Source organism: Arachis ipaensis, chromosome B10 (genome assembly GCF_059453495.1).
Source record: "Arachis ipaensis isolate K30076 ecotype BB chromosome B10, ASM5945349v1, whole genome shotgun sequence".
Classification (NCBI taxonomy): Eukaryota; Viridiplantae; Streptophyta; class Magnoliopsida; order Fabales; family Fabaceae; genus Arachis; species Arachis ipaensis.
The window spans coordinates 136,161,625-136,233,713 of record NC_142435.1 but is presented as its reverse complement, the minus strand read 5'-3'; the positions used below and the strand labels follow the sequence as shown (position 1 = coordinate 136,233,713).

Genomic DNA, 72,089 nt, shown 5'->3' with positions numbered 1-72,089 from the left:
AACAAAAGTTTAGCGGATAGCCAAATTGTTAAACCAGAAACAAAACAACCGAGGCAATGAGGAGGAGCAGAAAAATCCTAGTAATGATAACGACTATACCTCGGAAGCTAAGCTCGCGGTGATAGACACCCAAAGCTCATCAGACGAGATGCATACATTTTGTGGCAATACTCTAACAAGTACAGGAAATATCTTTTTCTCAAAGGTGTATTATAGCTAAGTTCATACGTCGAAACACAGTTATGTGCTCTCTTTCATTAATAAAATGTCTTTACTTTTTTAATTTCAATTTTTTCTATTAATCTTCCTAATTGATCTATAAGCCATTCAGTACACGATCAAATCAAAACCGAACTATACTCCAATTTCTGAACACCCAAGATACCGACCTATCTATTATGTTCAATTATCCCTAATAACCGACTATAAAGATCGGATACTCAATCTCAAGTACAACTCACACAAGTGATACTTTGATGCAATCATTCAACTTCAAAATCAATCATCAATCCGAGAATAAACTCGGCTATCAAGCAATTCAAGAACAAAACTCGGCTTTCTATCAATCCAAACAAACCAACACCTATAAGTCGACGTCAACCCAACAAACCAGCAACCATAAGTCGGAATCGATGCAACAAACCAGCAACTATAACTCGGAATCAACCCAAACTAACCGACACCTAAAAGTCGGAATCACTTCAAACAAACTGATAATTATAAGTTTGAATCGGTCAAAGTAAACCGACACCTATAAGTCGGCGTCAGTCCAACAAACAATGACCTATAAGCTCGTTCAAAATTATATTCAAATAAGTAACACATTTCCCAATGACAAGCTTGTCCAATTTTATTTTCAAGATTATCAAGTTGATCTTGGGGGCTAATCCTCATATCTCCGAAATATAACACAACCGCATCTCTTCGATATCCTACCGAGTGAAAACTCAATTTTCATAAAAGCTCAACCTGCTTCTCTTAAAAATAAATAGGTCAAGCTTGCGGGCTGTGATCTAGTCATTATAACTCGGTGGCTTCAAGCTATAACTCGGATATTAGGTCAAGACGGCGATTTTCACAACTCACAAATTACCAACACATAACTCGGTCGTTATACTTCAAACTCGGTCGTTATACTTCAAACTCGGTCGTTATACTTCAAACTCGGCCGTTACGGTCTGGTCCGTTCCGTATTACTCGGTAACTGCCACCTGTTACTCAGAGAACAAGTCTTGATCCATTACCTATAACTCGGCCAATGAAACCTATACCTTAGCCCAAATCTGTCCATTGATCTATTAGTTATAACTCGGCCTGAATTTACCTCGATCCGTTAGCTATAGCTCGGCCTAATTATACTTATAATTCAGAATCCAAATGAGACAATAAAGGTGACTTATCTTCAATTAGAGAGAATCTCGGCTATAATAGAATCATCTGAATATATTCAGGAGCAGTTACCACAAAATCAGACTGACCTCCTTAACAGCTCCGTAATACTAGGCATGCTAAGTAACCGCCTATAACACAACATCTCTATAAATACAAAACCCTAACTACGTCTTAAGGTACGCTATTCACTCTGAATAACATATACCTCATCTTATATTTTTTCTTACTTGAGCGTTGGAGTCTCTTTGCAGGTCCCAACCTCCTCCGGTGTTCCTCGACGACTGAAGTATAGCTCGGCATCTAGGCTCTTAGGACAGAAAATTCCATACACACGGAAGAAGGAATTATACCTCGACACTAGAATGAGTTATACCTCAGCTCAGATTACTGGACAGGAACATTATTATTAACTAATATCATTAAATAAATAGAGTGATATTTATGTAAATTTCAGATTATATTAAAGGTAAAATCAATTAAAAAAGTTTAAGCATGCATAAATTCAAATACTAACTCATATCATGGATACACTTGATTTGGATTAGAAAGCGAAAAAAACATACAGAAAATCAACAATGACCCATAATTTTTATCAATTTATCAAATGAAAATTACAATCAGATTTTGCAAAAATTCAAAAAATTTTAACTAGCACAATCACATTTTCTTCAAATAGATGCATGTTAAGAGTTGAAAATTAATTCATTTTTTACTCCATCAAAGAAGAGCTCACGTATAGAGTTTTTTATATAAAGCTTTTAGTAAGAAATACACTCATATATAAAAATATATTTAAAAAAATAATTAAAAAATATTAGAGTTTGAAATCAATAATCCAACTTTATTCTTCAATAATATATACTTTTCTCTCCTCCTTCTATATTTTATATATATATATATATATGTTTTGTTTGTGTTATTATGGATTAATCTAGTGGGTAGTGCTACGATAATGAAAGGAATAATTTTTTTTATTTGTTGAAAAAATGTGGATAAACAGGCTGAATTAGTGTTAATAAGTAGTTTGTCAAAGAATGACAATCCTGACTAGAAGTAAAAACTGCAAGATGTGACAGATAAAAGAGCATTAATCAGATAAATATTATTTTGTGTTAATAATTATAATTAAATTTTTGAACTTTTTATTTCAGGCCAGTAATTTTTTTTGCAATTGGATTATTTTTACAAAATAAATGGATTGGAATACTTAGTCCCTGTTTATTAATAATAATAATAATAATAATAATAATAATAATAATAATAATAATAATAACTATGTGAAAAGAAGGGTCGAAAGAGTTAGGGTAAGCCAAATTATCTAAATTAAAAATTTTAAATTACTTGAATAAAATTGGATTAATTTAAAAAATAAAAATATATCAATAGAATTTAAATAGTATGAAAATATATCTAATTGGACTACGAGACACATAATTTGTTTAATTACTAAGTAAATTGCAAAAAAAAAAAAAAGTTGCAGTTACGAAACAAAAAAAAAAGTAAATCTCAGTCAATAATATCTTTTTATTTTTTTTAGAAATAAAATATTTTTTATTTTATAATAAAAATAAATCCTTGCACCAATATTTTTATCTTTTGACTGCATTTATTATTTTAACTGAAGGATTACCATGTGTTCATAAAGTAATCCTAAAGATCTATTTTGTGCTTAAACTTTATTCCAATAAACAATTTATATTTTAGATCAGATCTAAATACCTGTGTACGCTAGTAAAAATCTTTTTCTCCTTCGATGGTACGAAGGCACTATGCGTATCCACATCGAGACCAACCTTTGCTGTCAACTCTTTGACCAATGGATATCTGATCTAAATTGAGAAATCTCTTGCAACTCTTTGCACGCCATAAAATTCTTCTCCAAGAATTAGGCTCACATACGTTTATGTTTGTAGAGGTAAAAGAATAAAACTCTTGTTATTCTCTTATGTTCACGTTCTTCTACTCTTGGCATACATATATATAGTATGAGATTTGTTACTGATTTTAAATTTGATTCTCAATTCAAATTTAAATCATATCTTGTTATTTTAAACTTGAATCTTTCAAATTTATGAATCATATCATAACTCAATTTGAAACATAATCAGTTAGGATCTCATCCAAATTTAGAATTCAAGTTTAGAAATAGAATAACTAATTATTCTCAAATCTCATATAATATTCTCAATTATCATACTATTATTATATTCTTGGTGCTAGCAAAAAATATAATAATATTCCATTTGAATTAATATAATTATTTATTTAATCAAATCAAATTAATAATTAAATAATTCTACAGCAAAGATTAGAACACTCGTTAGTGTGTGACCCCATAGGTTCAATACTAAGCGGGTAGTAAATTAGTCATACTAAATTTACTAATCAAGGTTGGCGTCTAGCAACACTCCTCAACGACCCGATAGTATGAAGTAATATATTTTTACTAAGAACCTTAGAAGAACAAAGTATAATTCCTTCCATCTTTCCAGCTCTTAGTTAACCCTTAGAGTATGGTTTAATTGTCAAACTCTAACTTGTTACCATTATTATAATGAACTGTGAATGACCTAAGAAACTCATTTCTTCATTCATTCAATTCCCTTGGCCAAGGTTTTATTCATCTCAGTCATTATAATCATAGAGCTCAAACTCTTTACCGAGAGTTGACGGATTCCTTATTGACTAATCATTAATTCTACAAGTATTTAAATCATACCCAATATCCATTAAACTAGCACCCTAGGGTATTAGGTGTCCGGAATTAAAGTATAATAAATACATTGTTAATTACTATGACAGTCGCAGGTCAAAGGAAACTCTATTACTGTGTTCATCTTGAGAATATCCTATTGACAAATATACGGTAATTATAACCATTAGGAATTCTCAAAGTGAGTCAGTTCAATGGTCATATCTCTATATGCACCATCTATATATATAATTCAATAAATGAGATCTATTAATCTTCATCCAATGAAGACCATTATATATATATTGATCTTTCCGGATTATTAATGTCCTTTGTAATAATCCTATGACCAAGAACAATTTAGATTAAATTATAAAAGATTTATCTCTCAATATTGTGATCACTATCACAATGATAAATCTCTAAATTTAATCAAGGACGTTATTATATTAACATTTTAATATAATAACAATAACAAATTATTTGACACGTGATTGATTAGATTGTGGTCATACTACTTATTCCCAACAATCTCCCACTTGCACGAGAGCCAATCATGATGGATTGGATCTTGGGCATACTATTATCACAATAATCTCCCACTTGCACTAGAGCCAATCAATCATGTGTATAATTTTTCAATGCATATCTGTGTTTATCAAAACTCTTTTGACCTTTTGTAAAATACACCTAGTGTATAATAAATATCACGTTTTCTCAAAACATGAAATCTCCCACTACAATAGTGCATAATTTTATTTTAAGGACAATTCTTATTGAACATGATTATAAAAAATCTATATAACCATTAGATTTATCTTTATAGAATTGTATCATTATACAAATAGGCTACTTTTTCAAAAAGTTAGTTTGACGATCAAACATTTTATACTTTCAAGAGAAAATATATCCTATATTGAGTGGTATACAATTCTAATAAAAGTAATTGTACTCCCACTCTTTCTTTAAGATGAAATCCCTTTTTTAAAAAGAAATTTAACCTCTTATCACAGACATTTTGTCATAAGAAGAGTGATAAAAATAATCTCATTATTTCTTTAGGGTAAACAATAAATTTCATTTATTGGATCTAATATCAATTCTATTGGTGTACAATCTCTTAATACATAAGACATCTCCAAACACTAATATTCTTGAGTTTCAGTTTATGCCTTTTCCATATCTCATATGGGTAAAAATTTGATTTAGTAAGAAATTTGTTAATTTAGCCACATTTCTAAAATGTAGTCTAAATATTTAACAAATAGTGATATTCAACTAAATCAAATTTCATGTTTCTTAAACATGATGGAGTACATAGAGTACTAGTATTTATGTACGGAGAGAATCTCATTCTCTATTTAATAGAATATCAATTAGATATTAGAGATTTTACTTTAAAACTCTTATAATAAAAATACTCAATATTTTTATTATTGGTCAAACCAACTCTTAAGAGTAATTTTGATACGCATCCTCAATACTCATATTGAGATTTTCCAAAAAGACCACAAACCTTAATCATATTAGGGCCAATTATAAATTGTTTGTAACAAAATAAATCTCTAAAAATGCTTGCAAGAACAATTCTCGCTAAAACCATTTGCCTAATGGCATTCCAACTTCTAAAGTTGTTTAATTCGAAATATATTACCCAATACTCCCACTAGTTTAAATAAAATCTTTGATAGTCATACTATCTTACTTTGGGCACCATACATCTTCTCAAGATGTTCAGTAATAAATAGTGGGGAGGTGCCTTTGAAATTAGAACTTATAGTTGTCAAAACAACCCATGTAAAATAATATTATAAATACATCAAAAGTTCTAACCATTTCAAAGTCAATTTTATTGGAGAATATTATCATCTCAATGATAACCCTTTTAAAATACAATTCTCAAATTGTATTTAATATATTACTTTCAAGTATGCCACACAAAAGGTGGACATATTTAAAAATTTAAAATATGAAAGTAAATAAGAAATCTATATTGCTGACAATATTATTTAGAATCGTGAATAAGTACCTTGGTTGTCAAGTTGTTACTCATACCTATTCCAAATAAATATGATTAAATTATATCCCATATAATTATAATCCCAAATAATTATCTGGTTGTCAGACAATTATTTAACTGAATTATATTTTATACCCCTAGGTTGTCTAGTTTCAAGTATAAAATTAATTCTCCTTATACATCATCGTATGCATAAATAAATTCTATCTTTGAGTACAAGTCTCCTGGTTGTCAGGTTGTTCCTTGTAAACAAGAGATAAATTTTTTTTTTTTTGGCAAACTCCTAACTTTTAGGATTTATCTCAATTGTTAGAGAATTTCTACCAGTATTCATGGATTAAATTTTATACTCCTAGGTTGTCTAGGTAAATATAAAATTAAATCCCTAATACATCAAATGTATACACTGATTATTATCTTGAAATAAAACTCCTGGTTGTCAGGCCGCTCTTTATAATCAAGAACATTAGAAAAACTAATTTCTAAAATTATAGTGTTCAAAACACATAATCAAATCAAAATTTGATTTTTCATGTACTAACGTTTAGCCTTAAAAAATTATCAAATCAAATTTGACCTTTATATATACTATTATATATATAAGAAACAAATAAAAGATATTTTGCATCTTATTTCTTTTATTGTGATCAAAATCACAATAAAATTTAATAAATAAATAAAATCAAACAAAATATTTGATTATAAATATAACTTTTATATTAAAAAATAATAATTTAATCACAATTAAATAATTAAAATAAATTAACTATTAATTTATTAGAAAACCATCTTAATGGAAATAACTGCATCGCATGCTTAAAAAAATTTGAATTAATCCTATTAATTCACAAATTTAAGAAAATAGGAATAAAATTTAAACACAAAAAGCCAAAGCTCTGATGCCACTGAAGGATTACCATGTGTTCATAACACGCAGCGGAAAAAAATAAAGTAATCCTAAAGATCTATTTTGTGCTTAAACTTTATTCCAATAAACAATTTATATTTTAGATCAGATCTAAATACCTGTGTACGGTAGTAAAAATCTTTTTCTCCTTCGATGGTACGAAGGCACTATGCGTATCCACACCGAGACCAACCTTTGCTGTCAACTCTTTGACCAATGGATATCTGATCTAAATTGAGAAATCTCTTGCAACTCTTTGCACGCCATAAAATTCTTCTCCAAGAATTAGGCTCACATACGTTTATGTTTGTAGAGGTAAAAGAATAAAACTCTTGTTATTCTCTTATGTTCACGTTCTTCTACTCTTGGCATACATATATATAGTATGAGATTTGTTACTGATTTTAAATTTGATTCTCAATTCAAATTTAAATCATATCTTGTTATTTTAAACTTGAATCTTTCAAATTTATGAATCATATCATAACTCAATTTGAAACATAATCAGTTAGGATCTCATCCAAATTTAGAATTCAAGTTTAGAAATAGAATAACTAATTATTCTCAAATCTCATATAATATTCTCAATTATCATACTATTATTATATTCTTGGTGCTAGCAAAAAATATAATAATATTCCATTTGAATTAATATAATTATTTATTTAATCAAATCAAATTAATAATTAAATAATTCTACAGCAAAGATTAGAACACTCGTTAGTGTGTGACCCCATAGGTTCAATACTAAGCGGGTAGTAAATTAGTCATACTAAATTTACTAATCAAGGTTGGCGTCTAGCAACACTCCTCAACGACCCGATAGTATGAAGTAATATATTTTTACTAAGAACCTTAGAAGAACAAAGTATAATTCCTTCCATCTTTCCAGCTCTTAGTTAACCCTTAGAGTATGGTTTAATTGTCAAACTCTAACTTGTTACCATTATTATAATGAACTGTGAATGACCTAAGAAACTCATTTCTTCATTCATTCAATTCCCTTGGCCAAGGTTTTATTCATCTCAGTCATTATAATCATAGAGCTCAAACTCTTTACCGAGAGTTGACGGATTCCTTATTGACTAATCATTAATTCTACAAGTATTTAAATCATACCCAATATCCATTAAACTAGCACCCTAGGGTATTAGGTGTCCGGAATTAAAGTATAATAAATACATTGTTAATTACTATGACAGTCGCAGGTCAAAGGAAACTCTATTACTGTGTTCATCTTGAGAATATCCTATTGACAAATATACGGTAATTATAACCATTAGGAATTCTCAAAGTGAGTCAGTTCAATGGTCATATCTCTATATGCACCATCTATATATATAATTCAATAAATGAGATCTATTAATCTTCATCCAATGAAGACCATTATATATATATTGATCTTTCCGGATTATTAATGTCCTTTGTAATAATCCTATGACCAAGAACAATTTAGATTAAATTATAAAAGATTTATCTCTCAATATTGTGATCACTATCACAATGATAAATCTCTAAATTTAATCAAGGACGTTATTATATTAACATTTTCATATTACATATTATCTCTTCATCCTAAACACAAACAATACTACCAACATTTGAGTAATTACAATCGTATTTTGTCATTTTTATCATATAATTTTATATTCTTACAATATCACAAGCATTCCAATATTCACAACCCTAAATAAAATATAATTTGTCATTTATCATAAATAAAAAAAAAAACTCATTAGTTACTACTTTAGTCATTATTAGGCATGACAAAGCAGGTAGACTGCCCTACCACGTTTGGACACCAAGCAAAGTCAATTCCAAATGCTAGTCCGTTCAATTTTATGGCGGTTTGGCGGGCTAGCCCGCTTAACGTTTTTTAAAAAAATTAATTGAAATTAATGAAAATAGATAATTAAAAATCAAATAAAAAAATAGCCAAACTGCAATATAATTTTTTTATTTTTTCTTTTTAAAATTTTTTACTATGATAGAATTGTTCAAAATAATATCTGCAAATAAAATCATCTTTATTTTAAAAAATAAGTCACATAATTTAAACTATATATAAAAGTCTAAAATAAAATAACAAAAATTAATTAATAAAAAATTTGAAAAATATGTAATTGAAAATCCTAAACAATACGCATTTGACACCAGACACATCACCTACATCCAATCCCTTAAAAGAGTCTCAGCTGCTCTTCAAGAATACATCGACAGAAACGAACCTCGTGAGTTCTCGTTGGACACTATCATTACCCCTCCTTTTGTAGGTGGGAAGAAGACTAGCCCTGGCTTCGTTCCTATTTCATCAAAATCGTTCACATCGGCAGCAATTGAGTTTGGAATTGGACCAAATTCTACACTCAAAGTGAATTATTTAAAGCCTGGTGGTAATCCAGCAGTTTTGGTTGAGATAGGCCTCGATCTTCGGTAATAGTCCGGGTTGAAACATATTCTCCAATGCACTATCATTATGGGAATGATGAATTTTTTGGCATGCAACGGTCTAGTGCCATAATTCTCACTAAGACCATTGCTACATTTTTTTTACTCTTTCAACCAACTAAAAATACACAAATTCCTCTATTACCAAAAATATGGAACTTTCAGCCTAAAAAGTCCACAATCATAATGACTTTCATTAACACGTAATTTCTCATCTAATCTTTGATGTGATATTAGACACCTGCTGCAACTTTTGCGAAAGGAGCAGGGCTCTGCCAGATGCTGCCTGTGTGTGTGAAGGTAATATTGTCATACATCTCCCGTCCAGTTGGTCCATGCCATTTCATCACTTGCTGAAATGACTTTGCTTGGTGGTTTAGTATAGTAGGGCAGTCTATCTGCTTTGTCATACTTAATAATGACTAAGGTAATAATTAATGAGTTTTTTATTTATGATAAATGACAGATTATATTTTGTTTAGGGTTGTGAACATTAGAATGCTTGTGATATTGTAAGAATATAAAATTATATGATAAAAATGACAAAATACGATTGTAATTATTCAAATGTTGGTGGTATTGTTTGTGTTTAGGATGAAGAGATAATATGTAATACGAATAGTCTATTTTTAAATAGTAAATCTGTAATAAAAGATAAACTAATAAAATTAAAAAAATATTCCGTGATACTTTAAAAATATGTTTAGAGTTTAAAATGATTTTACCAGCCACCCGACCTATAGTAATTGACTAAGATCGCAAGAAAAAGATAATGTTGAAGAGGAAGTTGTGAAGAGTAAACCGTATAATTGTTCATTGTTAAAATAATAAATGTAGTTAAATAATAAAAACATTGGTGCAATAATTTATTTTTATTATAAAATAAAAATATTTTATTTCTAAAAAGAAAATAAAAAGATATTATTTACTAAGATTCACTTTTTTTTTATTTCGTAATTGCAACTTCTTTTCTACAGTTGGCTTAGTAATTAAATGAGTTGTGTGTCTTGTAGCTCATTAGATATATTTTCGTACTATTTGAATTCTATTAGTATATTTTTATTTTTTTGAATTAATCTAGTTTTATTCAAGTAATTTAAAATTTTTAATTTAAATAGTTTGAGTTATCCTAACTCTTTCAACACTTCTTTTTACATAATAATTATTATTATTATTATTATTATTATTATTATTATTATTAATAAACGGAGACTAAGTCCAAAGAGAGAAGAGTTACAATACTATTCCAATCCATCTATTTTGCAAAAATAATCCAGCTACAAAAAATATTACTGGACCCAAAATAAAAAATTCAAAAATTTAATCATAATTATTAACGCAAAATAATATTTATCTGATTAATTTTTCTTTATCTATCATATTTTGCAGCTTCTGCTTTTAGTTAAGGCTGCCATTTTTTGGAGAACCACTTAACACATGTTCACCAACCTACTTCTCCACGTTTCTTTAACAAATAAAAAAATTATTCATTTCATCACTGTAACAATATTCTAATCTTGTTAGCTATGACAATTTAGGTGTAACCTTTTACGTGAATTGGATAATTATAGATTAATATCATTTAATGATACTTATTTTGATTTATATATTTATAATCAATTTTAATATTTTTAAATATTTGATTATCATTTAAATTATTGTTAACTTACAATGCACTTTGAGAAAAAAATATTATACACGAAACTATTAATTATAAACACTATAAATTAAGCGAAAATTAGTGATGGGAGAAATGCTATTTGTATGGCTCTTACACAAGTTTTATGAAATAGAGTAAAGTATGGTTTTGGTCCCTTAACGTTTAGAAAGATTAATATTTTGGTCCATAACATTTTAATTGTCTTATTTTTGTCTCAAAACGTTTAAAATAATATCAATGTTATTTTCACGGTCAAATTTTTCACTAACAATTAACGAAATTGATGCCAATTTAACGATACTCTACTTATCATTTTTTTAGGAGAATAAAATTTGAGCTTGTTGAGAGAGTGAAGGTGGGAGAGGGGTTGAGCAAACGTAATTTTAACAAAAACATCATTAATAGTACATCAATTTTGTTAATTGTTAGTGATAGATTATTTGACGGTAGGATAACATACATTGATGCCATTTTAAATGTTTTAGGATAAAAATAGGACGATTAAAACGATAGAAAATAAAATAGGATTCACTCCAAATGTTAGGGACCAAAACAGTATTTTACCCTCACAAAATATAATCTTTTACTAACATAAAGAGTATATATCCAAACAGATCCCTAAAAAAATTTGCATCAAACGTTTTTGTCCTCAGTAAAATTTTATTAAATATAGGCCTTTAAACTTTATAAAAGTAAGATATATAAGTCTATATCTTAGTCAAATCCATTATTTTTACTTGGACAAATAAGTCATAAAAAATACAACAAAAAATGACTTATATATTTTATTTTTTAAAAGTTCTAATAATTTTTTTTTGAGAATAAAATGTCGAATTTAAAATTTTTTAAAAAACTATTTGTTACGTATATACTCCTCACATGAATTATAGCTAAGAGATTATGACAAATTTAAAAGAGTTTTTTGACCTTAAAAAAAGGCTAGAAATTAGATTAGAAAATTTAATCAATTTAAATTTATAACTAAAAAGTTGAATAACATAATCATAAATATTAAATTTTATAATATGGTGAAATCAATTATGCTAATATCCATTTTATTTTGTTCAAACTTTTAATTCTAAATTCTTGTCTTTAATTTAATTTCGTTAAATAAGTTAATTTAGTAATCGACAATTTTTTGTGAACACGATCTCTACTTATCACTTTATACGAAATTAATGCACCTGCTAAAAAAGTGTATGTCTGCGTCTAGCCCACATTAGGAATTAATTTACACTTATGTACCGCTATGCTATAGCGATTGCTGTGTTTTTATGCCTTAATGATTATATTAATTTCATCTTATGTTAAATTAAATTATAATAAATATCTTCACTTAAGTACAATCTAATAGGGTGTTCACGGGTCGGGTGAAATCGAATTTGTTTGGATTCAGATTTGATTTTAAATATATACCATATCTATTTTAGATTTTAATCCGGTCTTAAACTCAATAAAACCTAAATATTTTGAGTCACAACTATACCGTTTTTAAATCGGGTGAAAACTGGATCTTTAAAACTTTAACAATAATTTATAAAGAAACGTAACATATTTACAAAGAAATTTATTTATGATGCACTTATTTATAAAGAAGAAACTTGTTACCGAAAAGTCGATATCCATATTTGAACTTGAATTTGTCCATAAATTCTAATTTGAAACTTCTTTGATCTATTTTCTAATTTAACAAGTGTGATTCAAAATAAAACAATAAGCTTATAATTAATATAACATAATATTGAAATTAATTTAAAACATATATATCTTTTTTAGTTCCCTTAGGGTGCACATGTGTTGGGTGAAGTCGGGTTCAACTTGACCGCGGATCCGGCCCGAAATAATGACCGAGTCTATTTTTAAGACCCTTACCCGACCTTAGACCCGGTGAAATCACACAAAATTAGCCCCTAAAATGTTCGGGACTGGACCGGGTCTTCGAATCGGGTCAGGCCATGTGCACACCTACAATCTAAAATAGACGGTTTAACCATTCATTCACGGTTTAAATCAGTAATCAAATAATTCGGTTGTTATAAGTTGATGTCCAAAATATTTAAGGATACACTTTTTTTTTGTTGCCCACGTTATTTTTCAACCCGCCAGGCTAAAAACTAATTCGTTGCCGATCGGAACTCCATTTGAGGGTTTGCTAATAGAGATGAAAATGCATTCAGTTATGATGGCAAGTTGAAACTGATTGTATAATAAATTCTGTTAGAAATTAGTGTTGCTAAATCAGCGTATAATTATCTTAATTAGTTAATTACTTTAAATTAAATTAGGAATTAAGAATAAGTTAGTAATATAAATAGTAGGCAATATGTAACTTTAGTTAATATATAATATTTCCTTCTGCATCAATATACTGAAACTACTCTCTCTCTCTCTCTCTCTCTCTTCTCCAATTCTTCTCCCAAAATTCTGATCCAGAATTCAGTTTTATCATGGTGCGGTGAGCGTGGAAGATTGAGATTGAAGAAAGGGTGCCATTGATGCAATTGGAGCTGTGATTTAGTCGCAATGGCAAACGCCCATATTTCAGATCCTCAGATGAATCAAACTCCAGATTCAGAGTTTTCTCCAGCGGAGCTTCAAAGCTTAGCACGGATTTTGAGCAAACTCTCAAATCTGCAATTATCAAGCACAAAATCAAGCGCTATTTTCTTATCAGATCCGGCAAGTGTTTATTACTTGCATTCAGGTGAGAGTCTAGAAATCTCTATTGTTACTGTTATTTTGAACACTCAGAACTATAATTTCTTATCTAGAGCTATGAGGCTAGCTTTGAAATCAAAGAACAAACTAGGATTCATTGATAAAACTATACAAAAACTGAATAAGGATAATCCAACTTTTATAGTTTGGGATAAATGCAACACATATGTTGTAGTCTGAATTAATTTGTCATTGAGTACTGAAATTAATTGCATAGAGTGTAGCTTGGAATGAGATTGATGTAGATCTGTGGGTTGATTTAAAGCACAGGTATTCTCATGGGGATTTATTTAAGATTACTGAGCTAGAAGAAGAATTATACACAACGAAATAGGGAGATTTAACCATCACAGGATACAACACGAAGATGAAGGCAGTTTAGGAAGAAATTGAAGGCTTCAAGCAAGTTTCTAAATGCAAAGATTGCAATGAAAACTGTGATTGTGCTCTTGAAACAATGAGGAATTACATAAGAGAGAATTATGCGGTAAGGTTCTTGAGAGGCTTGAATGAGCAATATAGGACTGTGAGATCCCAGATAATGCTTATGAGACTTATTCCTGTTATCAATGAAGTGGTCTCTTTGCTTACTCAACAAGAGAGGCAGCTTCATGGTTCATATCAGGAGGTTAGTGGTGCGGATTTTGAGAATATTTACAACTGAATCGGCAAATACACCGGGTCGTCCAAGTAATACCTCAAGTGAATGAGGGTCGATCCCAGGAGAACTGATGGACTGAGCAATAATGGTCAACTGATTGGCTTAGTTAGGCAGATAGAAAAGTTGGTTTTGTGGGTTTCAAAAGCATTAAACAATAAATCAAGAATAAAGGAAGCAAATAATGCGTCTGGTGTAGAAATCAATGAGAGAAACAGTTAAGGTATCAGAGATGTTTACTTTTTCAGATTAAGTTTTCTTACCAACTATTTTAATCATGCAAGATTCATTTCATGGCAAACTGTAATTGACTAAACCCTAGTCTCTTAGTGATTTAGTCTCCTCTAATCTTCATCGCCAATCTCTTGGTCACTTGATTCCGATTAAAGGGTTAAGTTCAAATCTAGTTTACGACCACAAAAACCCTAATTACCCAAGGCTAAATGGATTATATGTCACATATCCAAATTAGTTCAAGTAATTAGCAATTTAGGGGGAATTTACTTTCAAGCTTTGTTCAGATGAGAGAACTCTCCAAAGGGTCACAAGAACGCATCTAGAATAAGGGTCATACTCTCGTTCCACCCAGATTCATGAAATTAAGAACGAAAGTAATCCTTGAAACTAAATCAATACATTAATTAAAATAGAAAAGCAATAGTCTTAATCCATAGAAATAAATAGAGCTCGTAACCTTAGCCAAGAAGGTTTAGTGGCTCATGACTTACAGAGGAAACAAGGGTTCTAAAAAATGCGGAAGAGCAGAAGTCCCCCCTAAAGGGTGAATCTTTTTCCTTTTATATCTAACCTAATTTGATCTAAAAATAAAATAAAATAATAAATCCTAAAACTAAAAGATATTGTTTGTAAATAAAAATTATAAAAAATAAAATAAAAGATAACTAATAAAAGCTAAATCCAACTAGAGATGCTCCAAGAGTGGGCTTTAATTCGGATTGCCTGGCGCTAAACGCTAGTTGGGCGTTTGGCACCCATAAGGGGTAGCAACGTTTCTGTTTTGTGCTGGTGGCTGGTGCTAAATGCCAGCTTGGCATTTAGCACCCAAGAGGGTTGCTTCAATTCTTCTCCTTTTTGCATAAAACTCTGCCAACTTGCTCTGAATTTCACCTGAAATTATAAAAATATTAAAACAACTCAAAGTAGCATCCAAAGAGGATTTTTGCACTAAAATAGTATAAAACTTAATAAATTCTAACTAAAATTGGCTGGAAAATAAGGAAAAAATAGGTACAAGATGCTTACGCATCAGTTAAAAGTTTTTCTGCAGTGGCCAATTTAGTGCACGATCTTAACAACCATGTCCCTAACGGAAGACGACTAGGGGGACGAGCAGGGAGAACTGGAAGAGGTGGTGGAAGGAGCTCCTCTAAAACATGTTCATATTGTCATAAGACAGGGCACCTTATGGATACTTATTACCACAAACATGGGTTCTCACCCCACTTCCAAAGACAAAAATTATCACGGAAAATGAATAATGCAACTGTGACAAATCACATAGCCACCGAGATTGAAGGAAATAGTGGTCGTACAGAGAAACAAGAGAAGGAGAGTGATGTTCAATTTTTGTGTAATTAGAATTTAAGAAACTCATTGCTTACCTTTCTTCAACAAGAGTGTACACAGCCTTGTCAAGGAGCAAATGTGAGAGAAACCTGCCACACCAATGCAGGTAAGAGAGGTATAATCTTAGAGACTTACACACTTTGCATGAGCTCTCATATTGCACATTTATTGTTAGTAAAAACTTTTTTTCAAACTCTTGAGTGCTAGACACAGGTACCACAGATCATGTGTCACATTAAATGTATTTGTTTTACTACTTTTAGGCATATTAGGCTAATTCTGGTCAAATTACAAGATGGGACACAAACAACAACACGAATAAGTAAAATTATGGTATTTTTAGACATACTTTATCTCAATGATGTGCTGTATATACCAAGTTTCAACTTTAATTTACTTTTCATATCTAAAATTACAAAAAGCTTGCATTGTCAATGTATTTTTACTGACTAATACTGTGAAATACAGAGCCAGAATTCTTTAAAGATGATTGGCAGCTAGAGCAAAAAGAGGGCTGTACATGATGCATTTACCATCTCAATTAGGCATTCTAATATTAGAGAGAGCAGATACGAAGCATTTAAAGCATCCATTACATACAGCAAATTAAAAAAAATTGCAACAAAAATATAGCACTTAGCTTGAATACTAGGATAGCAAATACAATTACACAAAATCAATGTTTTTTAATTTTTTCAAATAATGATTTATGGCATTATAGGCTAGGCCATGTACCACAAAGCAAATTAGAAATAATAAAATAAATTTATCTTTTATACAGTGCAGTAAAACTGAATATGATATACCTTGTGATTCTTGTCACTTTGCAAAGCAAAAGCGTTTGCCATTTCTCTTAGTGAATCAAGAAGCCAAAATAGTTTTGATCTTTTGCATATGAATATTTAGGGTCTTATAGCATCAGTTTCTTTAAAAAATTTTAAATATTTTTTAACAATTGTAGATGATAAAACAAGATTTGTTTGGATTTATTTCATGAAGTTAAAGTCAGAGGCAAGAACTTTGATACAAATTTTTTAACCTATGTTAAAACTCAATTTCAAACCCAAGTTAAGATCATTCGTTCGGATAATTGTCCTGAGTTTAAAATCACTTCTTTTTACAATTCACATGGCATAATTCATCAAACTTTTTGTGTTGAAACGCTCCAACAAAATGGTATTGTTGAGAGAAATTATCAACACATACTAAATTTTGCAAGGGCATTGTTTTTTCAATTTGGTTTATCAAAGTGTTTTTAGAATTATACCATTGGTCAAGTTGTACAATTAATAAATAGATTACCAAGTCCAATTTTGAAAAATCAAACCCCCTTTGCAGTTTTATTTAACAAGAATGCTGACATAAATCATCTTAAAATCTTTGGTTGTCTGGCTTATGCATCCACTATTTCACAAGGAAGAAAAAATTTGACTTAAGGGCACAAAAAAGTGTATTTTTTGGTTATCAAACCAGCACTAAAGGGTATGTTTTATTTGATCTTCACACTAGGAAAACATATTTGTCTAAAAATGTAGAATTTTATGAGTATTATTTTTCATATAAATCCACTCAGACATTTCCTAAAAAAAGTCAATTTGATTTTGCTCCCATGCATAACGTTACTTATCATTTTGATGACATTGATCCTTTTGTTGATAATTCATTGAATTTGCAACATATACATCATGAGCCCACAAATGCATCTCATAGTACACCAGTTTCACATACACCAACTTCTCATTCTCATGCATCTTAACCTAGTATATCCTATCATATTCAGGGTCCTAGAAAATTCACCCGTATTCAAAAGCTACTTAATTACCTACAAGACTATTATTACATGTTGGTTAACACATGTTGCTCTCATGTCCAATCATGTTCAAGAAAATATGGACTACCTCAAATGGTGGATTATGGGCGGCTATCCTCCATTCATAGAGCTTTTTTCCTTGCTATAACTACTACAGTTGAGCCGAAGACTTATGAATAAGCTGTTGTGCATGAGTGTTGGAGAAATGCAATTAGTGTGGAGTTACTCGCTCTTGAGAAGAACAAAACTTGAACAATTACTTTTTTGCCTCCAAGAAAGCGTGCCATTGGTTACAAGTAGGTCTTCAAGGTTAAATTCAATCCTGATGGGAGCGTTGAAAGGCATAAAGCTCGGCTTGTGGCTCGAGGTTTTAATCAGCAAGCTGGCTATGATTACTTTGATACATTTAGTCTGGTTGTAAAACTCACTATATTGAGACTTTTACTCACTTTGGCAGTAGCAAAAGGGTGAGAATTATACCAGCTGGATGTGAATACCACTTTTTTGCATGGTGAGTTACAAGAAGAAGTATACATGCTTCCTCCACAAGGCCTTGTTGTCCCCAATAGTGCGGTTTGTTAGCTTGACAAGTCCTTGTATGGTTTCAAACAGGCTAGTCGGTAGTGAAATTTGCGTCTCAGTGATTTTTTCAGTAACATGGCTTCATCAAATCAAGCCATGATCATTCCTTCTTCACCAAACACACTAATAATGGCCTGGCTGTAATTCTTGAATATGTGGATGATTTAGTTTTATCTGGAGACAATATGGTTGAAATTGAGGCTATCAAAAAAGTATTGGATGCTGAGTTTAGCACCAAAGATTTGGAAAAGCTAAATTTTTTCTTGGTATGGAAGTGGCACATAGTTCCTGAGGCATTACCTTATATCAATGTAAGTACACACTTGACTTACTTGAGGAGTATGGGATGTTAGAGGCAAAACTAGCCAGCGTTTCTATGCTTTATGATGGTAAAATTTCTAAAAAGAATGGCACGAGACTTGAGGACCTAACATGTTTTTGGAGGTTACTATATTTGACTAATACATGGCCAGATATTGCATTTGTTGTGGAAAAGCTTAGTTAATTTCTTGATTGTGCTATTGATGAACACTACAAGGCTGTTCTACATATCCTTCGTTATATCAAGCAAGCTCCTGCGAAAGGGTAGTTTTTCTCATGCCAAAATGTTCTTCACCTCTCTGGTTTTGTTGACTCGGATTGGGTAACCTATGCTGATTCTAGGAAATCAGTGACAGGTTATTATTTTTTCTTGGGATCTTCTCTCGTTTCTTGGAAGAGTAAGAAGCAGACGTCTGTGGCTTGTTCTTCTTTGGAAGCAGAGTATCGAGTCATGGCTCAAGCAATAAAAGAGGGTCAATGGTTATTGTATTTGCTGCATGATTACCAACTTCCTCATCCGCAACCTATTAATCTCTATTGTGATAATCAATTAGTCATGTACATTGCTGCCAATCCAGTGTTTCATGAGCGCACCAAACATATTGAAGTGGATTGTCACATTGTAAGAGAAAAGACGCAAGCTGACATATTAAAGTTGCTGCCCATTAACTCAGTTAATCAAACAGCTAATCTTTTCACCAAAGCTTTGGCACCCGGTCCATTTCAAGCACTCATTTTCAAGTTGGGCATGCTAGATTTGCATACCCCACTTTAGGGAGGATCTGAACAGATTTTAAATGTAGCTATGGTCAGCTCTAGTTTAAGAGAGGATGGTGAAGATGATAGTGTTTTCAACTTTGGACATATTTCGAGTGCTTCCAACTTAAGGGAGGATGATGGAGATGAAAATTTGGACAGGTTTCAAGTGCTTCCAACTTGAGGGAGAATGATGGAGATGAAAATGCATTTAGTTATGATGGCAAGTTAAAACTGATTGTATAACAAATTATGTTAGAAATTAGTGTTGCTAAGTCAGCGTATAATTATCTTAATTAGTTAATTGCTTTAAATTAAATTAGGAATTAGGGATAAGTTAGTAATTCTTTTCTTCTCCAATTCTTCTCCCAAAATCTCGATCCAGAATTCGATTTTATCATTTGCTGCTAGTTAATGGATTGCTGCATACACAAGACGGGATGCCAGAATTCAAACTCTCGACACTTTTAAACAGACTAACAAACTAACTATTAGACCAACTCAGCTTAAATCTTTAATGATACACTTAATAAGTAGTGTTACACTAATAATAATACAAAACTTTATTCTACTGAATAGAGTTATTGACATGCATCAAATAAAGACGTGTTGCTAAGAATTTTCGTCAACTAAAAGATTGGTGAAAAGCACGAAACATTGAAGAAGTGAAAGTTGAAAGTTGAAACATTCAACACACCGATTTGAGGTTGTGCGAGTGCCAGTGACAAAGTATAAAAATCTCTCCCACAAATGTTATAGTCACATACTCAAACCGTATTAATATTATCGTGGTCCCATGGGCCCCATAGAGCAGTAGGCCTAGTACAATGGACAGTAATCGCAAGAAAATTCCACCACAGATAACAGATTAATGAGTATTAAGTTTAACATTTTGAAATTTTCTTTTCTCCATGTGATTTTTTTGTTTTAATTTCTTCTTCTGCTAAACATGTATCTAAGAATAATGGATTGCATGCATGAACACAAGGAATTTCTCATTCATACTAAAAGAAGTTAACGTGCAAGTCTATCCTTTCGTCATGTTGCGATTATTTGCGACAAAAAAATGAGTCTGAATAATTTAAATTATTAGGATAAAATATTATTTTTGTTTTTAATATTTATGATTTTTTTTAAAATGTTTTTAACATTAAAGATATTTTTTAAAAAAAATTGCAAACATTAAAGACAAAAATATACTTTACTCTTTAAGTAATTAAGTCAGTCATCTACTTAAATAAGTGTTGGAGATTTAAACATAGTAAAATAATAGACTCTAGCTAACACCATATCGCAATAGAAGAATAAAGAAATTAAAAAACAATCAATAACTAATATAAATTTTAGATATGTAATATATATTGAAATTTTAAATGTATAAATTTATGTTTTACTTTATTATTATCTAAATTTTATTGTCCTTTAAAACCGGTCTTCATACTGGATTAGTGAATTATTAGTCTCCTCTCCTCCAACATACGGCAGTTGTATATTGTATTATATCTATTTTCTCCGTAGTAATTGCTTGCATTATATATGCATGCATGAACATATATATATATATAAGGATATTCATCTTGATGAGATCATTTTTAAATTTTAAACGTAAACCACCAGAAGAAGATAAAGTCCAAGTCTTTCCTTCCCTTTCATTATGCTGCTATGAAAAGTATATGGGTTGTTCAATGAACCATTTGACAAACTTTATATTAAAAATAAAAAATTGATAATCATAGAGAGGTAACATTCAAAAGGCTGGCTATGTATAAGGACAAAATACTACTTTTTCACATTAGTAGTTAGTACTTAGTAGCTAGTGAATAGTGATGGCGATTGCCGATTAGTCAACCATAGACATAGCTGGATGAAACATGTTTAATATTAATAGTAAAGAAAATAAATACACATTTTCTTCTGAAGTTGCCTTTCTATTATTAATGAGCGGTTGCGTGTTTGTCTAACTCAATTGACAGGGGACATTAAGTTTTATATTAACTAACTCAGTCTCGTTAAAGAATCAACTAAGATATAAGCGAATTTGAATAATTTTTTATTTTTAAATAATAGAATGATAAATAATTAAGATTAACACCACCAAATTAGGATTAGCAAAATATAATTATTTCATCAACTTGAAATTTCATCTTATCCTCTCTCATTATGTTACTGCTTTACTGGTACCTCATCTTCCGTCGAATTGCCATTGTACCCTTCGCCGCAACTCTTCTACGCATCGTGCCATCGAACAAAAAATCTCAAATTTAAGAAAATGAAACATCTCATCTTTAACAATAAAAACATTCTAAGTTTTACAAAAAAACATTTAAAGTATAACAAAAAAATTTCAAATAAAAAAACATCTCAAGTTTAAGAAAAAACATCTAAAATTTAACAAAGAAACATTTCAATTTTAACAATAAAAATATTCGAAGTGTTTATTTAGGATATATGTGGAATAGGTTTCTTAGATATTCTGTTAGATATAGTTGGATTTGTTGGTCTTCTTGTGTAGTTACAGCTTTATTTGAGCCTTTGAGGTTGTTTTTTGGATGATTGATATTCTTGATGTTGAGTTAAGAATATAATTAATTTGATGATGATAACAAACATTAATTTATTGGGTTAAATACTTAATTGGATTTGATTGTTTCATTTAGTGATACAAGTTCAAATAGTAGTTTTGATGTAGCCCAAACAAAACTAAGTGCTCTCAAAGTTGAATGTAAATTGAATCCACAACCTAGCTCATGCAAATTGAAACAAAGAAAAGTTTCCTTCCTAAAGCGGATGGAGGGAGGGAGGGAGAGAGAGAGTGCTAGCTTTATCTTCAAGTTCACATACACTAGAAAAAAAAGAAAGAGAAAGTTAATAAAAAAAGCAAATGTTCAATCAAACTAACCAAAAGCATGTTAAACTAACTCAGATGTTAAAGGTAATTAGTTTCCTTTTGCATGCAAATTGATTTTTTCACTTCTTCTCCAACTCTTTGCACCACCATTTCGGTCAACAAGAGGAAAGATGTGGCTAAACTTTATCTGCTGTAAATCAATGGCTTACAATATTATTTGGAGTTAAAGCACAATTTCAAGGGTTTGTATTTGAGATTATCACTAAGAAAACTCATCTTTGTTGCTCTGCCTTCCTCAGTTAAGCCAAGAACTAGATTTCAAATCCCTAATTTTGGGGTTGATTAAAGAAAAAGAAGGGATGATTTTTGAAAGCCCAAGGTCCAAGAAGTTTACTTGGGAGGAACCCTAACTGTGGCTCTGTCTAAGGTACAAAAAGGAAAATTAAATCTCATCAGAACTCAAGGAGAAAGAACCAGAATCTGAATTTGTTTGAGAGCTTTTCTGAGAGAGTTCAACGTTTTGGACAATGTTTCTATATCAAAGCAACATTCCGTCAAGATGAAGAGTTTCATTAGAGAAAACTGAATCCGATTCAACTTATAGCATAAAGGCTGTGAATAATCATATCCTTCATGTTTTACTGTTTTGTATTTTAGTTTCAATGTATATCTTTCTTAGTTTTCTTTGAGAGGTAAAAGGCAAGAAAGAGAGACATTGAGAAAAAGCCATAGAGTGAAAAAGGCTGAAAGAAACACTTGAGAGAAAAGTCAAGAGTGATTTCAGATTTTTTTTTGTTGAATTTTCTGTCTTGTGTCATGTACATGAGAGGTATCCCTTGCTAAGTTAGGTAAGCATTTAGTGTGGTGAGTCTAGGTATTTGCATAGCCAAATCAAGTTTATGTTGAAGCTTGTGTGCCCAGATATGATTACGTTGAATCCTGGGGAATTGGTGTATGTAATATTTGAATTGATAGTGAAAATTCTACCAACGTTGTGGTGGAGACTGGATGTAAGTTGCATTGCATAAGGCAACTGAACCAGGATATATGGTTGTGTCACCTTCTTCCTCTCTTCTTTAGTTATGTTTTTCTGATTTTTATGAGACAAAATGAAATTGTCTCCTGCATAATCCGCTGCGCAGACTAGATAGAAGCCAAGTTTAAATTTTGGTTTTAAGACTCCCTTATTAAAGTTAAAGAAGGTCATAGATTCAACTCTCCCTTCTCTAAGCCTTCTGAAACCTTCACTTGATAGCAATGCCGAAAGGGAATATCAATTGTGTATAAGCTATTTCAAAAATTTTTCTCTCCATTTGAGTCGAGCTTGTAACACAACTAATCGAAAAAAAATTCCAAGTGTAAAAAAAAAATTCCAAGTTTTACAAAAGAAACATCCCAAATATAAGAAAAAAATTTCACAGTTAGTTTAATAAAAAAAATATCTAAATTTTAACAAAAGAAACCTCCCACATTATCTGCTCAGGATATCTATTTGCAATCGACAGCAAAAAAATTCTTTAGAGGATCCGATTGCGTCACAAAACACACCGCACGTCGCGCTGCGTGTCACGGTGATGATGTTTGCCTGCGGGAAAAATAGTGACGCATGTGAAGAAGCGCCTATATCGGTGACTTAGGGTGGACGGGACTCATAGGTGAAGCTCGACATAGAATAACCAACTGCATTGTAGAAGACGTTGAATCCAGATTGCATGTCACGATGAAGAGTATCACCAGCGTTGCATAGATAATAGCTGCAGTAGAGGATACGACGGGGTTGACACCGTTTGCGGGAGAGGTGCGAAGGTATGAGTGGAGCGGGAGAGAAAGACGGTAGCGTAAACGACATGAGTGGAAGTGTGAGGAAATGTGGAGTGTGCGATTATTTTTTTATTTTCATAGTGAATAATGATGAGAAATTAAATTAGGATTAAGTTTGAGTAATATAGATATTTTTTTTGGTGTTATTAAACTTTTTTGTTATAATTCACATTATAATTAGTAAAGTTAACTAATACCCTAATTAGTTTTTTAGACTTTTTCTAATTAACATTACTGATGATATGATGTAATGATCCTTTATTAAGTTAAAATTATACATTGTCGTGAAAAGCATGTTTAATTTTAAACTTTGGCTATTATCAAAATCACGTCAGGCTAAAGTAAACGGAAAATATTATATTCTTATGAAACCAAAAAACACAGAGTTTATTAGAGTTTAATAGATATATACTAATAAGAGTTAGAATATCAATAAAATAATAAGAATACTCAAAAAGATACACCCATATCTAATTAATCTCTTTAGTTGTGATATGTGAATATTTTTCACACACAGTTTAAGAGTTAGAATGCAAATAAAATAATAAGAATATAAATACTCAAGAACATACGTCATATTTAATTAATCTCTTTAGACGTGATATGTGAATATTTTTCTCTCTCACACACACATATCAAACATTTAGTTGATAAGAATTTTATACTATTATCTTATTTTATGTTATCATATTCAAAATTTCAATACTTAATAATGTATTACTACAATATTTTTTACTTTAAACTACAATTTTTTTATGTCACATTTAAAACCCGTAAGGCTATGATGACTATATGATTTTTCATCTATAATTACAGTTTTAAATTATAACTTTAAAAAATAATTTTTGTCACAAAATTCTAAAAAGAACGTGATAATAGATGTCAAAAGTCACCGTTTTAAATAATGATCTTTTTTAATAAAATTATTTTAGGTTTTCGATCATCGTTTTTTTTATGTCACATTTAAAAACTACAAAACTTAAAAATGGATATAATAATAGTTTAATAACATAAAAAAATCTATAATTACGATTCTAAATTGTGACTTAAAATAGTTTAAAGTTACAATTTTAAAATGTAACTAAAGATCTTTAATTTATAGTCATAATTTATCGACAACAAGCCATCGAAAAATATCGACGAAAAATCTGGTCGTCGATTTTTGACGTCGATAATTACATTGTTTCTTGTAGTGTTTATAGTCAAAATCATCATGACCTAAAAAGTTCAAAAGTCATGATTTTATAAAGAAAAATTAAATAAAGACTAACCCCCAAAAATAAAATCCCCTCATTTCTAACACTTCACTCTCATTCTACCCTAAAAGGTTAAAAATCAATTCCAGCAACAATCCAAGATGCTCTCAAAATCAATTTCAGGAGCATTTAACAATAAAAAATGCTCTAATAATATATATAATGACATCAAAAATTCAAAGACGATCACTCAATTATTTTATGGACTAATTCATCTTAAATATTCAACCTGTTTTATAAAAATAAAGGTCGACTATTGATAGAAATCCATTAAAAAAAATTCTACCAAAGTCGTCATGTAATAATATCACACATGCATGTTCATCCAAAGTGAGTAACAAGGTGAGCCACATTAATTTTATTTAATGTCAATGGTATAAGAAAACTAAAATTTTGTAAATGGTATTCCCAATTGCTAAAACCAAGTCAACAAAAAAAATCTTCATCAAACACTCTTATCCCTTTTTAGTTTCTATGCTGAAGATGAAAAATAATGCAAAGACTTTGGTGAACTTACAAAAAAATCTAATACATAATTCTCTATATCATTTACAGTTGTACTTTTTCCACTTCTCATCAATACTTGATCAATATTTCAAGTGAATTGCCGGTAAATATGAACAACTTTATGAGAAACTGAAATTTACACATTTTCAGAGAGTTTAATATAAAAATTTTAATACTATCACACTCGTTCTAAAATTAATAAATTAAGAATTTATTTGTACTCTAATATAAATCAATAAAAATTTTACACATTAACATTCTCATTTATATGGCCAATGACATAAGCAATACCATCTAATCTGTAGAGACAATTTGTAGCATTCATTACAAATTTTTTTCTTTTTGAATATCTGAATTTTCTCTAAGATAGTAAAAGACAAGTGTAAAACAATAAATCTTCATGACCAAATTAAAGTTGAATTATATACTAAATCGATGTGGGTAAAATTAATTTATATAGACTTGTCTCTCCTTCTAAATCGGTGGATAAAATCAATATATAATCGCCCCACCTACTAAATTAGTATGGGCAAAAACGATTTATCTATTTTTAAATCACGGTGACCCATGGTGTTTTACTCTGTTTGTTCTCAGTAAATCGTTGTAACTCAGGACGATTTACTCAAATTTTTTATTCCGTAAATCATTATGACTCCGAATGATTTATTATGTATAAGTACTAAATCATTTTTGTCCAGAACTATTTATACAAGACATTTATAAAAAAACGAGATCAATTTAGGATAAACGAATAATATCGGCTTCATTGTTTCATTTTAAATGTGTAATTTATCCTTATCATGATGAGGTCATTTTTAAATTTCAAATGTAAACCACTAGAAGAAGATACAGGCCAAGTCTTTCCTTCCCTTTTCATTATGCAGCTATGAAAAGTATGAAAAGTATGTGGTGTTCAATGAACCATTTGACAAACTTTATATTAAAAATAAAAAGTAACAAAATTGATATTTTTGTTCAATTATAGAGAGGTAACATTTAAAGGGTTGGCTTTGTATGAGGACAAAATACCACTTTTTTCACATGACTTATTAGTCGTGATGACAATTAGTCAACCAAAGACATAGTGATCAACGGCTGGATGAAACATCTTTAATAATTAATAGTAAAGAAAATAAATACACATTTTCTTCTGAAGTTGCCTTTCTATTATTAATGAGCGCTTATGTGTTTGCCTAACTCAATTGATAGTGAACATTAGTCTATTAAGTTAATAACTAGCATTACTCTTGATTTGATATAATTATAATAATCCTCTACAAGTTAAAATTATACATTGTCATGAAGCATGTTTAAACTTTGAGAAAGTATAGAGAGCCAATGGTCTAAGCGTACAATGTGTATAATGGAGATTTAGGAAGTATTAGAGATATGATCATTAGTGTTACATTGTCCTGTCAGATTACGCTTTTGGGATGAGTGGTTTCATGACACGGTATTAGAGTTCTAGATCCGAAAGGTCAAGAGTTCGATCCTTGGTGAATTCCAAAATTAGCTTAAGCATGAGATGTTTATTATCCTGGTATCCGGATGGTTATTCTGGATAGTATAGGTGATGTTCATTTTATTCATAGACCAAAGATTTAGCCCATTGTACACATTGTACGATTAGGCCATTGGTTCCCTAATATTACTCTTAAACTTTAAACTTTGGCTTTTATCAAAATCGGATAAAGTATACTTTTTGTCCCTGAAGTTTGGTAAAAGTTTTAAAAATACCCCTAAGTTTTATTTTATTTCAATTTTGTCTCAGAAGTTTTCAATTTGCATCAAATATATCCTCGACGGCTAAATTTTCAAAAAATTTAAGACCAATTTAACGATAATGCATGAAAATTATGCTTAATTTGTTTGTGTTGAGGGTTGTTCTTATGAAATTGTTGTTAAATTAGTCTTAAATTTTTTGAAAAATTAGCCGTCAGGGGTATATTTGATGCAAATCGAAAATTTTTGGGACAAAATTAAAACAAAATAAAATTTAAAGGTATTTTTAAAACTTTTATCAAACTTCAGGGACAAAAAATATACTTTACCCTATCAAAATCACATTAGGCTTAATTACACGGAAAAAATATTATACCAAAAGCATAAAAGATTTGTTATAGATTATAGAATTTAGCTCAAGAGTTAGAATACTAATAAAATAGAAATATAAATATTCAAGAATACACCTTATTTAATCTCTTTAAATATAATATGATAGATTTGATAGTAATTAAAACAATTAGATGATAATGTAAATTTTTTTTATAATATATATGGGTTAATTACCAAAAACATTTTTGAATTATTCAAACGCTGACAATAATGATCTCTACTTTTATTAATAACAAAAATAATCTTTTATAATTTAAAACCGTACACAAAATACCCATTCGTTATAAGAGGCATATTCCATTTATGAAAATGTCTGATGTGGCAAACGGAGATTCTCTCTCTCTTCCGTCACAGTCACTATTACCACTCGACATACACCACTTATTCAATTCCCTCAAGCCCACCACACCTGAACCATTACCTGCATCCTCACCCTTGCTACCATCACATGGTCGCCATCTTCTCATATTTACTGTAACACCATGAATCTCACCCCAATCTGAAACTCAAACTATAACATTTACCCATCTTGCCGCCAGCATATCTCATCGTCATCCCTCTAAAAATTCATCCAACTCTCAGAGTCCATTAACAACAACAACAACAATACCAATAATAATTCACTCTGATTTCAACAACAGATTTAAAAATAGAAACAAAATCAGAAGCGAATGGTGAAGAGCTAAGTCAACGACAGTGAGCGAAATAATGGAGAAGGCATAGGTTGTTGTTGTGAATGGAGGAAAGAGAATTGGGACGGAGCCAACTCCCACCCGTGAAGCTCGCCTTCCAGACCCGGCGACGCTTGCCTTCCAGATCCGGCAGTGCTCGCCTTTCAGTTCTGGTTGTGGCGCTCGCCTTCCAGCTCCAACCGTCAAGCTTCCCTTCAATTCCGATCGTACTCGCGTTATAGTTCTGGGTGTAGTTTTTGAATGTTGTGCTGTAGCTTCTGATGTTCTGAAGAGAAGTAGACAAAGCAGTGGCTATGGCATCAGGAGGAAAAGAAGAGCATAGAGATTTGGAAGATTCGGGGTTTAGGGTAATTAATTTTGGGGATGGAGATGGGGATACATTGTGAGGAAGAAGAAGAAATAAGGGAGAGAAAGAGCGTCACGTATGTTTTTCCGTTAACGGAATATATTTTTCTTGACGGATGGGTATTTTATGCACGTTCTTAAATTATTAAAAGTTATTTTTGTCGATAATAAAATAGAGGTCATTATTATCAGTGTTTGAATAATTCGAGGACATTTTTAGTGGTTATTCCTAATATATATTTTATATTGATCTGATCCTAATTATAAAAAATTTACATCATAAAAATTCTATACTATTATTTTGTTTTATCTTATCATATACACTAATTATAAAGTTTTAAGACTTAATACTACATAATAATGTCCAAAACTTAAAAATAGATTACTTAAATTTAGATATTCAACCCGTTTTTATAAAGACAAAAGCCAATAAAAACTCATTTATGTAAAATGTTTACAAAGTTGTCATGTAATAAGAACACAATATGTTCATCCAAATTGAGTAACAAGGTGAGGCCACATTAGTTTTATTTAATGTCAATGGTATAAGAAAACTAAAATATTGTAAATGGTATCCCCAATTGCTAAAACTAAGACAACAAAAAGAAAAAATGAAAAAAAAAATCTTCATCAAACACTCTTATCCCTTTTCAGTATCTGTGCTGATGATGAAAAATAATGCAAAGATTTTGGTGAACCTACAAAAAGGTCCAATACATAGTTCTCTATATCATCCACAGTGTGCTTTTTCCACTTCTCATCAATGGTTGATGAATATCTCCCAGTGAATTGCCGGTAAGCATGAACAACTTTCTGAGAAATTGAGATTTGTACATCTTCACGGAGTTCAGTATCTGGAATATACCACCCTGTTTGTGACCTATAGGTTTCACTAAAAGAAGCATTGAAATCTTTGCACTTTTTCTTTAGATTTTCCTTCGAAGAAGTGCAATTCAATTCAGCGTTTTCTTGTTTCAGAATAGAGAGTATTGGACCCCAAGTTACCCTCTCATAGCTTCTAGCATTATCTCGGAACTTGGCAACGTGCCGACGAAGCCATCGATCGCCGAACACTAAGCTTAGTTCCGAGGACTTAGCCTTTTGGACCATGTAGTGAATGTTATTCATCATGAATACATGTTGCAATGCCACATCTTTGTACAATTTGGACTTACTGATCAGGTTGGATTCAAGAGTGGCCGCCACCGACCAGAATTCGCCAGCCAAAGGATGGCTGTCATCGTCATCATTGCCTTCTGGGTCGGCCGGAGTCTCGTCCGCCAGGAGAAGGTTGAGTGCCTCGCCATATTCCGCCAGTGTCTTGATGAAATTCATTACATATTTGGTAAGATGGTGAACTCCGCCACCAGGGAATCGCGCCTTTGAAGGATCATTTGCAATAGCATTTTTAAATGCTAAAAATGTGAACTTTGAAGCTTCACCAAACTTGTTTAGAAGCTTGTGAAACTCATCTCTTACAAATGAACCAAATTCTTCAAAGAACAAAATGTCTACATAGACAGCGAGATTCTCCAAAACTTCATAGATGTCTAGAAAACAGAACAGTTTCTCCGGTGAACGGTTTCCCATTGCTACGGCCTCACCAAAATTCAAAAGTTTCAACACGAAACTCAAAGTTATCTCGGCGAAGCAGAACTGATAAACAGAGTCGTTGAAGTCTCCAAGAATTTGCTTACACAACCGTTTCTCTGCGACGAGATACACCTGAAAGACTATCTTCACGGCGCGAATCCACTTCTTTATCTCGCGATTCAAGCAATTCCCTTCCATTTTCATGACGTTCTCGTTGCTGAATCTTTCTATTTCAAGAACCACGAAGAACTCGTCCAAGGCGTCGCGTCTCGAAGAAATGAAAGTCTGGCAAAACTCCTGATGGTACTTGGAACCGAACATGACATTTGCAATGCTCTTGAGATCTGGAATTAACGCAGGATTAACCAGATCAACTGAACCGGCCTCGTTCGCGAAAGATTCCGGTTCAAGGTATTGCTTGTGCTTAACGAGGATATGAACTAGTTCTTCCTCCAGTTTCGCCATGGCAACCTGCAAGATTCCGTTGGCTCTTCCGAGTAGTTCTTTATCGTGTTCATTCAAACTCTGCAAGTTGTGAACGGCTGCTTGAATCTCACTAACGGCTTCTAAATACTCGGAAGATTCCTTGGAACCGCAGTCCCATATCATCGAATTCTTCGCTTTCCAAGTCATTATTTTGCCTTCGGCAAATTTAATTTTCCTTTCTAGCTGCTTGATGCTCCTTTCAACTATGGACATGGCTGATAGGTGAATATCGAAATCCAAGAGAGTTTTTCTCAGATCATCGGAGACAGCCTTGCTTGCCGCCAACGCCTTTAAAATGTGCTGCGCTGCCGCCACCAGGTGTTGATCCTCAGATTTATGATCATCCATGATAATAATAATAATAATAATAATAGAAATAACAGTAACCAAAATCAGAAACTGTGGACAGTTTTACTACAACTTCATCACAAAAAAGAAGAAGAAGGAATTGATGACTTCTACGGAGGAACTTGGAGAGTAATGAAGAATTTAATTCTGACAGTGGACAGAACTATGAAGAAAACTTAGAAAAGTGTTTCAATTGTTTGACAGTTGACACCAACACGCAGAAACTAATGTAAATCAAAGAACAACTGTAAACTAGAACATGGTACCTTAAAATAATAATAATAAAAAAAGAATATGAGACAAGGATGTGGTGTAGTACAAGGAAAAACACAAACACTATCCACAAGTAGAAACCGTAGAAATTGATAAAGTGGCAGGTTTTTGTGGCTAAGAGGGACTCAAAACACAAAAAAAATTGGATTTCTTAAGAAACTTAAAATATTGGAATGGAGAGAGTTGAGGTGAAATTTCTTGTGGGGACAAAACTTAAAAGGAAGAAACTAATAATATAAGAGTTTATTTAATTTATGTCTTTAAAATTATAAAGTGAAAATTTTTTTATTAAAAATATAAAAAATTAAATTTTTTAAAATATTTGTTTTGTAATTATTAAAAAATAATATTTAAAAACTTTTACTAATAATTATTTTATTTTGTGTTCTAAAAATACATATTAGCAAAATTTCATAATATAAAATTAGAAGTTTTATTTTTTTTTTTTTCTCGCATGACATCCTAAATTTGTGACTTTTGACAATTGACTCATTGGGATGTAGACGTAGTTATATAAATAATTAAATATTATGAGTTTAAGGAGTCAAGAAATTTGATATGCAATGAACGGTTCGAAGAAATAACAAATAAGCATCAGTCAATAGGGCATGGGTTCCAAATTCCAAATAACTCTTGCTTTGACCAATACGTAACTAGTAATTACCAATCATGCTACGTCCGTAAAAATACAGCGTTTGAAGAATTTGATCGCATCTTGTTAGACAAAATATATTTTTTATAAAAAAATTATAAAAAGAAATAATTAATTATTTGGTAATGTTATTATATATAATATTTATATTTATTTTAAATTAAATTAGATCATTTGATAATTGGTTATTTATTTAAATTTTGAAATTAACATCAAGCAAGAAGTGCGAGAACAGTTACAAGAAATTCAAATTTTCTATAAGTGGTGTATAAATGGTAATTGTTAGCTAATATTAGGCTAGTCTATAAATAGAGCTTTAGGAAAATATTGTAATTAGTTAAGTTCTTCTTGAAAAACGCTTAGAAACCCAAAAAACGTTCTCAGCCCCTTGGCATCACAGAGTAAAATTGGGAATCTTAAGTAATTCCTCTGAACTCAAACACTTGTACTTTACTTTTTTCCCAGTTTTTATTAATAAAATTCCTCTACTTTTACGTCTTTTTCTCTTTTACGTTCATGTTTCTTCCTTCATCTTCCTTTTAATTTCCTGTTTATTTTAATTTCTGCATTTTACTTTGCCTCCATCACCTTGCATGTTTTTCTTTTCATCTTTAATTTTACTTTCGAAACTACAATTGAGACTTTGAGACATCCACAAAAGGAGTCGTTTCCGCTCCTTAAATTAAGATTGTGAAACAAAACTCGAAAATTGTTGATTTATTTGTTGTTAACAATGGAACAAAAATTTGAGTAAAACAAATTGGCACGCCCAGTGGAACATTGTCAATAGATTGTAGTTTGTCAAAAGAAAAATCAAGAGTTTTGAATTTGCATGTGGTTGCGCAGTGGTAAGTTCGTGCGTCTAGAGCCAAGGAAATCAGCGTCAGTTGACATGTCAAATACTTCTGCAGCATCTTCTTCTACTTTTAGTGATGAGATTAGAGGAAATGAATCCGAAAATTCTCCTGTGGTTTCAAACGCAGAGCCTACCTTAATGTCAGTGAGGCATGATGGCATTGGCCATGCCCATACAGGGTTAAATACAACTCACATAAATACCGTGGGGTGGCCGCCATATGGCTTGCTATCGGGGTATGTCCCCTCCATGGTGACACAAGGATTGCCTGTGCCTCTCTACTCAACTTTTCAAAATCCTATTTATCAAAATCCATATGGCATGTCAAATGTACCCGTTTCTGGGGCGTCAGGTTCACACGTATCACAACAAAATTTTTCACATTCTATTAATACAGGAAATAATAGTGCATCTAATTCTACTACATCCACTGTCACTAGGGTAGAAAATTCTAGACATGTATTTTCTGACATGTCAAGAGCAATGCCTGTTAATCAACCTAGTCAAACGGTGGGGTATTTAGCAAATATTAGGCAACAGATGGATGAAAGTCACCATGATCTAGTAAACATGTTAACTCATCAAATGGTGACAGTTTTAAATCCTCTTTTAGAAAACACAAACACTAGAATTGAACAATTAAATAGGCAAGTTAATAGGATTGCTACTGTGGTTAATTTAGAAGAAAATGATAACCAGGATTTAAGATTTGATAATGTCAATCAAAATGGTGGAGCAATTCCTAATTATGATGTCCATATACCTAGACATGGTCAAAATGCTGATGATATGTTAGAAAGACTTAGGCAAAACAACTTAGGGGGGCATTATAATCTAGCAAGAAATGTTGAACAAGTTTTAAACCGTTTGAGATTTAATGTTAGTTGCTTAAATAGGTCATATTTTGTGTCTGCTTTTCCTGAATGTGTCCAACAAGCAGAGCTCCCAAGGGGTTGGAAAATTTCAAAATCCCTTACAAAATTTTCTGGAGAAGAAAATGAGTCTACAGTAGAGCATGTTGCTTGATATACTGTTGAAATTGGGGAAGCAGTTTCTAATGAATATCTCAAGATGAGATACTTTCCTTCTTCTTTAACAAAAAATGCATTTAAATGGTTCTCCAACTTGAGACCAAATTCTATTCATTCTTGGGCGCAGTTAGAAAGAAATTTTCATGATCAGTTTTTTCGAGGTGAATTGAAAGTTAGTCTTACGGATTTATTCTCTGTCAAACGTGCAGAAGAAGAATCCATTGACACCTATTTGGCACGATTTAGAAACATGAGAAATAAATGTTTTACTCTGATTCTAGAATCTGAAGTTGTCAAAATGGCTACTAATGGGTTAGAATTTGGAGTTAGGGAGAAACTTGTCAATCAACATATTTTAGATCTTTCCCAATTAGCTGAAAGAGCAAGACAAATAGAACAAATTAAAAAAGAAAAAGAAAATTTCAAAAAAGGTTCTAAAAAGGTTGCATATGTGGATTATTTTTCCGATAGTAGTGATTCAGATGAGAAAGAGGTTTATATTGCTGATTTGCGTGGGGTCCTCCTTATGTATGCAAATCTTTGAAGCCTGTTAAAGGAAAAGAAAAAGTTTCTTCTTATTCTAAAGTTGAAAATAAGACTTATTCTTTTGATATTTCTAAGGCAGATCAAATATTTGATGTTTTATTAAAAGATAAACAGCTTATTTTACTAGAAGGAAAAAAGATGCTTTCAGCTGATGAAATAAAGAATAAGAAATTTTGTAAGTTTCATCAGGTATTTTCACACACCACTAATAATTGCGTCCGTTTCAGGGACTTGATACAAAAAGCAATTGAGGAGGGAAGATTGAAGTTTGAGGATAAAACTACTATGAAGGTGGACATTGAACCATTTGCTGCTGACTCAAATTATGTTGAGCCATTCAATTTGTCCATCAACATGGTAGAAGTTGATGCCACAATGGTTAGTGCTAAAGATGAAAATAAAGACCTGAGAGTCTTTAAGCAAGATAAGAAGCCAGTTTATCCTCGTCCTGGTGAGGATCTGTTAGATTTTTTGTTGAGAATTAAAGAATCTGACAGCACCATCGCCATGTGTTTAAAGTGCAATGCTGTTTTTGACAAGGAAAATGCAAAAGAGTTTGAAAAGTACAAAGTTGAAGAAAAAGAAAAGGCTGAGTTGAGAAAGAAGATTGCTGAAAAAGAAAATGAAACTAACGAGCTAAAGCGGAAGATAGCCGAGGAAAAACAAAAGTTGGGCGGTCAAACTCCTTTGAACAAGTGCGTCAACAACACTGGGGTACAACCCATCAACCAGAAGATGAAGACTGTGGTCATGATTGATGAAAAACTTGATAGATTTTCTCAAAAGACAAGAGTTCCTCCCACCAAAATTTCAAACAATAAATGGGTCCAGAATGTGAGAAATGTGCAGAATCAACCTACTGCTTTTGCAAGAGAAAAAAACAAATGGGTGAAGTCTAGACCTTTCAAGCCCAGGTACTATGAGTCTCAGTTATGGAACATGAATCATGCAAAAGACGTAGGTAGTATATATATTCCAAAAAAATGTGCCTATTCCCTCAAAGCCAATTTATTCTTGTTATAATCCTAACATGCAGCAGGTTCCTAATTATTCTCCTTGGCCAAATTGTCAAAATGTTTTAAAGTATTCTCCTTTTATAACTTTTGGGCAAAAAGAGAATATACCTGAGTATGTTCCTTTGGATCCATACAAGGGACATGGAGTAGATTTTCCTCCTTTGCCAACCATGGCCAAGTTTGCAGAAACAGACAATTCTTCTAATCACCCTAAATGCAATAAAAATGTCAAGAAGAATCTTGCTGGGAAGATGGTAATGGTTGAAAACAAGGGAGAAAAGGATGAAAATTTAATTACTGATAATTTTGACATTGGTTTTGATGACAGCTTAGAAACAATATTTGGTGTTAAGCAACCTATAGCTGTGGTGTCAATACTGCCTGAGGAGTATAGTCAAGTTCAGGAAGTAGAGTCATTAGAAGATGATTGTTATGATGTCTTCCCTGGAAGCGAATGCTTATTGCTAGATGACAATATGTGTGGTGGAGGATTATTTGAGAAGCCTACTGAAAATGATAAGGAACACTTGCGTCCACTGCATATCAAGGCTCATGTTGATGGAAGGATAGTCAATAAGATTTTGGTTGACGGGGGAGCTGCTGTTAATCTCATGCTTGAAAGAATGATGGGAAGGTTTGGAAAGACTGAAAAAGAGCTGATTAAAAGTAGTATTGGGGTAACAGATTTTAATGAAAGGACTTCTTCTGTTAGAGGTGTGGTTCTGCTATCAATTGAGATTGGTTCTGTCAATAGGCCAACTCTATTTGTTGTTGTCCCTTCTAAGGCTGGTTTTAACTTGCTTTTGGGACGTGATTGGATTCATGAAATGGGTTCCATTCCATCCACTCTACATCAAAAGTTGATTTTCTGGAACGAAGATGGAGGAGTGGAAGAAGTTCCTGCTGATAATAGTACATGTTACTATGATGAGATGCATGTGGAGTTCAGGATGTATAATTCTGGAGTCAAGCCATTGACAGTTGACACCAAGGCATTTAATCCTGAAAGTATTGAGATGTGTAAAATAGATATGAATGGTTTTATTTAAAAAAAAATGCATTAAGTTTAAAATCTTGGACAAAAATAATCTCTCATTGACATTTGGGTATGTACTTCATAAATACAAAAGCCTAATTGATTTAAAAATTCTGTTGAGTCTCTTAGCGCTTGGAGTCAAAACTATTAGAATGTTAGTGTGAAGATTTTATAGGATTAAAAATTTTATCAAATTTAATTGACACCTGGAGTTTAACATATGAAAGAAACGACTTCACGAAGTTAAGATTTTGTTACTTCTGAAGTTAGGAAAATTGTGTCAATTAAAACAATGAAAGTGTGTGTCAAAAAACTCTTAATTGAAATATTAAAGGTCAAAACAAAGGTCAATTGATACACATTTAATGTGCCGAAATTAGAATAGATATCATTTGACACACTTAAAAATTTCATACAAAAGAATAGACTCCATTGACAGTTCAACTATTAATGTAAAAGATTTTATAGATTTAGAAATTCTGTTAAGTCTATTACTAGTAGGCATTTAATCTGTCAAGCGGATGTGTCTAAAATGTCAATTGACTCTCAATACCAAAAATAAGAAAAATGTCAATAAACAACTAAGTTTTCTCACTTTCAATCATTGCATATTTTCAAGTGAGAAATCTTGGGGGCATTATGTTAGACAAAATATAATTTTTATAAGAAAATTATAAAAAAAAATAATTAGTTATTTGGTAATGTTCCTATATATAATATTTATATCTATTTTAAATTAAATTAGATCATTTGATAGTTAGTTATTTATTTAAATTTTGAAATTAACATCAAGCAAGAAGTGCAGGAACAGTTACAAGAAATTCAAATTTTCTGCAAGTGGTGTATAAATGATAACTGTTAGCTGATATTAGGCTAGTCTATAAATAGAGCTTTAGGAAAATATTGTAATCAGTTCAGTTCTTCTTGGAAAACGCTTAGAAACCCAAAAAACGCTCTCAGCCCCTTGGCATCACAGAGTAAAATTGAGAATCTTAAGTAATTCCTCTGAACTCAAACACTTGTACTTTGCTTTTTTCCAATTTTTATTAATAAAATTCCTTTATTTTTACGTCTTTTTCTCTTTTACGTTCATGTTTCTTCCTTCATCTTCCTGTTAATTTCCTATTTGTTTTAATTTCTGCATTTTACTTTGCCTCCGGCACCTTGCATGTTTTCTTTTCATCTTTAATTTTACTTTCGAAACTACAATTGAGACTTTGAGACATCCACAAAAGGAGTCGTTTCCGCTCCTTAAATTAAGATTGTGAAACAAAACTCAAAAATTGTTGATTTATTTGTTGTTAACAATGGAACAAAAATTTGAGTAAAACACATCCAAAGAAGAAAAAGGAAAACGACAAAACAACCAAGAGAAAGGAAGAGTACCCCCTTTCTTAGCATAAATTTTTCTCTATATTTTTTAAGATTTTAAATATTTATTCTTATGATATAATGTCTACGTATTAGTTAAAATTCATTATTCGACTTTTCGAGAAAATTATTTTTTAACCAACAATCACTTAATAAAGTAATAGATAAGTAAAAAATTAAGAACAAAATAAACCAAATAGCACCACTTACAACTGGAAGAAGATAATCTATATTTTTTCTTTAGTTTCATGGAATTGATATTTTGTAATCAAAATAATTATAATTTCAAATGTTATTCCAAATATAAACATTGGAATTATTTTATTGTATCTTTTGGAACAAAAACTGTAATTTGCACAAACACAATATAATTATATATCTCCAAAAGCTTCCACCCTTGTTTGGTAGCAGAAATTTGTCACTTATATACCAGAGATTAAAGCGCCTAAACTTGTGCAATGTCCTCACATTTTTTTTTATAGCTATTTCTTGTTACTCCTCCTCCTCCCTCCTTTTCTTTCTTTTGCACCTTTTCTTCAATTTCTTTTCTTCTTTGATTCCATGCATCTTTGGACTAAAGATTTGCATGCACTTTAATTCAGCAAGACCTACTTGAAGTGCTTAGGATCTTAGCCTCTTAGGCACATCTTGCTTTACCATGTAATTTCCCTTTTTTTTTCCAAGTACCTTTTTTAATTTTTCAGATGAATTTTCTAATATGCATGTTCTTTTTAATTACCTTTTTTTTTAAAAAAAAAATTATGTCATGTTACATAGTAGTTGTTGCCTTTCAAATTTCACATTTGTTTATTATCTACATCATGATATTGGAATAATTTGATTTCCTCATTCATTCCCTTTCTGCACAAAATGAATAATTGAGAATTTCATTATTATGTGACTCGTTGATATTTCAGTAACGTTTTATAAGGATATATAGACAAGAACCCAGAGATGCACATTTGAAAATTTGAGAACCACTTTTGTTTTAATTTTTATGTTTTTTATAAACAAACTAATAGTGTTATATTGAGTCTCTGTTGGCATCAAATTATAATTAACCACTCATAAAAAAATGAAGATTCATGATTTTATGGATGCAAGGCACCTATTTTAGTTAACAAACTTTATTTGAATATGATCAAATCAAATAATTTGTTTCCATTAAGATATGTGGCTCTTATTTGAGACTTTATGTATTTGCAGAATATTTGGTGAAATCAGAGTGATTTCTGGGATCTGAATCTGGATCACTAGATCTAATAACAATAATGCCTTTAGTGGTTAAGAAGATCATCGAATGTTAGCATGAATTTATCAACATTGGAACAATCTTCTGAGTCAAGAAATTCTTTTGTTGAAGTTCAAACAAGTATCAACATCAACAACAACGACAACAAAATCCCCGTTAATAGAAGTAATTTGGAAACAGATAGCGTGCGTTCCAAGTTACTTTTGGACCCAAGTAATGATCATGATGATGATGAGAATGACGAGAAAGATATTCAAATCGATTTGGCTTCAAATCACAAACAAATGATGGACATGAATTTGTCACAATTGGAACAATCTTTTACATCAAGAAATTCCTTTGTTGAAGTTCAAACAAATAACAACACCATCGACAACAAAATCCCCCTTAATAGAAGCAATTTGGGAACAGATAGCGTGCATTCCAAGTTATCTTCGGAACCAAATAATGACCATGATAATGATGATGAAGATATTCGAATGAATTCGGCGTCAAATCATAAACAAATATTAAGCATGAATTCATCACCATTAGAGCAATCTTCAACATCAAAAAATCCTTTTGTTGAAGTTCAAACGAGTAACGACAATAACGAGAGAAGCAATTTGGAAACAAATAGCTTGCATTCCAAGTTACCTTTGGAACCAAGTAATGGTCATGATATTCGAATGGATTCGGATTCAAATCACGGACAAATTTCCAGTAATCCAACCCCAAACAAAGGACTAGAAACACAAAATCCTCCGATACAAATTATGGAGAGATCAGGAGATTCTGCAACTGCGGCCGCAGAATCTTCTTATTCTTATTCTTATTCTTCTTCTTCTTTTTCTTCCCCTTCCAGCTACAGGGTTCCATCCAATGCCTTTACAAGCAACAAACCAAGCACGCAATGGAGCACGCTATCCAACGAATCGTTGTTCAGCATTCCGATGGGAAACATGAGCTTCACAAGGGACTTGTCTTTGTTCTCCAAATCTGGTGAGTTGGATAGTAGGTTTATTGGTGGTGGAGCTGGCGACATTATGGTTAATATGCCTAGTTCTAATAATCTAGCTCTAGCTCCTTTGCCGCCGTTGCCACAGTCGTCTCAGCCTCATCCTCAGCCTCAGTCTCAGCCTCAGTCTCAGCCGCAGGCTAGTAGATTCACTGACATGAGTTTAAGAGCGACGGAACAACAGAAAGGTTGGAGGGTTACTGAAGAGAAAGCTGCTGAGACAATGAGAGAGGTTATAATGGAAGAGAGTTTGAGGAATGAGAATTTCTCAGTTGTGGATGAGGTTCCATATCCTGTTACACATTGTGATTCTACTTACTCAAATAATGGAAGCACCAAATCTTTTGCATTTAAACCGTAAGTCTTTTTCATGATTCAATCTTATGTGAATTATTATTGTCGGTATTAGAAATTCACAATCATTAATGTTACTAATTGGATATCTTAACAAGAAAGTCTAGGACAGCAACTTTTGTATTTTGTGGTCAGCACTTAACTATTAAAAAAAATGAGTGATCTTTTATTATTGGATGTAATCTCACACCATTAAAAACACTATTGATGACCAATTGATGGTTACAAAACACAAAAGTTGCTGCCCCTAACACTCTTCTATTTTAATTATGTTACTAGTGAACTTATATAGCTGAAATTTCCAATTATAGAATTTGTTTTAATTTGGTGAGTTTTAAAAAAAAAAAACTATAAAAATAATTTAATGTTTGAATATATTATATAAAATTATTTTTTATTTATAAATTATGTTTGAATATACAAAAATTTATTTATTTATTTATTATGTTAAAATATTTTTTAAATAAAAAAATTTTAAAAAAAAAGATGAAAAGTATATTTTTTTTAAAAGGATTTTTTTCAGCGTTTTTTTTTATTTAAAGAATTTGTCAAATATTTTACATTTTTTTTTTAAATTTACTATTTAGTGACCTCCAAACACACACTAAACATATAATCTCATTGGGAAAATGAAGAAATGATTTTAGACTTTAGTTGAAGATAAGTTTATTGTTGAGCATGTAGTTGATGAACTGTTTTAATTTGTTATGTGAAGATCAACGGATAAAGCTAGAAGTCCTTCATTGAAGCATGGCGTGGAAGAGAAGCGAAATCAACAGCAGCAGTTATTAGAGCAGAAGAACATTGTTGCTAAAGAAACTCCACCAAAGTCAAACACAAATCCTTCAGAGAAGAAATGGCTATCATGCTTTGCATGCTGTAAATAGAATAACACAGTTTAGTTAGTTAGTTCACCATTTTGCTACTCATCTTTCTTCCTTTCTTAGGTTAGTAACTTTGTATCATACATATGTCTTATATTAGACGTATTTTGCTTTATTTTGTATATATATAATTTTTATTTTACTCGAGATTTTAATGTTGTACATTTTATTTTAAAAATTCAGAGATAAAATAAAGTTTTGATGACCAATGTGTAATATAAGTTTAATTTAGATTTAATTATTTTGTTGGTTCTATATTTTTTTTTAAATTTACAATTATTAGATTATTCTATGAAGGTGTTTGAAAATCTCCTGAAATTCAATTCCCGTATAAATTTACTTCTAGTATTTGAAACAAAAATAATTAAATTAATTTAGATGAAATTCAATTCAATTTTATTGTTTTTTTCTAAAATCAATTTCAATTTAAATAGATCTGATATGGAATTTTATTTTATTATATTTCACTTAAAATTTAAAATATCTAAAATATTTTTATAATTTAATTATTTTTTTTAACATTATTTCTCTTTTACTTTCTCTCAATGCCTCTCACCCTTCAACATACACCCTCTTTTCTCTTAGCACTTTCATTCTGGTCTCTTTTCTTCTATTCTCTTTTTTTTCAACTCACTTAATATAATATATACTTATTTTTCGATAATATTAAAAGATGTAAATTTTAATTGTTGGTTAAATTATTATTAATTTGCAAATTAAAAAACTGTTTACCTTTAATTATATATACTTTGTAAATTTAAATGTTAATTTTGTATGCATCCTTTTTTAAAAATTTTAGTTGAAGTTGAATATGTTTATTCAATTTCGTATATTGTAATAAAGAGTAAACTTAGTCTATTATCTAGTATAGTCTAGTATTAGCAGAAATTTTTCTTTACAACTATTGGTCAAATATGTAAACCTATTCTTCTTTAACCTGTTTGAGAGGAATAAAAAAAATTCAAATAAAGACAATATCTATTTTCTATTTTGCATACTTGTTGAATTTTTGGTGCAATTTAATTGTAGAGTTTGGTATGACAATATAACTTCCGGATATTCATGCCTAAATGATAATTTGAAGATAATCTGAGACTCTTTAAACTGGTAATCGTATTAAAGTATTTTTTTAATGATGTTTTTAATTTAATAGACTTACAAAATAACTAGAATTTGCATTTATAATTGGTTTTGCCATCTGTTTTTTCTTGAAGAGGTTAACTTAGTCAAAGCCAATTTTACTTTTTTTAAAAGGCATGAACAAATTTTAGTTGAAAAAAAAAATAGTTGAAAAATACAAAATTTTTAATTATTTCATATAATTTAGATTCAATTATTCTGCAGATCCCTATAGTTTTATCGAATTTTCAATTAAATCTTTATATTTTTTTTCTTTTCAATTGGGTCGCTATACATTAATTTTTTTTTTTTCAATTTAGTCCCTATTAACGTTAAACGTCAAAAAAATGTTAATGAATTGTGAAATTACTTATATACTTTTAGGGACCTAATTGAAAAGAAAAAAAAGTATAAGGACCTAATTAAAAATTCGATAAAATTATAAATATTCAATGAAAGATATTCCTATAATTCTTATTCAATGACTTTACGACATGAAAGATATTCTTATAATCCCTTTTATTTTGTCACCATCATTTTTTTGCTTATTTATATACAAATTGTACCAGATACCTTCTCTTTTTTTTTAAACTTTCAAAATACCTTATCTTAAAAACTAAAATTATTTACAAAATCTAATTTCTATATAGTTCCTAAAACAAGAGAACCAATTTGACTCACAAAAACCCAAAAGTAAGTATATTGAAGACATGAATTTTTTTCTATGTTTAAGCTAGAACAAGCAATACATATTTTCTCAAGTATTAACAAAAGAAGATATATAAGGCAAGAGTCCAAAATTTTCTCTACACATCCCTGAATTAAATCAGTATCAACGGTCACCAATTCGTTTATAATTACAAACAATCCCGACAAATTCAGGACGATAAAAAAAAGGAAAAAGGAAATCCAATTTCATAATCAACATCATCACATCAACAACAATCAACAATAAACAAAATTCATAATCAACAAAACCATTTCATACGTCAATTCATCAATTAACAAATTTCTGCGAGAATATCCAGGTTCATCTCAATTTTTGGCTTATCTTGCTCACTTTGATCTAGTTTTAAAGAACACCCATAAGGGGAACTCTTGATTTCTTTTTCCTTCTTTTTCTTTTTCGAATTTTTAACATCCCCGACATCTTTCTTTTTGTCCGACAGAGCCTCTTCCCTATTTTATTGAAACAAAAATTATGAATAAATTAAAAAAAAAAAACTTAAAAAACATTAAAGCAGAGAAAATAAGCATGCATACAAACTATAATTTAGAATTAGTGATATCACCTATGCGTCTGGCTATCTTAAAGAATATTGTTAGGTTCCAAAACTGTTTGAATAATACTATTGCCATCACCATCAACATCTGACTCTACCAAATGATACTTCTTCTTAAGCTATCCATGTTTGCTTTTCTTACCCTCTGGTTTGATATCATCAGAAGCATAAACAATGTACCTACCTATCATTTGTGAATATCAAAAGACATTGAAAAAAAATTGTAAACGTAATGAAAGACAAAAAGGTATTTTTTTACTTTGTTTATATTTAAAGTCTTTTGATTTAAGAGTACATCAAAACATGCTTCAAATTTCCTTAAAAGTATTCTACAGTTGCAATAATTAATATCTTTTCCAAAAAAAATTATACAAGATCACGTGGAGAAAAGTCAAATGAAACTAGAACACACACAAACAAGATAGGAGAGGGATGAACATTGAATGTGCCTTCATTGGAAATAGGAGATGGCGAGAAAACCTCCGGATTAGGATTATCATCAATAAAACGATCCTCTAAATTATCTTCGTCGCTGCAGTCTGACCTCTCATTCTCTATGTCAGCAATATCCACCCCCGAATAACTCTCTATCCACCCCGAATAATCTATATAGAATTAGTGACATCAATTCGCATACCGCAGAGGATTCTTAGCATCTTCGTCATTTTGAGAGGAATCACCTACAGCAACAGAAGGATTAGGTTGATGAATCATAGTGGTGACAGGGGTAGCATCTTCCCCAGAAACAACAATGGCATTACCAGCCACAACTGGGGTAGCAGCAGCAGGGCCGCAGCCTTGATTCTAGGAACCCTAGATTTTTCTTTGGATCCTTGAGTGCCATTGCTAAGGCTCAAATTTCGCCACTTATTATGAATTACCACAAAAGAACAAAAATTAAAAATCCTAAACCCTTGACTCAGTTTTTTCACACTCAAATTTCACCATTTATCCAAAAAAATAGAATACACGAAGGAAATTTAAAATCCTAAATTGAAATAAGACACAAAATTAAAAAGGTTAATTAGTGGAATTTTGCACCTTGAGGTCAATGTTGGAACGTTAAATGAGAAAGGGTGCAAATTGGGGATCTTTGAGAATGTTCTTCCATTTCTGCTTCTGATTATCCATTTTCAATTTTGTTCTTCTTTCTTTCTTGAATTCTTCAGCTCAATGAATTCAGTTTAAGAGAAATTGAAGAGTTTCCTCCAAAGCTGTGGAGGTAACCAAGACTTCGATAGTAACATCTGTGTTATGGAGTTGCCACTAACAGCACAGCATTGGACGACGGACACTCATGCCACCAAGGACGACGACACCAGCGAACAGAGGAGAAACGCCACTGACTTCAGAGATGGTTAGGGTTCTACAAAATGTTAAGGGTAGTTTTGGGATTTTGAAAAATTGGATGTGGGTTCAGTTTGTAATTTTAACGTAATTATAAGAATATTCGAATTTTTAACAGAATATTCTGTTATCTCAAACGATTTTGTCACGACAGGGACTAAATTGAAAAAAAAATTAACGTCTAAGGACCCAATTGAAAGGAAAAAAAGTATAGGGACCTAATTGAAAATTTGGTGAAACTATAGGGACCCGTAGAGTAATTAAACCTATAATTTAATGAATAAGTATATTTATTATTTAAATATGATGTTATGTTAATAAAGGATAAAATTGTCCACTACAAAATTTTAATTTATTTGGTAAATATTTCAAACACTAGAATTTAATTTAATTCTGTAATTTTACTAATTCATTTCAAATACTGAAATTTAATTCTATATCATTACAAGTTTTCAAACAGGTTGTATATTTTTTCCTTTCAATTAGATCTTTATACTATTTTTAATTTTATAATTAGGTTACTTCTATGTCAAAAACGTTAAAAGCAATATAATATTCTTCTCAAAAAATATATGGTAAAATATCTAATTAAATTTTTAATTGTAGATACCTTCAATTTACAAAGAAATATTCTATTAGTTCTAACATTTTTATACTAATAAGAACCTAATTACAAAATTAAAAAAAATAATATAGGAACCTAATTATAAATTTAATAAAATTATAGAGACCAACAAAATAATTTAACTTTTAATTTATCTATTAAGTTAGTTTATTTCATTCAGTGATGACTAAATGTGTTAGATGGTTGAACTCACTAAAAAGAGCATGCTGGGTTAGGATTTGGAACCAATGAATTTAAAAAATTTGCACAAGTTCATACTGCCAAACCTACAGGTTTTGGCGGGGTGAGATGAGCCGATTCGCTTGACCAAAGTTTTTTATACTGAATGAGAATTAATTTTTTGTTAGTATAGTCTAGTAATTTTTCAATCTTTTTATTTGTTTACATGAATCTGATTAATGACCTTAATTATAAAAAATATGACTAATTAAGCTTTTTAATCATAATGCTTTTTAATCCTTTATTTGCAGAAAACTACTAATTATGATTACTATGGAAGAGCGTGACTTGCTTGAATGCTGTGGAAGTATCAAGTTTGCTAAGAAGATAGCTTTTGTTTCTCCATTTTCCTCGTTGCAACACGCATTTGATGTGGCTTCCGATGTTTGGTGTAACAAGATTAATGTTCATTCTTGGCTGATAGCACTCAATGCTCATATCAATATCTGTGAAGAATTGCCCTTCTCATATGCATTCTACACTAGTGTCTCATCCTTTGCTATGGATTTTGGTATAGAGGTTTGCTATCTTCGATATTCTGTTTGCGCTTTAATTTATTATTGAATTTAACATCATGTTACCATTTAATAATTCTCTATAGTTAATTGGTTTAGTTGGAAACTTGTAGGAGATATATGCACTTAACGTGCAGTATCTGCAAATGTTTGGGTTTTCATATTTTCCTATTTTCATATTTTACAATGTTAGATTATTCTTTTCAGTTTTTATTTATTAATTTAATTTTACCCAAATAACATTATGTGACTAAATATATTTTATTTTTTTAGTTCATTATCCTGTAATCATTGCTCCTTTAATTTTCTCCAATTAGTCCATCATAAGAACTGAGTATTTTAGTTTTTTTATTAGGTAGACCCTCTACCAAATCGGATCCGTTTATTTAGCCAATTTATATGTTCTTTTAGTAGATATTTTTTAATTTCACTAATCTCTAGTGCATTTATAGACAAAGTCCAGTGATGGTTGATTTTATTTTCTAGAAGTTATACTTGTGCTGGTTGGGATCTTTTTTCATCTTTTTTTTAGTTTGTGTGTTTTAGTTTTTGTTTTCTTTAGTTTTGGTTCCTTCTCTGTTTTCTCTGCACCAAACCTAATTAAGTTTTTTTTTGTCTTCTCTTGGATATGTGTAATTAAATATATATTTTAAAATTATTGGATACTGTGATATAGTATTTTTGCTTGTAGTCTTTATACATTTTATACATGATTAAGAACAATTCATATTTGGGATAAAAATGTAACTGGTTGTGATCAATATTATTGGCATTGAATTAGTTCTTGTTGTTATACACTTTGCTCTAATAATATTCTTTTTATTTTGATTAATCATGCATGGGAAAACTAGCAATATATATGTTCACTTTGTTGGTAACCTCTTTTCGTGTAATGAAACCTTGAACTATATAATCTAATTTTTCGTTTTGTTAAAGTCGCACTTGTTTAATTAGTAAGTTCAGGATTCTAGAAACAATTTTGAACCAGCCCACCGTGTTTTTATTGTCCAATACTATGTTTAATTTGGTACCGATATTGTATGCAATATAGATTAAATTAGTATGCAATTTAGATTAATTAGTGATATATATGTGTGCAATTAATTTGATAGATATAAGTTTGTCATCTATGCCGTTTTCGTTCTTTTTAATTTTAGTTTAGTTTGACTTGACGTTCTTCCATGAATTCAGACAGCTCTACCGAAGAAATCATCACTCACAAAATGATAGCGATTCAAGTTTGGGCCTTAAAAAAAGTGAAAAAGTCATGATGGAATTGGATGTAGATGGACAAGATCGAGATAACGGCTCGAACCTGTTTGCGAGATTTCTTGGTCAAGTAGCTCATCGAATTAGATTTTGTCCTATCAATCAAAAGATGAGATAAGATGCTAGATAACACGAAAATATAGTGAAAATTTATTGAAGTTTATTTCACTTTGACGTATATTTTTATTGATTTGTTGTCATTTAATAATTGATTTCATATATGAATTATTTCAAGAAAAATTTTGAGTTGGATTATGCTGTGGCGTCAAATGGGCTCTGAGGACCTTAGGTGATAAATGGAAGGCTCATAAGTATAATTTACAAGGACAATGCTTCTATCCTAACAAAAGAAAGACAGAAATTTTGGCTGCGAATCCCTCAGACATATCACCTATTGAATGGACTGCTTTTGTGTAACATTATATGGACCCTAAAATAAAGGTAAATACTTGTTCTATACTTTTTTGTTTTTTATTGAATATTGACTATGGGTATCTGGTAACATTTATTTACTAATTTTTTGTTCTTTAAAATCATAGAAACATTGTTTGCAAAATGCCAGAAATCGTGAGAAGCTTATAGTTTCACATGCCGGTGGAAGTAAAAGCAATGCCAGAAGGAATTATATTATTTTCATAAAATTAGCATTTATAATTAAATTTGTGATTACCTTTAATATTCTATTTATTGTATTAGGAGAAAAAATTAAAAAGGCCTGTATGTCGAAACGAGGTTATTGTATCAACTTTGTTAAAGAAAGATGAGAGTTATGTAAGCGGAAAGGACAACGATTAACCGTGAGTGCCTGGGTTTTTTTATATGGCTGTATATTTTTTCAATGCATTAATTATATGAATACTTTACTCCAATGCGATGTACATTTGTTTGGAGGAAAAAATAGCAGAGCATTTGCCTGAAGATCAAGAGTGTGCTGCCACTGAAGATATTCATTCAAAAGTCTTGGCTCATCCAGATTGATTGAAAAAGTTTGTGGTCCTAAAAATGGTAAGCGAGTACGTGATTTTAGTAATGCTACATGTCCCAGTGATTTCGGCAAGTCAAAGTGCATCTTTGGAGTTACAAATTATGAAAGTTCCCGCCACAGCATGTCGTAGATTTATAGAGGCAACTTAAAAAAGCTAAAGATCAAGTGGCAACCCTCTACAAATTTCTACAACAGAAGTATCATGATGAAATACCTACCTTCTCTCATCGTGCCACATACTCAGTTGAATTGATGCACCTCAAGCCTTGTTATTTTACTCTTAATTTATATCTAATTTACACTGTTATTAGAGATAATTTTATTTTTTGTCGTATATAATTATAGGACTTAGTTTTTGTTATTTTTTTAACTATTTATATGAACAATACATATTCTTTATAGTTATTACTTAGTTTGCTAATTTTTTGTTTTAATATTTATTATTGTTGCTTTGATGGTATTTATTATTATAAAACATTTATATATATATATATATAGAGAGAGAGAAAGAAATATATGAAATACCAATTTAAAAAAAATAATTCAATTGGTAATTATGATAGGGAGTTTTTTATAATTAAAAAATAATTTTAGTCATGAATTTATATGTTATTAAATAGCCCATTAATATTGGCCATAAAAAAAGCATGAAAAAAATCCAGCCTGTCAAATATTTTTTGTACATGTTTTCATTTTGTCATGAAAAAAAATCATGACTAAATAACCCAACAATGTTTAGTCCAGAAAAATGTGGTAAAAAATCCTAACTTGTCAATATTAGTCATGAAAAAAAATTGTGGTAAAATTATACTTTTTTGTTATATTATTGTCATTTAGCCATGGTTTAGAGTGTGGGCAATGATGTAAAAATTGTGGCTATTCAAATGTCTCCACATGTCATAAAAGTGTGGTTAACAGGCCAAAAATTATGGCTAAATTAAAATGCGTCGCTCTTATTAGTCACGGATATCTATTCGTAGTAAATGTGTTATCACCACACTTTTTCTTGTCTTTAGCTACAGTTTTTTCCATGGCTAAAGCCTGTGTTTCTGATAGTAAACCCTACAAGATATAATATTTTACATGTTAAAAAGATTATTTTTTAAAAGCTATATTTCATACTAAAATTCGAAAACAAAATATAAAACACTTAGTTTATTATGCAAAAATGTTATAATCTTTGGTTTTGTATTTTGACGTAACATGACACATGAAGCAATCATTTTATGACACGTTTTATTAACTGGCTATGTTATCATGTCATGCTATACTTAACGTAATATATTATTATTTAACTGATGAAAGAATTTATTTAATTTATAATTATATCTTTTAAAATTTAATATGACTAAGAAAAACAATTTTCTGACCAATTTAAAAAATAAATTATTTTTCATGACCAACTTAAAAAATGAATTATTTTTTAAAAACGAATTTAATTTATTTACCAGAGTGGAATTGTTTTATAATAAATAGCTAGTGAATTATTGTTAGTAAAATGCTTAGCATGAAAAAGAATTACCTTCGATGAGAGTTTCGTAGAGTAATTAATCAACATATATTTGTGGTGATTAAAGATTTCTATATTATCAAATAAATAAGCAAATTCATTGTTATTTTGACTTTCCTCCAAATTCAAGGGGGACTTATTAATCCGGTATTTAGAGTTTGCTACTATTACTAAGGGAAATATGCATGATGAATGGGGGAAGGTAATTGTGCAACTTAAACAAGATAAAAAACTAATGAAGATATTAATCAAGAAATATTAGTATCGTTACTATTTAATAAAAAAATCTTCTTGATCTCACATGCCCTTAAAAAGAATTTTACTCAGATTAATTTATTCTTAATAATGCGGGTACAAATTGTTGTTACTTACTTTGACTTTCTATAAACCTTTTATACTAGGTTAACTTCTTGTGCGATATTTTTTTTAAAAAAGTTTTGTACTGTATTTTTTTTAGATTTAATTATTCGGTTAGTTTTTATAATTTCACAAAATTTTTAATTAGGTCTCTATACTTTTTTTTAATTGAATTCTTACATCACAATTTTTTTTAATTAGATCCCTACATTTTTTTTCTTTTATTTGGATTTCTGTACTAATTTTTTTTAGTTGGATTTTTATAAAATTAAACCAATTACTGCTAAGAGGGACCTAATTGAAAAAAACAATTTGGTTTAGAGACCCAATTAAAAGAAAAAAAGTATAGAGACCTAATTAAAAATTTTGTAAAATTATAAGGACTAACAGAATAATTAAACCTTTTTTTATTCATATATTAATATTGTTTATTAAAAATTGATTGATCTAATTTAATCAACTATGTGCATGCATCACACTTAAATAATTCATAGCTGAAACTTGCATTGCATTTTATTTGAGTTGAAGATAGTGTGTGTTCATTTTTCATCCCATTTCCTTACTACTTTATTAAGAAATAAAGAATTATAATTGTATCCATTCCTAACGCAAACTATTTTCATCTTTAGGGTGGACTTAAATTCGAGACAACTAAAAATAAAAACGAGTTTCTTTAAGAAATGTCCAATTTGATGTTGGAATATCTTTAACAAATAATAATAATAATAATAATAATAATATTCTTATTTTAAAATTTAACTCATTTTATCAATATTTATCGTTACTCATCATGATGAGAACATCAGCAGATGTCCATCGATTATTTTACTGTGATAATTTTAGAACCTATTTTACCGATCGTCGGGTTGTCGAAAATAATTATTATTAATACCGACGTCTATGGATGGATATAAAAATATTATTATGGAGCAAGTAATATATATAATATTAAAAAATTATACAAAAATTTATATAATGTCAGATGTATTACAAAAATATATCGATGAAAAATATATTTTAAAATACAAAAAATATGTGTGTATTTTTTACTAACGAAATGGTCGATTCCTCGTATCGATCGATAATGGAATTTGTGTCAAAATTTTCAGTAAATTTCTTTTCAATATAATTAAAAGACAATTAGCAAAAAATTCATCTTTCATTTTGTTTCTGAGTTATTCTTCACAATATTCACAGCTGAAAAAGATCTCTTAGTTGTAGCAGTTGAAATAGCAAAAATTAATACCAAATAAATCAAGGAGGACGATCACAAGAAGAAAAAGAATCCACTTTATGGGATTTAAAAATTTTATTTAATTAAAAAATATTAATAATAATATCTTTTTTAGATTTTTTAATATTGTTACTTACTTTTTAAATATTAGAAATAATTAATATTTAGGTTAAATTGAACTTTTATTTATACTAGACTAAATACTAAATAAATTTTTTAAAAATTAAATCATACTTAATAACGTATTACTATTAATTTTTTTTCTAAAAAATTGGGGGGTCGAGACCTCCACTCGCCCCTTATGTCCGCCCCGACGTCATTAACTTTTAATAAAATTAGTGCTGAAATATAATATTCCCTCCAAATTATTTGCCACTTTGATAATGTTTTTTTAATAATATTCGCGTTAAAAGAAGTACTTTTTAATAAGCAAAAATAGAAGGAAAAAATTGTATTTAGATATATTTACAAAAACACTTTTTATTAATAGAATAGAAAATAGTTAAGCTGTTTCAACATAACAAATATATAAGTACTTTTTTAATAAAATAAAATTACGTTCATTAGTTAAAAGACTATTTTACACAACATGGTATTTTTGAAGAATTAATAAAGAATTCAATTACATGTCATCTTCCAATAATCTTTTAATTAAAAATATTTTATTTTAATAATATTTTGTAATATATATGATACATTTGTACAGTGATTAGATATATATATATATATATTTGGCTTTCTATAAATATAGGAAATATATTTTTTTGTAAATTTTTTACTTCTTCAACTGTTTCTGCCAGAAGTTAGTCAGGATATATTTTTCAAAAATCGCTTATTTTTATCTTTATTTAAAAATATAAATAAATTATTTAAAAAATAAAATAAGTAGTTAATTTAGGGTACTACTTTCATTCTAGAAGCATAAAGAAACGAATCCCATCTTTTTTATATTGTGTAAAATTTACTAGTCAATTATCAATTATATTCTTAGGATAATTAATTATCATGTTAGCAAAAATTAAATGTGCTTTTATATTTTTTTGTATATAACATTTTGAGTCATTGACCCTAAATAAGTTTAGTTTAACACATTTATTCTTTAGATTTCTCTTGATTTTAAATTTTGTTAATATGTATGCATAAATATAAAGTGATAAAAGAAAAAAATATTTTTTAATAATAAAAAATAATAACAGTCATAAATTAATAATAATGTAGATTTGATCATATAATGGGTAAAATATTTTTTGATCAAATTGAAATTTAAATGTTAGTTAATCAAGAGAATAGTCAATTATTTAATTAATGTTAAGCATAATAAAATTATAAAATTTTCCTAACTAATTACTTTATGTTTTTTTTTTTTGCTTTTATTATTTTACTTAAATAGTTAGAGCTTTTTTTAGGGAGGGCAGTAAGAGGGTATGATGATTTGGTAATATTATAAGGTAAATCCAACTTGTGTTTTACGGATATAGGTTAAAGTTGTTATTAATAAAAAAATTTAATTTAATTTTAATAAATAAATATATTAAAATTTAAATTTTATATTTTTTTAATAAAATTTTTTTAAATGAAAATCTTAAAATATATATACCCTTATGCCACATATTAACTGAAATCATAATATAATGCACAACCTAAATTTATTGGTAACTAATTGTGATTAATTTGCAGTAGGAATTAAGATTACTTGATAACGTAATTTTAGTAGTAGAAAGCTTATTCATGATGATGTAATAAACAGTAATCTAGATTTAGTTGGGGTTAATCCTTGAATTCGCAGGTAAAACATTATTCATTTTTAAAATTATTTCTGAAGAAATTTGTTAATTATATTAGTCCCAGAAAAATAATAATAACATATCACGTTAAGTGTCGCATAGCACGATAATATGAATGGTTAACATGTCACAAATAATTTTTTATATTTTAACTTGACATGATATATCAATTAATCATTCTTTGATCCGTTGTATTAACTGGTTGTCATCATAGCACACAAAACACTTAATGTGATGCATTATTATCTAATCAACTATATCATCATGTTTGCAAATGTTTAAAGTAACATTATTATCTAATTGATAAAAGAATCAATTTGAGTTATATTTTTTAAAATTTCATATGACTAATAAATTTTTTTGATGACTAATTTAAAAATTAATTATTTTTGAAAGATGAATTTGAATATTAACTGAATTTATTTATAAGAGAAGAATGATGTTATAATATATACATGTTTGAACAAAAATAATGATTTGTGCATAGTTGGAACAACATGATTAGCACTTGGTGACAGAGAAACAAGTACACAAATTAAAATATTTGAAAAACAAAATTTAGAATATTAAATTTTTATATGAAAAAACAATTCTATCAGAATTTAACATGACAATAAACATAGCCATAACTATTAATATAATTTGCAACCATCGAATTTGTTTTCTTCAACTATTCAAATCTTGCACTTTAAACAAGTCTAGGAATACTTCTTTAAATCATATTACGTGTACATATTAAAATTAAGAGAAATAATTCCTGTAAATTTCAATTCACATAAAATAAGTTTATCATTTTTTAAAATAATCAAATATATTTTTTACTATTAAAATTGTAAATTTCTGTTAATCCAAACGTTACTAGACGTTAAAACATCTCGAATGTGAACAGCTAAATTTTAAATGGAAATTTGTTAAATTCTGGCCAGCATGTAACCAGCAAAGAAAAGTGAGCCATTGGATAAAATCTTACACCAATCTTACACCATTAAAACCATCATTGATGGCTATTTGATGGCTACAATTCATAAAAATTGCTGGTCCCCTAGCATTCCTCATTTTAAATTAGTAGTTTGATGCATGCTGATGTGGATACACAATGATTTCAATTTAAATTGTGTCTAAAATTTGGCTAAAACACTCAAATTGATTTATTGAGACTTATAAAATCCTAACCTCCAAATCTTCATTATCTTCGTCATATATTCTTCTTCGTCTCCATTCCTCTTCGTTGTTGTTCATAGTATCCTCTTTTCAACTTTTGAAAATTCGTTCTTTTGGTAAGGTACGATGGATAATGGTGATAAATGTCAAAGAAACTCAACAAAAACAACTCTAGAATCACATAGAGCCAGAATATCATTATTCAATCCTGTTTTAAGAACAACTCTCATTGTTTTGAGTTTATGTTTTTCTTATTATTCAATTCTATTTTTATCGCACAGAGTGACGAATACTATTAACAAATCAAAAGATATATATATTCAAATAAAAAAATCCCAAGTGGCAAATACTCAAATTCCTGTGAATTTTTTTTTCCAAAAAACTATATAGATAATACAAGATATCAAAAGGAGAAATCTTACATGGTCATTTTCAGTGTTGACAATGCTATATATGCAAGAACACAATTATATATACTTTGCGAATCTGAATGTTAATTTTGTATGCGTGCTTTTTTAAATTTTAGTTGAAGAATATATTTATTCAATTACTTGTACCGTCGCAAACAACAAACTTAGTCTATTATTTAGTGTAGTCTAATTTTATTAGAGAATTTTTTTTACAGCTATTGGTTAAATATGTGAACCTATTCTTCTTTAACCTGTTTGAGAAGAATAAAAATAAAAAAATTAAAATAAAAACGATATCTATTTTTCTATTTTGTATACTTGTTGATTTTTATAGGTCAATTTATATATAGAATCAATTGTAGAGTTTGGTATGACAATATAAATTCTGGATATTCATTGTCATGTGATAACTCGAAAATAATTTGAGACTCTTAAAATTGGTAATTATATTAAGAGTTAATATTCAAAATCGTCCTTAAAAGATACCTCGTTCTCCATATGAGTCCTCGAATGATAAATTTAATCAAAATCGTCCCCGAAAGATGTCGAGCATAACCACGTTAATCCTTCCGTCAAATCGTCCGCTGAGCTGGCTAACGTCGGGTGACGTGTACCGTTAAATGCCTGGGTGGCTGAGGTCTACGTGTACCATGAGGTTGCTGACAAGGCAAATTCGTTTAAAGAAATTAAATCAGTCCCTCAATTTGATGAACCCTAATCCTAAATGCGATGATAAATAAGTCGCATTCTGGAATTGTTGGCTGGCTGGGAGGATGAAGACGGGAAATGGATGTCGTAGTGGTGGGGTATCTCTTCGGTCACACGAGAGTAACGGTTCCAGTTCTTCGATGCGAATGAGGAGGAAGAGTCATGAGGAAGCATGTTTCTGCGGGTTGAAGGTTGTGATAAAAAAATCTGGGACAGCAGAGAACCCAGACAGATTATTCTATGCATGTTCAAGGTACCAGGTACGTTGTTTTGAAAGTGTTGAAGTTTTTCCATCTTCTTCTGTGTTATTGGGTGTGATTCATTGTATTCTTGTCTGATTTTTGAATTTGCAGAAAGGCAATCACTGTAATTACTTTAAGTGGGTTGATGGTGATGACTGTGAAGTAGTGGTTGAAGCAGGTGCTAAGGAAGATTCCAAAACTGAACTGCAGGTTGAAAGTGAGTATGCTGAATGGAGGGTGAAGGAGGCATGGAGAATGGGTAGCTTGGAAGCTGAAGTTAGATATTTGAAACTGTTAGTAATTTTCTTGTTTGTGATAGTTATGATTAATGTGAGCATTTGCTGTTTGATATGTACTTGTAAGTAGACAAAATCCTGTTGAAATGTAAGGGTGTAATGATTTGGTTTGATTGAATGAGAATAGACTTTTGATTAGTGCTGTTTAATAAGGTTAACTCCCAAGTCTCAATTACTGGCATTCTGGAATATTGCAAACAAATCAATATCACTGTTGCTATAAGATTAAGCCATAAACAGGATAAGTAATCAAAGTAAGTAGTCAAAGCATTGTAATAAGTACCACAATTCATAAGGTAATAGTCATATCACATTCAAGGCTAATAGTCATTTCACATTCATAAGGTAATAGTCATATCACATTCAAGGCTAATAGTCACATTGTCTGCAAGATAAGTACCACAATTTACAAGATAAGGCTAATAGTCACATCCAACCCTAAAAATGAAGGCTACACCAAAAGAGAAGGACTATCACAAGTATCAGATTACAATAACTACAAAATGTTACTTCATTTGTCCTATACAAAAAAACTAAATCAGCCCGAGAACATTGCTTTGTCATTAATGTGGTTTATCATTCCTCCTAGGGTGCTTGAAGCCTGGATTAGGCACAAAAGTCATAAAGTTGGCCAGCTTCTTAACAGTCGCAGAACTTGTCCCTTTGATGGTCTCAGCCGAGATTGCCACTGGTGCAGATGCAGTAGGTGTAGGGGAGGATCTGGCTCTTGCTTTCGCTTTAATCACCTGTAATTTAGGTGGTTTGGCTGGAACTTCGTCCTACATAAGCCAATACCAAAAGCAGTTGTTAGTTTATAAAAATCAATATATATTTATATATATGTATGTGTATTTTTTTATTATTTCATAAATTTTTCATGTATAATATAATTGTGCTAAATTAAATAGAAAGTGTCTTGTATAGAACCAATTACTTGCTTTTAGTTACTTTATCCAGCTAACACCCTTTATTGTTTCAGAAATGAAGACCAATCCTACCAAGTGAAAGCACACTCTCTTTTAGGATACTTTTCTAGTTTTCTAGTGTATATAGAAGCCAAAACATACGTGGGATGCTGCCATCTTCTACCTAAATCAATGGAAGTGGAGGCCGCATATAACAACTTTTCGGTGCAGTTGTTTGAAACTAAGATGGAAACAAAACAAAAATGTCAGTTAGCAGCAATTTAAGTGGATTATACAACAAAAAAGCTACTGGTACATAACATGTCAATATACAACAATAGAAAAGTGTTCACTATCCTATAAAAATATGATGTGAAACTCGATAGGAACATCCTTATACCATATCAATGCCATGCTTCCTATCATCAAGTCAGTGTCAAAAACTTTCTTCAAGACTTCAAAACTGTTTATCTAAAGAAGGTGAACTCAATATAGAACAGAGAAGAAAACAAAACTGATATAAATGAATTGAACCTATTCATTCTGATGTAAATGAGCTGCAATTCTGGCTTGTATAGGGATTACTAGTGTATATAGTAGTACATGCACATTTCTGTATTGGATTATTTTTAAGTAACAGAAAGCTAACTAAACTAACTTTACACTAACAGACTTCCACTACTTCTAACTGACTCATCTTCTCATTTCTTTCCCACAGTTCAAAATACAGTTTTCTCAATTCTTGTCACAGTTGTTGAAGCAGTTTATCTAAGAAACTTCTCTGATCTAATATTTCAATTTTGTAGGTTGATTAAAACAATCCAAAATTGTCCCAAGAGGTGAAAAATGTCAACATACATTGACAGTGAGTGCCAGAAGAGTTTCAATGAAGATTTAATCATTAACTCATCATAAGGGATAAACCTCACCTTGAAAGCTACATGAGACTTGGTAGTGTTTTTAATCGTGATTGCACTCCTAACTTGCTTGCCAGGTTCATTTTCAAAACAAATTAAAAATGAATCAAATTCATCCAAAAGAATTCACTGGAACTCAAATCATATTCTTGATCCTAAATTCCTAATAACGATAAAACAAGGGGAAAAACAGAATTAACAAATAAATAGATTAGTCTTTATATTTATAATCATAAAACTCTTAATACCTTAAGAGGATAAATGATACAAGCAAAGCACTTAACAGTTAAAACAGAAACACCAATTCAATGAGAGTAATTATTTATTCCTATAAAAGATCATCCAAAGCATCCTCCTAATCTTTTACACAACACTCACCCGGTACCTTGGATATGCACGGAATAGTCTATCTGGGTTCTCTGCTGTCCCAGATTTTCGCAACGCAGCCTTCAACCCACAGAAACATGATTCCTCATGGGTTTTCCTCCTGGTTCGCATTGAAGCGCTGGAACCGTTACTGCCGTTCGACGGAAACGAGACACCACCGCCACGGCCTCCATTTGCTGCCTCCTTCGTCGCCCCAAACCAGCCAATTTCAACACTTACCCAAGTATATGCCCCTCTGATTGTTGAACGCAACGTATTTAATGTGAAAATTAGGATTAGGTTTCAAACACTGAGGGACTGATTTGAACAGTTTTCCCATACTTACCTTGTCAGCAATAGCTAATGACACGTTGGCATCTTCCACGGAGGCAGCTAACGTAACACGTTATCAGAGGTTAGCCAGCTCATTAAAGGACTTGACGGAAGGACAAACGTGATTAACTTGGGTATCTTTCAAGGACTCTTTTGATTAACTTTATCTTTTGGGGACTAATATGGAGATCGAGGTATCTTTCGGGGACAAATTTGAATATTAACTCTTATATTAAAGTATTTTTCTAATGATGTTTTTAATTTAATGGACTTGTAAAACAACTAGAATTTGCATTTATAGTTGGTTTTGCTATCTGTTTTTTTGTTGAAGAGATTAACTTAATAAAAGTCAATTTTTGTTTTTTTTTTTAAAGATAGGAACAAATTTTAGTTGAAAAAAAATGTTAGTTGAAAAATACAATCTTTTTAGTTATTTCATATAATTTAATGAATAAGTATATTTATTATTTTAATATGATGTTATGTTAATAAAAGATAAATTAAAGTTGTCCGTTACAAAATTTTAATTTATTTGATAAACATTTTAAATACTAGAATTTAATTTAATTTTGTAGTTTTACTAATTCATTTCAAATATTGAAATTTAATTCTATATCATTACAAGTTTCTAAACACGTATATTTTTTTTTTCCTTTTAATTGAATCTTTATACTACTTTTAATTTTATAATTTGGTCATTTTTGTGTCAAAAGTGTTAAAAGCAACAGAATATTCCTCCAAAAAAATATGTGGCGAGATATCTAATTAGATTTTTAATTATAGATACGTTTAATTTATGCAAAAATATTTCGTTAGTTCTAGCATTTTTTATACTAGTGAGGACCTAATTATAAAACTAAAATTAGTGTAGGGACCCAATTAAAAGAAAAAATAATATAAAGACCTAATTATAAATTTGGTATAACTATAGAGACCAACAAAATAATTTAACGTTTAATTTATCTATTAGGTTAAGTTATTCTTTTCAGTGGTGACTAAACGGAGCAGACTGCTAAACTCACTACAAAAAGCATGCTGGGTAAGGATTTGGAACCTGATGAATTTAAAAAAATCTGCGCAAGTTCACACTGCCAAACCCATGGATTTTGGCAGGGCAGGACGAGCTAGTGCGTCTGACCAAAGTTTTTTATATATATAAAAGAGTAATTAGTGATACAAAAATTAATTATATAATTTCTAAACACATTTCTTTCATTTTTTTGTTATTAACTTTATTCTACACTTTCATATATGACTCAAATTATGTAACTTGTTTTTTAAATTTAAAATAATTTTATTGATGAATATTATTATAAATAATTCTTTTCAAATTGAAAATTTAAACAAAGATAATAAAACATTTGTATTATAATTTGACTATTTTTTATTTGTATTTATTTTTTTAATTATAAATTTTTCGTTAAATTAAAATAATTTAACAAAAGAATTTTAAATAAGTTAGGTGGGCTAGTCCATCGACCCACCAATTCACCATAAAATATGGCAGATTGACATTTTAAATTTGCTTTACTTTAAAAAGTGGGTCTTGACAGGATAAAGTAGACTATCCGCTATGTCGTCCCATATTTTCAATGATAACGTATAATTTATTACTACAAGAACACCTTACTTTTTTAAGAATCTAAATCTAATTTCATTTTATTTGTTATTTTAAATTTTTAATATGTTTACAATTCAATGTTTCTGAAAAGATTGACATTTTTATCGTAAAATATAACACCTTACTACACAGTGTCTTACGCTTAAGTCGTAGAATAGAGGTAGTGTGGTGTTACGGACCTCTAATAAGTTAAAATATACATATAATAGTGAAAGAGATAATATACTAGGAGTCTTGAAAAATGAGTAAAAAAAATTGCAAAATAAAAAGCGCAACGCTCAAGAAATAGGATTACTTGCGTGCTAAGAAACCTAAGAGGTAATGATAAAGATAAGCAAGAGAGTAAAAGAAAGCCAAGAAAATAACATAGCTAGCTCCTGACTCAGCCTGCGAAGCCAAGGCTGGCCAAAGAATATATATACATACATATACAGATATCCCAAAATACTCAAAGCTCAAAATAAGGTCATAGCTCTCCCTTAACCTCTATGAGGAACAAAATAAACAAGTTTCTTGGAGAGCAAGCTAAGTACATAGGTACATATATATACAATCATAAAACCCAAAATAACCCAGGGACTACTCCGCTTCAAGATCCAGACGCCTAGCGAGAAGCCTCTCGACCTGCATTTGAAAATAGCAACACAGTATAGGATGAGAACCGGAGGTTCTTAGCATGGTAAAGGTGCCACGCGTATAATAAATAAGGTCCTGGGAATGCCAGAGGCAATCCTAGAACTCCGTCATCCAGTTATCAAACTTAATTTCTAAACAGAAGGCATAAATAGGGGTAGGTAACCTAAATATCCCTGAATTTACTCTCTTTTTAAACCTAACATAACTCCAAACCATTTCACCCTTCCTCTGTCCCTCCGTCATTTTAAATTCAACAGAGACAAGCAACCAAATAAGTTCACGCACAAGTAAAAAGCAAATAGTGCAAGTAACAAGTATAACAGGTAGCAGGATGTATATATTCAGTTAGGCAAACTCAGGAAATGCATAGCAATCAAAACAAACAAATGCACATGATGCATGCCTGTCCTATGGCTGATGAGGCTCATCTGTCGGTTATCCAGCCAACCCGACAAGTTCGAAAACCTTAGACTGTCTCCCGTCGCGCATCCCCAAGAGTCTATGCATAGATTTTACATTCATTCATCATGTAATCACTCAATGAGGGCTATCCATACCCGGGAATTTATACGTGCCCGGTCACCCTTACGACGTAGGATCAGCAGAGTATCGAGATTCAACCTGGAATATGTGGTGGCAAGCCACGGTTCTTACCCAAGAAAACTCATATCTCAGATATCATCATTCATAAGCCATTTCATTTTCATAATCAATATATAAACATTTATCAAGCCATGGCATTAAACTTCATTTAACTTTCTCATTTCCTTTATATAATTCATCATTTTACCTCTTACTTCATCCCCAAGTTATCTTATTTTCCTAGCTTCAACTAGCTACAGGACTTAGCACTTTACCCTAAGTCTAAAAGGAAGGAAAATGGAGGTTTAGAAGTAAAAATCTGATTTAAAGTGCCAAAAATCTAGTTTTTGCAGCAAACAGGGGTCATGCGTGCGCGTGGGCCAAGCGCACGCGTGGAGCGAACAGCACGTCACGCGTACGCATGGCTACTCGCGCATCCGTCGTTAAAATACCACGCCACGCGTATGCGTGGGCCACGCGTATGCGTGGATTGACGTTTTCCAAAAATTGGCAGAATGCCCAGAAAGCTGCTACAACCAGTTTTTAGCACCTGTATAACACAGTTTTATACACCAAACTTCCATTGTCCATAAATTTCTCTACAAAATTCTGTTTTTCACAAAATTGATATCATTCAAAAGCTTATAAAACCATATTTCATTTGAAACAAACCACAATTCCATCCAAAAATTGAGGAGCAAGTTATGGACTTCCAAAGTTCACCAAAATTCACTTTTTACCAAATAATACCCAAACCTTATTTTCACCAAATTCACATTCCCTACCCATAAAACCTACATATTATTAACATATCAAGCCCATTTCATTAACAACCACTCCCAAATTTACCTTTAACTAATTCAACAAGCCTTAACCACCAATATATATCAACATATATCACATATATGAGCAACCCTTCATTAACATATATCAATTAAATTCCATTAACATATATCAACATCTTCATCAACCCTTCATTAATAATTTCAAGAACACATATTCAATACCAACAATTCATGCTCATAACTTTCAACACTAGCTCAATTTCAAGAACACATATTCAATAACTGCACCAACTTGTGATCATAAACTCCAATACAAGTTCAACCATAAATTTATCTAACATCTTCACCCAACTAATCATTTAATGCATTTAACCAATTAAACTTAACCTATGGTTCTCTAGCCTAAGTTTTCACAACACCTTAAATGTTAAACGTGCAAAACCTAAACTATACCTTGGCCGATCGCTTTATTTAATCCAAGGCAGCCTCACAAGCTTTAAAATAGCCCCTCAAGGTTAGAGTAACCAGCCACAAACTTAGCCTCAATCACCAGCAAGCCTCCAAATGTTCACTTTTCAATTCCAAAGCATGTATATGAACTTAATTCACACCTAATACGCATATATATTTCAAATTCAGATTTTACCTAATGAAGTTAAAATTGAATTAAGGTTTAGGGCATTCTTACCTCACCAATACATATAGCAACTCGAACCCAACAACCCCCACAAGCTAAATCGAACCTAAAACACCAAATTGGGCAAAATCTCACCATAGGGTTTCAAATTCAAGAATAGAAAGGAAATAGAGATTCTGGAACTAAAATGGAGCTTACCAATGAAATTAATCTAATAGAAATATAGAGCTCGACGCGCTGGACGTGTGGCTGCGAACGGTGTGGCAATCGGAGCTCAAACAGGGAAGTTATGGTGGTTGGAGTGTTTGATGAGGGTTAGGGAGTTCTTCTGTAAGAACCGCTAGGGGTGCACATGGGCCGGGTGAAGCCGGGTTTGATGTGACCCAGATCCGGCCTGAAATATACTCCGGGTCTATTTATTAGACCCGAACCCGACCCTAGACCTGATGAAACTAATACACTTTCGGGCCACAATTATACCGAGTGAAATCTGGGCCGTTAACATTACATTACGTTGATACCTTCTTGTAAGCTATAATGTAAAAATATCCAAATTTCTAAGACTCCAACTATTATTTAACATGGTAAAATTCACTTAGAAAAATATAACAAGAACCAACCCTTCTTCAAAATTAAAGCATAACCACAATCAATATTAAAGTATAACCACAATCAATACTAATATTGTCTAATAATACCAAATATTTAAATCAATACAAATAACACGATATTATGCATTAGTCTAAAGTTTTATGCATTCTAAACATAAAACATTAACTTATAGTCTTATAATGACTAATAACACAAAATATTAAGGTTTACAATACTTAAATTCCACATAAGAATAGTCATTATACATCACTAATAACACAAAATATTAACTGTGTATGATGACCGGGCCCCCGGGCCGACTTCGGGTGACCCGAGCTATGACCCGGATTCGACTTGAAATAATGACCGGGTCTATATTTGAGACCCTTATCCGGTCCTAAACCCGATGAAATCACACCAAATTATCCCCTAAAGTGTTCGGGACCAGGCCGGGCCAGGTCATGTGCATCACTAAGAATCGCAACTAATCAATCGGTTAGTTTAGTAATTAATATTACCCAAATTAGATTCAGAAAAGTTAGAGTGAGAATTTGAGGATTTAAAGGTAATTTTTGGACTCAGTGGGTTTTTCTGTGTCAAAAAATGTGTTTTCTACGAAAAACCGTGAAAAACCGCGAACCGACAGTTGAACCGGTTGAAATCTGCCCGGTACTGCATGAGAAAAAGTGAAAACCGGCAAAAACGTTTGAAAAATGTTAGAAATGAAAAACCGGACATTAATTTTAAAGGTTTGGCCCGAAGTTGGGCCAAACGGGCTAAGAACACTAACGGGTTAGACCGAGCCCAAGTTGGGCCCAAGCCCAACATATAAAAGGTTCATTAACGAACCCATTTCCAGCCCACACACACACATAAACACAACACTCATGTTGAATTGAAGAGAGGAAGAAGAAACCCTAAGAGCACTATTCACCCATCTCTTCTCTTCGCGATATCTTGAGCTAGAGAGCTACGATTTGCGTGCCGTCAGTGGCTACGCGTTCCTCGTGAAGAGCTCTAAAAAATCCATATAAGAAATTGGTAAGAAAAGCTCGAATCCCTCTCAGTTTCTCTCCTCAAAATTTCGGGTTTATAGGGTTTTTGATTAAATGAGTTTTTGTGATTTTGGATGTTAGGTTTGCTCTAATCCTTGCTTAGCCTTAGATTGTGGCCATCAAATCTGTTGGGAGAGATAAGAGATACTAAACTCTTGTGAGATTTGATTTATGTTAAGCCCTAGGTTGATTGGTGGTGATTTATATGTATATAGTTTGATTGTTGTGGCTTTGGGAGCTCTTGGAACTTATTTGTGCTTAGTGGAGTGGATGTGAAAGCTTGGAATTTGGTTGAAAGCTATTTGGTGATCAATTTGAGTTTTGGTGCATAAAGGAGAATCGGCCAAGGTATGGTTTCGATTTCCTCTATCTAGTATATAATATTCATGGCTAGTGACCAATAAGATAGGTTGAACTAAAATGATGGTTGGTGTGTTATATGACGATGAATTGATGATTGTTGGGTTGATTGTGATGAATTTTAATGATGTGTTGATGTTGAATGATTGTATGGATTGGAAGTTGGTTCCTTATGATGATTGTAGTATGATGACTTATGAAATGGTAAGTGTGATGGTGATTTGGATCATAAAGTGTTATATGGTTGATTGTTGTAATTGAAAGTAATGAAATGAGAAGGAGAATGTGGTAAGGTTGGTGTATTATGATACAATAGGTACATTTTGATGAAAAATGGAGTTTTGGAATGGTATGGTAAGGGTTGGAATGTGAATGGTAATAAATTGTGTAAGTTGTGAAGTTTGGTAAAATGGAGTTTTTGGTGAACTTTGCTCGATCATAACTTTTGCCTCGGTTTTTGAAATTGATTGAAATTTATTTATAATTAAAGATCTTTGAAAACTCTTTAGATCGATATAAAATTTGTGAAAATTGGAATTTAGTAGAGGAAGTTATGATCCTTCAAAGTTGGTGTTAAAAATCTGAAATTCTGTAAAGTTGCAGAATTTCATGATTTCTGATGTGTGCGGGCGCACACCCTTGTGTGGACGCACAGGCAGGGAAGTGCGTTCTGTTCGCAGCGCCAGCACAGCTTGTGCGCGCACACATCTAAGGAAAAACTTCAACTTTAGCGGACGCACAGGTCTGTGCGGATGCACACGTCGGGAAGGTCTGTCTGTTAGGTCGCTGGCACAGGTTGTGCGAGTGCACAGATCCTTGTAAAAATTTACACCTATGCGTACGCACACCCCTGTGTGTACGCACACATTTCAAAACTCTTAGGAGTGTGCGCACGCACAGACCCTTGTGCGGCCGCACACATCCTGTTTCTCAAAATTTTATTTGTTTTCAACTATTCTACCTTCCCAAAATGGTTGTAAGCTTCTAAAACACCATTTTTAAAACTTAAGGTTTCTAGAACACAGTTTTATGATAAATTAGAAAATGAAGGCTTAGGTTTCTGGCTTGCTGAGAATGATTTGACGTTAGGTGGAGGATGAGTGATATATGTGATAAGGAACGATGAACTCTTGACCTTGGGAACTGAGTTATGAAAGGGACAGTGGTTGAGATGAGTCGAGGACTCGGATTGAGATGATGGATCTCTGTATACTGAAAATATTTTTTGAAAACCACTGAAATATTATTTTTACTGAGAATATGAGACGCTATGCGCCCGGCAGGGACGGCGGTTGGATCCCGCCTGTCGAGGTAGCAGTGGCGGCGCAAGGGTAGTGGTTCGTCCCGCTTGCGTTGAGATGTGAGGTCTGTGGCAAGAGTATCCCGTTCGCATCCCTTCGGACCTATAGAGCGTGCAGGTGCCGGTACCTGGACAGTGATCCCGGCACTATATCTCGGGGGTTCCCATATGAGAAATCCGAAGGGCGACGTCTCCATGGAGATGTGTCGGGTTGGAAGTTGAACCGACAATGTGATATCACAGCCAGTAAGGCAGGCATTCATCATATACATTTTCTACCTGTTTGTTTGCTTTGTCGACTTGTAATTGTATGCCTAATTGAATAACATGTTTATTTGCTTACTTGATCTACTTGCCTTATATGATTTTACTTGTGAATTACTTGCATTGTTATTAATTATGCTTTTTACTGGGATTGAGGAGGTTCGGTAGGCGGTGGCGATGGGATCGCATGGAGGATAGGTTGGTGAAGGCTGTGGGACAGCGGTGTTTGTTTAGAATTAGAAATCCCTTAAGATAGATCACCCGGTTTGTTTATGATGAGGTTTATATTATGCTTATTTGTTTTAGAATGCTTTAAGCTTGAATTTTGTGATGGATATGGAGCTTAGGATTGCCTTTGGTGTCCCGGGGTCTTATATCCTACATCACTGGGCACTGTTACCATAATGAGAACCTCTGGTTCTCATACCATATCTTTGTTGTGTTTTTCAGATGCAGGTCGTAACCCACCCCGGTGAGTTGTTTTGGATGGTGATAGGAGTGGAGGATCTTGGTTTCCTTTGGAGTCTTTTGGTTTATTTTGTTTATATATCTCTCTTTTGTATTTTTTTTCCTAGAGGCATGTTTATGAGAGAAAAACTTGTATAAGCTGTTTTAGAACTGTCAGTTTTCTGTATAATCATGTATACTTATATATGGCTATTCGGCTTAAACTCCGCGAGTCGAGGCTAGTTTCCTATGGTATTATATACTTATATTTTATTGTATCTTATCTGTTTGTTGTGCGTTAAGCTAGTAGTTCGTTAGTACGATTTGCGCATTTCAAATTCTATGATTTTGAGCTATATCTTTCATCGGGTTTCTAGATTATTATATTCCTTCTATATATATACTATGTACGAGCTTAGAACTATCGTAATCTCTGATTAACCTTTGCTTTACGATGCGAGGTAAGGCTTAGGCGAATTAGGGTGTTACATTTAGTGGTATCAGAGCGGTTTGTCCTCGTGAGCCTGAGGGATGGACCGATTGCGCTTCATTGCATACTCTATGTGTCATTTCTTTGATGCTATTAGGTTATCTACTTGATATATGCATAGCATGCTTGTTTGTGAGTGCCTGTTTGGGATAATTGAAGCACTAGGCTCTTGATATTGAGACTGATCACCTTGATAATGATTGTTTGGTGTAGACAGGAACCCTACATGGCTACTCGCAGGCGAGGTCGAACACGTACGCGAGAAAGTAGGAATGAGCAACCAACTGATAACCATGTCGAGTTTATAGCGGCCATGGCTAACTTAGCAAACACCACGGAAGCAAATGCTGCTGCGACTCTGCAAGCTGTGCAGAGGTTAGGCCAACCGGCGGGGAATGGCAATGGGAACGGAGAAGGAAATGCCAATGATAATGCTGAGGGAAACAGCGATAACATGGGAGTAGTTCTGATGACCTTGGCAACGTTCCTCAAGGTTCATCCGCCAACTTTTTGAGGTTCCACAAATCCTGTTGAAGCGGACCACTGGTTCCAGGCTATGGAGCATGCTTTATAGGCGCAGCATGTTCCACTCAATCAGTATGTAGAGTTTGCCACTTATCAGCTAGCGGGAGAAGCCCAGCCCTGGTGGCAAGCTGAGTGTCGTGTGCTACAGCTTCAGAACGCTGACATTCCATGGGAGGTGTTTCAAACTGCTTTCTATAAGAAGTATTTCCCTGAGTCTGCAAGAGAAGCGAAGGAGATGCAGCTAATGCAGCTGAAGCAAGGTTCCATGTCTGTGGCTGAGTACACCAACAAGTTCGAAGAGCTTTGTAGGTTTTCTCGGGTGTGTCAGGGTGACCCAGAGACTTTTGAGAGCTGGAGATACATTAAGTACCAAAGGGGTTTGAAGGACAACATTATGACTGCTGTGGCTCCTATGGAGATCCATGTCTTCTCCGACTTGGTGAATAAGGCTAGAGTAGTGGAGGAGTATGCCAAGACAGTGGTGGCATCTAAGGACACTCATAGAGGGAGTTCTAGTCGGGGGCGTGGCAGGTACCTTCATCCGAGAGGACAAAGCTTCAAGAGAGGAGTATATGTGCCTCAAGGTCAAGGAGGCTTCAGAAAGAACACACATGACCAGATTCAGCGTGGCAAAGGGAGAGGAAATCAGAGTAAGAGTTCTCCAGATTTGACTTATGTACATTGTGGGCGTTTCCATCCTTATGACTCATGCAAAATTGGTTTAGGTGGTTGTTTCAATTGTGGGTTGCCTGGCCACATTGCGAGGGATTGCACTCGTGGGAGGAATCAGAATGCGGGCCAGAGTCAGCATCAAGGTTGAGTCTTTGCTGTGAATGCCAAGGATGCTTCTAAGGCGGATCCGTTGATGAGAGGTATATTTTTAATTGGTGATAAATCTTTAGTTGCATTATATGATACTGGAGCTTCGCATTCGTTTATTTCGTTTGCTAAAGTTGAGGAATTAGGCTTGAAAGAGTCAGAATTACCTTTTGATCTGCATGTACACACTCCACATCAAATAGTTATGACTAGGTTAGGTTGTAGACAAGTAAGTTTTAAGCTTGAGGGTAGAGACTTTGTGCATGATTTGATTTGTTTACCAATGGTGGGGCTGGAGATGATTTTGGGGTTTGATTGGTTGTCGAAGAACCGGGTTTTGTTGGATTATTTTGAACGGACAATTCGGTTTATGTCGGAAGGAAAAAATGGAGCAGTGGTAGCTACGGGGTATTACCTGAACTCTGTAATGGTGCATTGTAGTGGGGAGGAGTGTCAGGGTTATGTTCTGTTTGCTGCTAATGCGTTGGGTGATGCCCAGAACTTAGATCAGATACTGGTGGTTAGAGATTTTCCAGAAGTATTCCTGGAAGATATCCCTGAGTTTCCACCTCCGAGGGAAATTGAATTTGCGATCGAATTGGTGCCGGGATCCGGGCCAGTGTCGATTGCGTCGTATAGAATGGCTCTGATAGAGCTGGCAGAGTTAAAGACTCAGTTGGAAGAGCTTCTGAACAAGATGTTCATTCGGCCGAGTGTATCACCGTGGAGAGCGCCAGTTTATTGGTGAAGAAGAAAGATGGGGGAATGCGTTTGTGCGTGGATTACCGACAGTTGAACAAGGTGAGTATGAAGAACAAGTACCCACTGGCAAGAATAGATGACTTGATAGATCAATACCAAGGAGCTGGAGTATTTTCCAAGATTGATTTGAGATCCGGTTACCATCAGATAAGGGTGAAGGAGGATGATATTCCTAAGACTACGTTTAGAACACGCTATAGATACTATGAGTTTGCGGTAATGTCCTTTGGGTTAACGAATGCAGCTGCTGTTTTTATGGATTACATGAACAGAGTCTTTCATCCCTTTTTGGACAAATTCGTAGTGGTTTTCATAGATGACATCTTGGTTTACTCTAAAACGGCAAAAGAACATGAGGAGCACTTGAGGATTGTGCTACAAATTCTAAAGGAGTGAAAGTTGTACGCTAAGTTGTCGTGCGAGTTCTGGAAGGAAGAAGTAAAGTTCTTAGGTCATGTGGTGAGCAAAGGAGGAATAGCGGTAGACCCTTCTAAGGTAGAAACGGTGATGGAATGGGAAAGACCGACGACTGTGATGGAAGTCAGGAGCTTTTTGGGTTTAGCCGGATATTACCGGAGATTTATCAAAGGATTTTCCCGGATTGCGCTACCGATGACAAAATTAACGAGGAAAGAAGTGCCATTCGTGTGGACGTCGGAATGCGAAGAGAGTTTCCAAACTTTGAAGCAGAAGTTGACTTCAGCGCCAGTTTTGATTTTGCCAGAACCGCATGAACCATTCGAAGTATATTGTGATGCATCGCTGAAAGGTTTGGGTTGCGTGTTGATGCAACATCGGAATGTGGTGGCTTACGCATCGCGTCAGCTGAGACCGCATGAGATGAATTACCCTACTCATGACTTGGAATTAGTGGCGATTGTGTTTGCATTGAAGATTTGGAGACACCACTTGTATGAAGTGAGGTTTAGCGTATTTTCTGATCATAAGAGTCTCAAGTACATCTTTGATCAGAAGGAGTGGTGCACGAAATTGTGATCATCAATGGCGCCAACAACTTGGTACGCACAATTATAATCTCAACTCTTTATCACAACTTCGCACAACTAACCAACAAGTGCACTGGGTCGTCCAAGTAATAAACCTTACGTGAGTAAGGGTCGATCCCACGGAGATTGTCGGCCTGAAGCAAGCTATGGTCACCTTGTAAATCTCAGTCAGGCGAATTCAAATGGTTATGGTGAATTGATAATAAAAAGATAAATAAAACGTAAAATAAAGATAGAGGTACTTATGTAATTCATTGGTGAGAATTTTAGATAAGCGTATAGAGATGCTTTCGTTCCTCTAAACCTCTGCTTTCCTGCTGTCTTCATCCAATCATTCCTACTCCTTTCCATAGCAAGCTGTATGTTGGGCATCACCGTTGTCAATGGCTACATTCCGTCCTCTCTGTGAAAATGGTCCAATGCGCTGTCACTGCATGGATAATCATCTGTCGGTTCTCGATCATACTGGAATAGGATTTACTATCCTTTTGCGTCTGTCACTACGCCCAGCACTCGCGAGTTTGAAGCTCGTCACAGCCATCCCTTCCCAGATCCTACTCGGAATACCACAGACAAGGTTTAGACTTTCCGGATCTCAGGAATGGCCATCCATGGGTTCTAACTTATACCACGAAGATTCTAATATCTCAGACTCGGTCCCCTGTATTAGATATCCAAGAGATATTCATTCTAGCTTGTTTGCATGTAGAACGGAAGTGTTTGTCAGGCACGCGTTCATAAGTGAGAATGATGATGAGCGTCACATAATCATCACATTCATCATGTTCTTGGG

At 31.8% G+C, this 72,089-nt stretch overlaps 3 protein-coding genes and 1 pseudogene across 4 annotated transcripts; 3 read left to right on the top strand and 1 right to left on the bottom strand.

Moving 5' to 3' along the window:
* Positions 1–29,633: 29,633 nt before the first annotated feature.
* LOC107621115 (exocyst complex component EXO70E2 pseudogene) lies at positions 29,634–31,903 on the bottom strand (annotated as a pseudogene). The gene has a single exon (XR_015892435.1). The product of XR_015892435.1 is annotated as an exocyst complex component EXO70E2 pseudogene (transcript).
* A 3,949-nt stretch (positions 31,904–35,852) lies between these two features.
* On the top strand, positions 35,853–36,985 carry LOC148581836 (uncharacterized). The gene is made up of 2 exons (XM_088501132.1): positions 35,853–35,881; positions 36,265–36,985. Exons 1-2 carry the CDS (start codon positions 35,853–35,855, stop codon positions 36,983–36,985), a joined length of 750 nt encoding a protein of 249 aa, XP_088357258.1.
* A 3,125-nt stretch (positions 36,986–40,110) lies between these two features.
* LOC107621116 (uncharacterized) lies at positions 40,111–41,833 on the top strand. Its single transcript, XM_016323154.3, has 2 exons — positions 40,111–40,949; positions 41,662–41,833. Exons 1-2 carry the CDS (start codon positions 40,111–40,113, stop codon positions 41,831–41,833), a joined length of 1,011 nt encoding a protein of 336 aa, XP_016178640.2.
* Positions 41,834–68,496: 26,663 nt separating this feature from the next.
* On the top strand, positions 68,497–70,275 carry LOC107621117 (uncharacterized). Its single transcript, XM_016323155.1, has 3 exons — positions 68,497–68,676; positions 68,758–69,523; positions 69,611–70,275. Exons 1-3 carry the CDS (start codon positions 68,497–68,499, stop codon positions 70,273–70,275), a joined length of 1,611 nt encoding a protein of 536 aa, XP_016178641.1.
* The last annotated feature ends 1,814 nt before the right edge of the window (positions 70,276–72,089 follow it).

Coding starts and splice junctions, on each gene's coding strand:
- LOC148581836 (XM_088501132.1), top strand. CDS start 35,853: ATGGAACATGAATCATGCAAAAGACGTAG. Junction 35,882..36,264: donor GAATCATGCAAAAGACGTAG/GTAGTATATATA, acceptor TTTTGATGACAG/CTTAGAAACAATATTTGGTG.
- LOC107621116 (XM_016323154.3), top strand. CDS start 40,111: ATGAATTCATCACCATTAGAGCAATCTTCAACATCAAAAAATCCTTTT. Junction 40,950..41,661: donor AAATCTTTTGCATTTAAACC/GTAAGTCTTTTT, acceptor TGTTATGTGAAG/ATCAACGGATAAAGCTAGAA.
- LOC107621117 (XM_016323155.1), top strand. CDS start 68,497: ATGGCTAACTTAGCAAACACCACGGAAGCAAATGCTGCTGCGACTCTG. Junction 68,677..68,757: donor CCTTGGCAACGTTCCTCAAG/GTTCATCCGCCA, acceptor CATGCTTTATAG/GCGCAGCATGTTCCACTCAA. Junction 69,524..69,610: donor GGGCCAGAGTCAGCATCAAG/GTTGAGTCTTTG, acceptor ATAAATCTTTAG/TTGCATTATATGATACTGGA.